The sequence below is a fragment of the Cariama cristata genome, unplaced genomic scaffold (assembly GCF_000690535.1).
Source record: "Cariama cristata isolate BGI_N322 unplaced genomic scaffold, ASM69053v1 scaffold19711, whole genome shotgun sequence".
Taxonomy (NCBI): domain Eukaryota; kingdom Metazoa; phylum Chordata; class Aves; order Cariamiformes; family Cariamidae; genus Cariama; species Cariama cristata.
In genome coordinates, this window is record NW_009597790.1 from 6,336 (window position 1) to 73,730 (window position 67,395).

General features: G+C 44.4%; 2 protein-coding genes across 2 annotated transcripts; both read right to left on the bottom strand.

Moving 5' to 3' along the window:
* Positions 1-23,499: 23,499 nt before the first annotated feature.
* KLHL38 (kelch-like family member 38) lies at positions 23,500-28,655 on the bottom strand. The gene is made up of 3 exons (XM_009709053.1): positions 27,306-28,655; positions 25,766-25,871; positions 23,500-23,786 (listed from the first exon to the last, which is right to left on the bottom strand). Exons 1-3 carry the CDS (start codon positions 28,653-28,655, stop codon positions 23,500-23,502), a joined length of 1,743 nt encoding a protein of 580 aa, XP_009707355.1.
* A 7,738-nt stretch (positions 28,656-36,393) lies between these two features.
* Positions 36,394-60,740, bottom strand: ANXA13 (annexin A13). The gene is made up of 11 exons (XM_009709054.1): positions 60,682-60,740; positions 46,897-46,975; positions 44,513-44,607; positions 42,654-42,824; positions 41,993-42,026; positions 41,831-41,910; positions 41,175-41,243; positions 40,854-40,955; positions 38,879-38,954; positions 37,927-38,039; positions 36,394-36,729 (listed from the first exon to the last, which is right to left on the bottom strand). Exons 1-11 carry the CDS (start codon positions 60,694-60,696, stop codon positions 36,610-36,612), a joined length of 954 nt encoding a protein of 317 aa, XP_009707356.1. The 5' UTR covers positions 60,697-60,740; the 3' UTR covers positions 36,394-36,609.
* Between the last annotated feature and the right edge of the window lie 6,655 nt (positions 60,741-67,395).

Below are 67,395 nucleotides of genomic sequence, written 5' to 3' on the forward strand. Positions count from 1 at the left end.
GTTTTATAGAACAGCTCGTTTTTCTATATGCGAGAAGGCTCTCCTGCACCAGCAGCTGCTTTCCACAAAAGCCAGAGCTTCGACTGCTCGGTCTCAATGAAGAGCCCACAGGAGTTTCTCAGGATGCTCGCCTCCGTGTCTGCAGCAAGCTCCAGCTTGGGTCGCTCTACATTTTGCTTACCTCATCACCACCCTGGCAGCGTCAGTGGGATGCAATGAGCATCCCTGCCTGACAAGGCGGGCTGTACAAAGCTGCTCTGGGGTGGCTGGGTCTCGTGGGTGGCCAGTGCCCAGCGCAGCCACAGGAGCTTGCTGCAAAGGGCAGCAGGGAGATTTGCCATCTAAAACCCCCCACAGAGGGAGGAGCGTGGTTATTAGAGAGTTCCGATCCTCCTCCCTGTTGGTAGGATACACGACTTTTCCTAAACACAGCCTGTCCAGCTGCATTCCTGAAGCACGCATTCCTTGCTGGAGTAGCTCACCCAGAGTGTGGCCAGGAATAGTGCTGCGGCTTCGTGTGGGACCTCTCCCAAATACATCTTTAATTGAACAGGGCCACTTGGCCCCTGTGCTTGAACTCGGACCAGGAGAGGAGTATTGTAATTACTGGTCTTTTTGCCATTTTCTACCCAACGCCATCTATTCTTCATCACTCAGGTCTATGACTTATGAGCAACACCACTCTTTCAGCTTTGTTTTCTGTTTCTTGAGCATCTGATGGGTGCTGTGCACGTCCCACAGCCCTCTATTGGGCTGCACATCAGGCCAGCACAGGTGCTGGTGAGCAGGGACACTGGTGGAGCCATCTTCTTAAGTTAATACAGTTAAAACTTGTTGTCTTGCAGTTGGAGCTACTAATTTCTGTCTCTAAAACCACATAGCCGAGAATCAGCTGGCTACTCGTAGCCACAAAGAATGCTTTGCTGGAAGGGCAGTCACCAGCTTTCTAATTTTTATCGTAAGTCTTGTGATAGCTGGCTTTCTTTTGACAGCACCAATATCTGGAACATAGTTTTGGGGTGAGAAGCTCAGCTTTCATTTTAAACCCAGAATGCACATTTGTAGCCCTGACTGTTGCAGACAGGAGCTGCAAAAAGTGTCTTCAAGCGTGCTTCTGTGGCTCAAAAAATGCAAAATACCCCGTGCTTTAGTTAAGAAGACAATCAAAAAGGAATATTATGTTTTTTAAGGCTAAGTTGTGGTCCTTTAGTACTTGACACATTTGTAGCCCTGACTGTTGCAGAGAGGAGCTGCAAAAAGTGACTTCCAAGCGTGCTTCTGTGGCTCAAAAAATGCAAAATACCCCGTGCTTTAGTTAAGAAGACAATCAAAAAGGAATATTATGTTTTTTAAGGCTAAGTTGTGGTCCTTTAGTACTTGACACTGGCAATCTTGGAAAGATGCCAGTGTACCAAGCCTTTTTGTTATGGAGAAGCTACCCATAATTTTGAGATCCAGGACTGCAGGGATTTAAGTGTCCTAGAATAGGTGACAAATTCTTCCCTTCACTCCTAAGACATGCTGAGAAGGGCACAGCTGCAGTGGTGACCTCAGTGGGCCACCTCTCATGCCCAGGACCTTTTAGAGGAGCATTTAGAGGAGGCATCAGACCAGGTTGGCTCCTTTCCCATGCCCTGCCTGTCACTGCCCACAGGCAGCCTTAATGTAAATACATACAAGTAAGATATTTTTATAACCCTTTTCTTTTTTTATGAACAGTTGCATGAAAGAGGAACATTTTCTGATCAGACCTCGTCCTGAAGGCCACTGCACATCTGAGCTTTTCCCTTCCAGTAGGTAACATGAAGAGGTATCTTAAGGGCTTTGGCTTCATCTCTCTCATGCTTGGTATTGCTCCGGTAGAGGCAAAGACTTTGTGGCTCAGCAACCATAGTTTTTAATCCACTTTTCTGTGCTTCCCTGTGTTGTGTGCAGACATAATCACAGTGGTCAGTCCTTGCTTTCAACTTCCTCCTTGCTGCCTTGTGATGTTTACATGGTGTGTAGTGTTCTGCAAGCTTCAGGTAAACAGAAATAAAAATCAGTGTTGGTTTGCTTTATAAGAGTAACGCCTGGAGTCAACAGCCATTCACTGGTTGTAACCTTTAACTCTCGCACCAAGAAGTGACTTTACAGAAGAAATAAATAGAATATCGACTTAGGGTTCCCATGTGTCACACTGTTTTCACATGAAAGCATTAACAAACTAAACGCAGTATGAGAATGAAGCAATAAAGCATCTGGAATTTCTTGGCCAGGTGTGGAGTAAAGCATGCCTGATTTTTCCAGGAAGCAAGTGGATTTGCAGAGAAAGTGCCAAGGAGTCACAGCAGCATCACTGTTATTACAAAGATGGGATTTTCAGCACACACTGTGCTGAAATGATGATGAGTGGCTACTACATCTTTAGGATCTTGTAGTCTTTCTGCAAGCAATGGGAGCCCAGCTTCTAGAAGATGCTGGAAAAGGGGAGGCAGCCCAGAGATAGCCCAAGAGTGATATTCTCCAAGGTGCTTTTCATCAGTCCAGAGCTGGTAGCTGCAAGGAAAGGGCACAACACTGGTACCCGCAACAGGAGGAATGAATTCGGAGTCTAAGTCCATATTTCTTTGGCTGCAGTTATCTCTTTTCCAAGTTTTAGCTGGGAAAGAGGCAATCTTCTTGTAAAATAGAAGGAAGATCTTTATAAATATATATATCTAGTCACTTGATTTTTAAATTTTAAAATATAATTAAAACTGCAGGAAATAAAGCAACTTGCTGCTTTGAGGGTCTTCCCATTGAAAAGACAAGTCCTGTCTCTTAATTGGGGCTAATACTGCAATTACACAGCCTTGTGTTGAGTTGCTCCTCTCAGCACTGGGCTGATTGCCAGAAGCATTTTTTTGGAGAGTATCACAGGTTCCTTTCCCAAAGGTTGAGGTACAAGCCGTGACAATCCCTCAAAGTCACAAAAAGGTCCCTTTGTATGTTGGCAGGGGTTCAGTTGTTTGGGGTTGATGGAAAAAATAATGAATCTCTGCCATAGTAAAATTGGGATACAGGGCTGCAGGACTCTGCATAACTCAGCAAGCTCAGCAGGCTCGTAATTCAGAAGAAGCCCAAGCAGGCCACCTGCATAGCTGGAACATCGATTTTGGGTTTTTTATTGGCAAGAGCTGGTGTGCATTAAGAGCCTCTGAGCTCTGCAGAAGCAGTTAGGTGCTCTACCCAGCCACTGCAAATCAATCCTAAAGGGAAAAAAAAGTTACCTGTCATCCTTCCTTGGCTCACGGTAAGACATGTGAGCTGCCACATTACAATTATAGGCCAGTTCAGGAGAAAATTTTGTCCCTCTGATCCAAAATGCATCACCTGGCCCAGGAGCGGACCTTTCTTCTGTTTTTTGGCAGCCGAGATGCACAATTGCCTGGGTTTAACAAGTCCCCGGTCAGGAGGAGAGCTGCAGAATGCCGTGGCTCTGCGCTCTCCACGTGCACCAGCTGCGGGGTGATGCAACCTGCCGCCCCACTCGTTAATTGAGGTCAGATTACCTTGCATTTCACTGGAGTCAGAAGTGTGCTCCGGGACAGTGACCGTGGCTCAGCTCACAGGCACGAAATTGTTAAATTTCAGTAATTAACTGCAAGAACGAGTTTGTCAGTTGAGTCTGTCCCAGCCTGTTCTTTAGGTTGCAGGTCCCTGGGAGGAGGAGTTGCTTTTTTTCAGAGCTATGTTCTCTAATGTCATTTCCCACCCATATTGCATCAAAAAAAGATGAATCCTCCTAAGTTTGCATGTAATTTTAAGGTTCTTCTACTCTAACTCATCAGGGGTTTGCCCAGGCTAAGTGGGACACAGTAGCTGTATCAAGCTGAAAGTGCAAAATAGTCTCCTTTGCTGCTGCCAGAACAGCTAATTTGGCGTTTGCAAGTGCTGTTGGCGACTTTCCCACTGATGTTAGTGGAGCAGGTTTTGTTCTTAAATTTGCAGTCTGTGTCCCTAAGGAATACTCTAGCTTGAAACTCGGTGGTGGTTCAAGTGAGGCTTTTTGCTGACGGCCGCAGCGGAGCAGTGGTCCTCTTCCTCTAGACCTGTTGTCTGGAGGCAGAGCTGGTGGCGAAGAAAAAACATTTCCCAGCAGATACTGTGCTATTTATTGGAGGGTGTTGAGCACTGTGCAGAGTATGCTGATTTCTGAAGTGTAACCGCTGTAAGTACACCAGCTGGAGTACAAGGAAGGAAAATGCTTCTAGATCCAAGTTTAGTGATCAGCTATTCCATTGAGCATGAAACTTGTGTAAGAGCTTATAGCATTCATCTTTCTGTTGAACAGCCAACAAGTACTGAAGCAAAATTAATTCCATATAACACAATTGAGGTTAACTTAATGGAGAAAAAGCTTGGAAAGCTTTTTTGGAAGGGGATGTGTTGTGTATATCTATATATCTATATCCATTATGGGAAGGACGTTGGCTCTGGTGTGGGAGGGTAATGACACGTGGGGCCTAACGGAGGTCTCATCATGTATCTGTGGAAAATACGTGTCGTCTAAGGCAGTGCGTGTAGCGTAGGAGAATTAGGAAACCTTGAACAAGTGACAGCTGATTGAACAGCTGAATTTTTAGATCTCTGAGCTATTTGAAATGCAGAGATACATAAGACAGCTACTTACCTTAAATTGGCTGAACCTAGTCTTTTCCCCCCGTTCCCAGGCACTGCAGCTTACCTTGTACAAAGCTGTCACTGTTTAGCCTGTGCAGAAACAGCCTTTGTCATCACATTGGAGTCTAACTCCTCCAGCTAAATTAGATCATTGTAGCAGTGTAGACAATATACAACCCTGCAAGCCAGAATGTAAATTTACTACTTTTCCCATAAAACTAATTTCACAATTTTTTGGAACTAGCCTTCCTGCAGTCTTTTGAATAGAGCATTTAAGTTGAAGGAAGAAAGAGAATGTAAATTCAACTTAAAATCTTCAGACCCAAGATCAGCCCCACCGCATTCGTGTCATCGCAGTCAGAAGACACCTCATCTTCTGGTGTGGTTTCACTGTAGCTGAGAGCTTACAAGAATGGCTGATAACCATGAGAACAGCTGATCCCTTTTTTACCATTCTCTGGTGCTGGGATTTGTGCAAGATTACATTCAAATGTGTTTCTCAAGAAAAGTCAACTGAGGATACCACTCAACTCCCTTATCTTGATGAATCTTCAAAGCCATTCCCCATCCCAATACCCAGCCTTATCTGGATATAAACAGAGATGCTCAGGGCATCTCTGGGCCATCTTCCCCGTATCGTCAGACTAAACGATCATCAGCTGTTTCAGCTGCAGAAGGTGGTGTAAAATCAAAATGGCTGAAAGGTTTGTAGGCTGTAAAGAGGGACAAAATGCAAAGCACAGGTGGATGGTATTCCCAGAGAGGTGGAGTGTCAGTCGTGCTCCCTGTTGATCCTCCTTCACTGGGGTGCATGGGGTGTGGATGGATCTTCCTGAGGGGGCCTTGGCTAAAGACTTGAGGAAATAGATGAGGTCAGCTATGCCATTATTTCATGCACCATCACGCACTGTCAGAGAGACCACAGTTTCCTCTAGAAAGAGGAACCCATTTTCTCTCCCACCGGGGGCTGAAGTACGGAGAGTGGAGCATTACTGCACTGATCTGACTAAGCTGACATAATAGGCTTCAAATAAATAAGTCCGAGGCAGACAGTAATTGCAGTAACATGGGCGTAGTGGTGAAAACGCAGATCGCCACAGGTATGCCCCAGCTGCGAAGGAGGGCATTATCCCTTTCCTTGCTCCTCTCCACATAAGACTCCATTTTATAATTTACAATTATAGCTTGATTGGCACCACAGACCAGAACTAACATATGAAATGAAACCTGATAGCCCCTCCCTGCTATTTAAAATGATATTCCAAAAATACCCCATTTCCCTGGCATGGATAGCACAAAGGGCAGAAGAGGACATCACCTCCCAAATTCTGACTCCGTCTCTTTCCCCCAGCTGTAGCCCAGTCATGTCCTGACTGTCCTAAATATTTCTATCATTAATAAAAGAAAGGAAAAGGGAAAAGGGGCATCCTCTATCAGCAGGCAAAATGTCTGGCTGCAATGTTTCCAGCAGGAAAAGGTTAAATTCAACTTTACGACATTTTTCATGAAGTGTCTGCTTTCCAGGGAAACTTGGTTTAGAAGCGTCGAGTTCGCTGCTGTGGGGACTCTTACCTCAGTGTGCCCCAGGAGGCAGGATTTCTGTTTCTCTGCTTTTCTATCCTTTTCTATGGGCTGTCCTTCTCAGCCACAGAAGATTTTCTGTGATGCAAGAGCATCAATGACTCTCATAACATACCGTTTTCCTTCTCCAGGAGGAGAGACTTCAGTGCTCCTGGGGGTTTTGGTCTTTACCAGTGAAATGGCCCATACAGCTGGTAGCATGAAGTGCATTATCTACAGGTTCCATAATATTTGACAGGGATACAAAATAGTCAGCACTGGAGTTACATCTTTTCACACATAAACCGAATTTTCTGACCAACCACAGGCATGGTTTTAATTTACTTTATCCTGTACAGGCTATCAGCAGCAGTCAGTCTGGAAGCAAGCTGTTGGTTTTTGCCCCTAGAAAGAGCAACACAGAGATGATGTACAGGGTCAGGGCAGTGACGAACTAACCTGATGTAAAGGACGTTCAAAACAACATAAAAATGAGTCTGCACATAAAAGCTTTAAGTGGTGCAACACGATTCCTGCAATTAAACTGGCACAGTATCAGTCAGACCATTGATCTGGTTTGCTGAACTAACAGAGGAGGATAAAAACTCAAGTTGGCAGACACCAGAGTTTCAGCCCAGAATTTATTTTTTGGACTAAATTCCAAGACTAAAATACAGCTCTGACGGCAGGAGCTCATCCAGTAACTGGTTGATTCCCTCTGCTGGGAAGCAATAAAAGATGTCGCTTTTACCAGTGAACCACATGGACATCTCTTCTCAGAAAACACTGTTGTGAACTTCAGAGGCATCATGTTATGTACAATGTTCATCTCCCTGGCATGTTGGATGAAAATACTCTATCCATAATAATAAGATAATTGGCTGTAATTTAGCATATTAAGCAATCTGGCCTCAAAAGTCATCAGACAGTACATGAGAGGATTTAGCCCTAGTATAGACAGTCATGGTGTGTGTTTTAGTGGTGCAGGCAGTACTAGAATGGCCTCCTCTCGAAAAAAATACCACATTATCCCAAGCACACAATCAGCATGGATCCACCGAGATCAGTATTTGGAGCGTGGAAGAATCCTGCTGGTCCTCCATTACATGTTCCAGCCAACTTTCTTCCTCCCCTCCCAGATAAAATGCCCTTCAGATCTAATGGTAGAATTTGGCTCTCAAAGCTAGAAAGCTCTAACTGTAGCCAAAGTAATATCCAAAAATAGAAAGAAAAATGAGAAACCAGAAATGTTGTTTTCCTCTTTCGGAAGTTTCAGCAGAAAAAAAACCACTAAAATGGCTCTCTCCCAATTACCTCTCCCAATCTGGCCATCGCCTGAAACGCTCAAAAGATCCCTCATCCTAAGGTCCAAATGGACCTTGATTTCATGCCTGTGGCTTTGGTATCACTGGAAACCACCTTAAGGTAATTGAGCTCAGGATTTGGTCTTTCTCTATGAATCAGTTTTAGGGAAGCTGACAGCTACAAATCCCTGTGTTTTTGTTCTGATGAAAACAGCCTGAAGATCTAAATTTAACAGTTGATTTCACAATGCTCATATTTGACTGTAAGTAAAATCACCCTTGAAAAATAGCTTATAATAGGAAGGGATATATTCTCCGGATGCTGGAAAAGCAAACCAAAAAAGCAAACGGGACAAATTTATCCTCATTCACAATTTAGATCACTTCTGATGGATGGAAGCTTTCTACTCTCTGCTTGGGATCTTTGGATGAATATTGTGAATAAAAATGTTAGTTACAGAAGAGATTCATAATTCCTGACCCCAGTTCAGAGGAAGATACAGCACATATCTGCAGTGTTCGGGTCAAGTCAAACAATGCGTGCAGATCGAATCTGTGATGTGAATGTTGTTTCCACATGAGGAAACCAGACAGAATGTTTTTCCAAGATGAAAAAGATTCTTCTTCATACACACAGTTATTCTGATGTATTTCTCATTGTAGACAAGTTATCACTATCACTTACCCCACAGTCACATTACTACACTTTAACAATGTAAAGAGGCCACAGAGTGGATGTAAATATAATTTATAGTTGAAGAATGGCATAAATCACCTGCACATTATGAGGCTATTTATTGTAAATGAGAATGAGGCCTGTACAGTGAAAGTCTGCTCCCAAGAGTGACAAATGGCATCTTCTATTCAGTGCTTTGAATTTGAAACAAGGTCTGCTTTCAAATAAACCAGGATGGATACCAGAGAATGACCTGCGTCCTGCTCCTCCTCATGCCTTGTCAGCAGTTCACTGAGTTCTAGCCATGCACATCCATGGAAGAGAGGATGATGTGCATGTGTCCTTGGAAATATGATTTTTATTTGGGAACATCCTGAACCTCAGATGCCAGCACATTTATCAGTCCAGCACTTAGGAAAAAAGTCATTGCACTTATAAACTGAATGCAGCAGATACCAGCTGCTGCAAGAAATTACACAGAAACTTTTATAATATGGTGTACCATATCACAACCTCCCTCAAAATAGGAGATGTGCACCCACTGTGGTTCAGTGCCTGCCTTGGGCCACATCCTACTGTTCCAGTGGGTGACAGCGGTGTCCCCTCTGCCTGTGCAGGTGCACATCTGCATGGACACCTCTGAGGAACCAGCTGGGAAATGGGTGTCAAGGGCACAGGCATGGCCCAGACTGCCCTCCTGGGCCAAGTCCTTGGCCTCCCCTGTCCTGGTTCCTTGGGGTGTCTCCTAGGCTGGTAGGATGCTCAAGCATGCAGGGAGACCTGAGGCATCTTCATCTTGCACTTCCTTAGAGGTTGTTTTCCCCAAAGCCATCTGCCCACTCTGGTGGGGGGTGACACCTGCAGTCCACCACTGCTGTGAGCACCTTCTCTCCTGGAAAAACTCCTCCTGCATACCCCAAGAGAGCTGCTGGCAGGAGGGATGGCCCTGCAATACCCAGTGTCGATGTGGCAGGCAGCTGGGTGCGGCTGGATGTGCCACACTCATGGCAGAAGAATGTGACGTGCCTCTCTGGGTTGCAAGGTAGCTGCAAGGCGCTGCGTCGGCTGCAGGGCTGGTGCACTGCTCTGTCTGCCACATGATGGATGAGCAGGCAGTGCGGCATGTGGCTGCTCTTCAGCGATCGGTGGGATCCATCCGGAGAAGTGGTGGGCTGGTGTCAAGCATGACGGGTGCTCAGATGTCAAGTTGGATGAACCATGAGGCTCTACCTGGGCTACCAGCTCTGCTCCCTGACTGCAGCTAGCTCCTTGGGAGAGGCAGGGCTTGATAAGCTTCACTAGGAGGAGCTGAAGAGGGGCTGATGCTTGTTCCGTGGTCAAGTCTGCGTAGCAGTCCCACCAGCAGTCCCACGCCCTGTTGCTGTGCTCCATCCTGCCCCCTTCCACCCCACTTCTGCTTCAGGTCAGACTCTGGTCCTCCAGACAGAAACGGCGATAAAAATAACTCTCTTTATATTGCTCCTTGACCTCAACCATGCCAGTCCCTTGGACCTCTGGTTCAGAGCAGACTGCAGCTTCTCTAGCCTGCCTCACGGCTGCCTTGACTTGAGTGCCAACCTCCTAATCCTGCCTGGGCTCAAACCTGGCCCTACTCTTTGGGCTTGACTCTGCCTTGCCCTATTCATGCTTATTTAAGAGAAGAAGGTCTTTCTCTGTTGGATCCTCACTTTTTCCTTAGGGGACAAATGGTGTCTGCCTTGGAGAACGCATGGGCTCAGGTCTGAGTTCCAGCCACCAGCAGCCCCAGGCTACCATGGGCTGCCTCTTTAGGGCCTGGGAGTCTGGAGACCCTTGACAGCGGGGCTGTTGTTTTGGGTATTTCTCAACCTGTGTTGCCTACTCCTTGTGCTAAAGCTACAGTTTAATTCCCCTGAACAGTCTGAGGTGAGGCTGTTAATGAAAATTTAAAAACATAGTAACCCATGAGAGACCCCTCACGGTACAAGAACTGGTTTTGTTGACCAAGGCCAGCTCATCCGCTGGAGTTAATCAGTCCAGCATCAGTCTAGCATCAGTAAGGCTTTGTTGATTTGCACACACAGACTATTTGGCCTCAGTGCCCAGTCCATATTATTTTACAGCAGATAATGAATGCAGCATGTCATGCTTCCTTTTCTGAAGCTGCAGTGCTACTGACCTGAAAACATTTTCCCACTATTAAACTTCCAGTCAGGACATAAGTCCTTTTTAAGATTCTGAACGCCACATGATGCCTTATCCTTGTGTGGGAACAGCTCTGCTGTACCAAGAGGAGGTGTGATCTTGACTTATGGGACAGAGATTCCTTGTCGCACTGACTCATACGGTGTACGTTTGTGCTCATTTTCACATCTTCCTCCTGATCCTGTTTTAGGCTGCATTTCCATTACTCCTCCACCCTGGGGGAGGAATCCTCAGCCAACACAGCTCTAACCCGGAAACCACAGAGGATGAAAAGACCTTTCATAGCAGTAATGATGCCATGTTCCTCTCCTCTGCAGCTGCATTTTTGAAAACAAAAGATCAGGAGGCAAAGTCACCACCCACAAGCAGAACTTGCAGCTCCGCAGCCATCGGGGACTGGTGCAAATGGGCCTAATGCAGGTGCCAGAGAACATATTTCCTATTGACAGCAGGGAACAACAAGAACCAAAATTATAACCTAATCTAGGGTGAGAACAATGTCTATTTTTGCATGTTTAGCAAGGATAGACTCGGGCCATGAGCTGAGAATTAGCTTTGCCCACACCCTAAAATCTTCACATGTTTGTAATCAGCTGTTTGGGTTAATCTATTGTAAAAACTATGGAATGTCTGCAAAATAATGTGGTGACTGCACTTCCACTTCCTTGCACCTTGGTAGATACCTGTGCCTATGCACATATTCTAGCTCCAGTGTCCATGAAAGATTCCCAATAAAACAGATAGGAAGACACACGGAAGCACATCCAGTAGTTTTGTGAATTTGTTGTTTAACACAATGTGTAGAAGAACAGGTTGAAGACCATGCACCAATGACCTCTTTTTACTACAGTGTATTGCTAGGTCAAGTTTAGCCATGCGCTTCTGGGCTGAAGTGCTCCTTGGGTCTTGTTTTTCCAGCCTGGACAGCACTTTTGAACTGGCAAAGGGTAGGTGATTGACATCAGACAGAAGGCCTGATTTCATCAAGGCTTTGGCATGCCACTTGCTGGAAAATCTATTCCGATAAGTGCCATCCAGTGTTATTAAATGTGGCACTGAAAGGTAAACTAAGTCCCTGCCAAGGAACTGCCACTGTAGACTTGTTTGCTCTCTGCTCGTACGGGCAGGCCTGATGTTAGTCATCGATGGGAAAAGGTCAGTGGGACTAGGAAGGGTCTGGCTGCATCTGGCTTTAACTTCTGAAAGCCCCAGCCACAAAGCAGCAGTGTAATCCTGTAAGCTTAGTATGTAAAAATCCAGTTCTTCCTTCTCTTGGACAGGCTTAAGAGCATGCATTGGAGATAAACTATGACTTAAAGCTGGATGGTATTTCACATGCACTTTATGTGCCAGTGCCCACGTGAGGGGTAGGATGGTGGAGAACCAAACTCAGTGTCCACGTGAGACACTGAAATGCCTATGCGAAGTCATTCTGAGCTTCCCCAGAGACTGTGTTTCAAACCTTGTGCTAATTGTTTTCTTCTTGACCTGCTATGAGTTCACTGCCATAGCTGCCCAGGGCTTGATAATCTTCTCCGGATCGCAGTGCTCTGCTTGGATTTCTGTCACCGCCTCGTGTGACCTGTCCTCTGCCGGGCAGAAACCTGCAGGGTCACACAAGGTGCCCGTGCTGAGCTGGAAACACAGGAATGGGTTATTTCTTGTGAGTCGAGTGGGCCCCTAAAATAAGGACCTCGTTTCAAATAGCATTTGGCACAGAAGAACACATTTGTCTTCTCCAACGTGCGAGGTAGGGAAGAGCTATTTTCTCCCCAGCGTGGAAAGGAAACAGGAGAACTGAAACACCAACACCCACGTCTATGAAGGTATTTAAGCACTTGCTGGGATCTGCATACCGTGGCCAAGTGGTTTGTTGATAGTCACACACAGTCTGGGACAGCAGGTGCCTAAACCCCCTGTTTCCAAAGTCCTGAAGTACAGCCCTTATCGCAGGGTCGGGTTTCTCCAAAGCTCCTTGCAGGACCAATCCTAGGAAAGGGCTGATGCTGCGGGTGTCAGTTCCTCTGTTTATTTCCACGGTGCCCCATCCCTGCAGACACTTTTCCACCCCATGCCTTGCAGGCGCCTTGCAGAGGTTGTCCTCAGCGCCCAGCTCCGCTCGTCCCTCGCGGTGCCGCAGAGGAACCACCTGTTACTCTAAATCTGGCGGCATTTCCTCGTCTCCCCTGCATCCCCATTTCAACTTCTGTAACTACATCTGTGTGACCTGTTCTCTCCCGCTATGTAGAAACTTGGGCAGTCACATGGGGACATGTGGGGTCACTTGCACTCCCCTGACCCTGTAAATGTAGAAGGGTCAGTTTATTTCCAGAAAGTATGGTTTACATATGGTTTTCCTTTCATTATTTGAGATGTCAGCTAGAAGGGCTCTGCTTGCTCCCTTCAGCAACAGCAAGTAAATACCTGACCTGTTTAGAAAAACACTAGAGACCTGGAGAAATCTTTGGATGCAAGATGCATGCTGAACTGTGTGTGACCCTCTGAAGAGAAACATTAGCTTAAAATATTAGTAAATGTTTTTTAGTGAAGATAAAAGAATATTAGAGAAAATATACAAGGATTGAAGTCAAAGGTCCCCGTGCAATCCATTTCCCATTGAAATCAAATGGCCAAAACGAAGAGGTCAGCAGAAGTTTGCTTGAATTTGGATTGAGGAAAACAAGGAAAGCTCTTTGCTCACTCCAGGCAGTGCTGTTATCAAGAAGATCTCGTCATAACAGACTGAGGCCAGAATCTTCAAAAGCAATTAATTGGTTTGCTTCCCTCGCTTGAAGCACGCTGAGCAGAGCCACTTTTCGGAAGGTGTGAGAAATGGTGGAGTACCAAGGAGCCCCACACTAGTCCTGGCAGACTTAACCAATGCCCCGAGGCTGCTTTGAAGCATTTGACCCATCTACTGTTGGATCAAACTCCAAGGGATAAATTAGGGAATTTTGACTTGGACAAGCACGGATGAAGCGTACACTCTTGAGTCTCCTGGGTTGCCAGCTTGGCCATCTCCACGCTGTGTTCCCTTTTGTGCCAAGACAGGCACACAGAGGCCAAAAAATAGAGATGCTTCATGTTAGCTTTAAGATTTCAGGATGAGTTGAGCTTACCAAGACAGGTGGTGAGTGCAGGGACCTAAGGAGTCATGCTCGGAAGACAAGGTTGAAGGACTCCTGCAGTTCACAAATGCTACTTGGGAACCAGATAGTCAAGTACTGCCAGTTCCTAGGATCAGCTTAAAGTTAATAGAGTGATGGCAGGTGCCCAAACATCCTTGCAATCCTACATTTGCAGGCAGTTTTCATCACAGAACAGACAAAATAAAATGTTTTTTTAAAATAACACATCCTGCAGGTCTCTGTCCTTGCCACCGGGTATACGAACTTTAAACTAAAAAAACCCCAAACCAAAACCCCTAACAAAAAAAAAGGGAATGGATTCATATAAATAGCGTAATTGGAGAACCTTGAAAGTAGCAAGAATGTGTGTGACTTTGATGCGTTTTTATCCTTTTAAAATAAAGCAGATGCTGAGGGGAGGTTATAAGAAGACGTCCCGGAAAAGCTGGTGCAAAAACATTGAAAGAACTGAAAAACTTACTTTTTTCAAGAGAACAAGCAAGGACATGGTCCTACAGACCTTGGATGTAGAAATGTATGTTATGGAAATGCCATGTTTTGGCATGATCTGAAATTGCAGACTTGGGAATGAAATGAGTGCCTGGAGTGCTCCATACATCATTACTCTGAATTTGAAAAAAAGTTTCAGGTGACCTCAAAGGGATGATTTTCATATCTTCTAGCTTACTTGGGAGACTGCCTCCAAGCAGAAGAGCCCTTGCTTAAGTAAAAGCATTACTAGTCTGTGGGCACAATCCACCTGCAAACCCTCTCATAAGGCCTATTCTCCAGTATGCAATCCATCCTTGATTTCTATGGAAAGCAGTGCACAAAAACACTTTGTAAGAAAAGGAGGTGGGAGCTAACTTCAGCCCTATTATTTATAAAAGGCTTTTCTTAACACTGGTAGTCTTTAAAGGAGGATTTATTTTTCTTTTTTTTTTGGGGGGGAGGGGTAGCCTCAATCAAAATCAGACCCATATTAATTTTATAAATCTTTGTACTTATCCAGCTGATTACCAGTTCATTTAAGATCATCATGATATTAATTTAAAAGCACTGTTTCTACGGGTGTGGTTACTTCCTAAATAGCAAGTAGCTGCAGTGGGGTTGTACAACAGCAGTCTTTGGCAATTCACAAAAGACAGCATTTTTTCAGGCTGTAGTGGATTCATTCTCAAGGCTGTTGTGGGGTTGGTGTCATCCTTATTTAAATGATGTGGCAATGCAGACATAAAAGAAATAATGTTTTACCCACAATCATTCAGCAAATCCTATCCTTTCTCACTTGACTGATGACGCTACATAACTCCACTGCTGATGCACACTGGCAAACTAATTCTTATGTCCACCATTAGCGATAACCAAGAGTAAAATATGAAGTAAGGCAAGAAATGCTGAACAGAAAGCCCCCTGTAAAGAGGGACTTGTTTCCCCATGGGTGCACATCTGATGTGTCCCTCCCAGTTTCCCCCATCAAATGCGTGGGTGTGGGTGCCAGGGGAGTCCCACTTGTGCACTAGGCAGGGAGATCAAGGTCTGGCTCCTCAGGGTTGCTTTGTACTGCCCTGAAAGCATAACTCAATCCTGCAAGTGGATAAAAAGTAAAGCAGTGAGGATAATCCACTCTTGAGTTTCTGGCTCCTTTGACTCCATCCCTGTCTCGGACAAACTTTCTCTCATCTCCAAGGAGTTAACTGAGTACAGATCTCAGTATTCTCCTCCCTAGAGTTTATTATGAATTTATTTTAAAAAAAATCAAATCCTTTCAGCTATGAAAATTACCCTCATTTGTCTATAAATAGGCTTAACCTCTTAAACTGTGTCAGATGCTGCTGATTCACCAATCTGATCTAGATCTTCAGATGTTCTCTGCTCCTACAGCTCCAGGGCAAATGACTCATCCTGTTTGCAAGTGCCATATCCCACTGAGCCTGGCAGTACCACGGTTCTGCTAGCAGCGTGTCTGCACATTTCTACTAAAACCTGGGCAGGGATTTCCTCCTGATCAAGCTGAGCTTACCAACATCCTGAAGCCACAAAGCGATATATTGTATTTACATAAAAATCCATGTATTTGCATTAGTCCAGCCACAAATCAGCAGAGGAGAATGTTTTCTGGAATCAATCAAATATGATAAAGGCTGATCCATGTAATCATTTCCCCAGCTGCGTTTCCCTTCCCTGGTGACAGTCCTAGGAAGGTCAGTCTGCACTACCTGTCACCTTTACTTTGAAATTGCTTTGGAAATATGAAAGGGACATGACAAAGTATTTTCAGACACTCTAAATGGCTTTTATAGTTTGTTCCTGGAATTCGGAGAGCCCTGAGCTGTCTGAATGTTCTCTCCTCACTCTAGAAAGCATTTGTTTTTAAAAGCAGAAGGGATCCACTTTCCCAGTTGTGTGCCCATTCCTAGAGTTGTCCCAAACCTTCTGCTACCTTTCCTGGGGAAGGGGAAAATCTCGATGTTGAAAAGCAGGGAAAAAACTTTTCTCCTAGGTCTGTTTTAGGGCAGTGATGCCCTTCTGGCTATGGGGCACCTGAGGACAGAAGAGGTTGGTGTTAGACAGCTGATGACCATCTGTCACGTGTTGCTTGAGTTTCCAGGAAGCCCTGGGCCTTGGCACTTGTTTGATTGCATTTCTGTGCTGCTCTGTGGGATGGGCTGTGGATCAGGGAGCCACAGAGTAGAGCTGATTTTTTCTTTTTTTGGAGGTGTACTTCAGTTATCCAGGTTATGGCATAAGGTGTTGCTCTTGCCTAACGAATGAGCCGGATGCTTTTAAACTCCAGCTGATGATGCTTTGTGGGTCATCTGTGTCCTCTGCTCTGAATCTCTTGTAAGTTCTTTGGAGTACAGACCCGTCTGTTTTACGCTGCCATCACAAATAACAGACTCTCAGCTTGAAATCTGTGATTGACTGTGCATGTCACATTTCATGCCATTGAAAACATAAGCTCAAGCTTGGAAGGGCAAACATGCTTTTGGCTTCTCTGCCATTTGTATTTCAGTTTGCAGGCACCACTTCTTTCACTGCGTGTTGCTGTTTTTCTCTTGAGAAAATTTTCAGAGCTCCCTATGCCTGAAGAAGAAACAGACTCTATTTACTGACGTTTGTTCCGAGTTATAATGAGCAGAAAGACAACTCTTGTATGCTCTAAACAGGATCTCTCAACTAGAAGCCTTCAGGGCTTCAGCCAGCACCTCCTAAGACCAAAGACTGCCTTCTTTTAAAAAGGTCTGAATTATCCATTAAGTATCACAGCATCTTGAAGAACATCCATAGGGCCTTTCTGCTTCTATCCTTGGTGAAGACTTCAGCTGGCGTCCAGTCAAGCTGCGGTGTCTACTCCTTAGGATGCCATGGCTATGTCTGCATTGCTTGCACAAGCATGGGTTAGTTCATGCCATGGGTAGGGTGAATTTGGGATCCCATTAATGGCTAATCCAGGTGCAAGCTGCACTGCAAGGAAGTCCCAGGGCTGAAACCTGGTCTGAAGCATATGGAAGCACCATCGACACAGCCTGGGTGATAAGGAACCTTTCCATGCTTTTGCATAGGATGAATCCTGGGTCAACACCTTCAGGAGGAATCATCCTCTGCCATCGGCATCCTATCTGCGAACCTCAGTGCATGGCAGCTGCGTCTCCTCCGGCATCTCCTCCCTTTACATGTCTTAAAGGGATGCCGTCCTGCCAGGCGGCAGCGGGCCATAGCCTTGCACACCCTGAGCCCCTGGGCTGGCTTCCCATGTCACACTTGCTAATGGTCCTCATGTCAGAGGCAAAGTTTTCCTGACAGGGGCCATATTCTGCAATGCTCAGGCTGTCTCTAAGAGTAAGAGCCCTACCCGGGAAACAGATAAACATAACAATGTTTGAGCCTCTGGTACTCTTTAATGTCATTTTCAGGGAAATGTATGTGTCATAACAACATAAAGCAGGCATAGTTCTCTTGCTTTCGATCTGCCTGGTGCCAGGGTCCACGTCATTTCAGCATCAAAACAGATCCAGCAAATTCGTGGTAACTTTGCTCTCCCAAGAGCTGCCTCTTTTGCCCCCTTGGTTTGTACTTGTCTCTTGTCTTCCAGCAGCCTTCCTCAGCCCTGTCACAGAATGTCACGTACTGTTATGGTTAACATCTAATTTTCACTGGAAACCCTTGGGAACTGGGCCCTTATCTCCACATACCATGCACATCAAAACGGTTTAATCAATCCTATTAATTCCAGGGCTTGGTGCTGATCTGGACAAAACACTGCATTTTCCCAGCACTGAAGCTTTGTAGCCAAGTTTCACATTGCAGCACCCCCCATGCAGTTTGCTCTCTGTTCCTCAGGGCTGGACATGTTCCCTGGCTCTCACAGAGAAGTGCCACGGCTCTGCTCTAAGGCTCAGATTGGTTTTGGCTGATTCGCTAGACCAGGAGCATCCTATCAGCTTGAAAATTTGGACTTGAGGGTCCTTGGTGTCACTTCCTGGCCTGAGAAGGTGTTCAAGACCAGGCAGAAACCTTAGCAATGCACCAAGACCAGGGCACAACTCAGGGGATGTAATTACCGCTGTGGCACTGGGGGACTGGAGGAAGGGGACATGCCTTTGCCCTTGTCCCAGCATGCCTGCTTTAGGGAGAGGTGGTGGGACATGGCTTATTCGTCAGAAGACAGAGTCTGGTCGAGAAACAAACTTCAGAGAACTCGACATGGGAGGACCAGATATAGGAGGATGGTTTATAGGCATCTTCCTGACCAGATGAAGAAGTGGACCAGATTCTGCCACCTTTTCCCGTCTCCAGCGGTATTTTACCCCATGGCTCAACCCCAGCCTAAAGCCAAATGTCTCCAACAGCTGTGGGGATGCGTTGTGTTGAAAGCAGCCATGAGACATCCACCTAACGGCCTGGGGCTGCTCGAGACATGCTGCTCCTCGCTTTTCTCAGAAAAGGTTCTTGCAACATGAAAGAAGTGCAGGCAAACAAAGAGCCCCAGGGAGAGAAGTGACAAGCGGCAGCTGGAGCCAGCGGGTGACTTGCGGAGTGACAGAGCAGTTGGGCTCCTCGCTACTCTGCTACTATTTTGGAAACTTCAATAAACAGAAGAGGCCAGATCAATCTCTCAGTGCTCCAGCACAAACCCTGAGGAGCCCCGTTGACTTTGGTGGCAACGGCAGCCTGAAACACCAGTTTCTCCGTATGCATTGTGCTTTGTTTGGACCCCAGGCAAACTTATCAGAAATAGCTGCTGAAAACATTATTAGCAGTCCGCTAATTAGCAGGTCTCAGCTCCTTTGCTGGTGCAAGCTTGCACCAAGGAATTCATGCTCACTTGTGCCATGGAGAATATGACTGTTCAACTTCTGTGTGGGAGCTTTTGAGCAGCTGGAAAAAAAGTATGGATGTTTATATTTGTAAAAAGGGACTGGTTTTGCCGCTGTCAATTATTAATGGCTCTCAGGTCAGGCTAAGGAACAATGCCAGGGATAAATTACCCTGTATGCTATTCATATATGCTCTCCCCAATTGTTTCCTTCTCAACTAGAGGATTCACCTCGCAGTGAACTCCTTGGCGTTTGGAAAAAGAGGACTGACGAAGCGATGAACTCCGAGTGCCCGTTTATTTATGCATCAACGTCTTTCCTACTTTGTCAGGTGTGTTTAATCAAAAAGAAGCAGGAAATGCATTATAATTATAAACATATTACCGCGCAAGAAAAAGGCTGCTCTTGGAAAGGATTGTATCGTTTGATAAATGGTTACAGTGGAAAAAACACAGGCTTAACCTATGAAGCTCTTTGCTAAGATCAAAGCAAAGCTGCCTGCCACCACAGGCTGCCTGTGCAGCAGGATTCAGCTCTGAGTTTGCAGCAAGGGACGTGGAAGAAAGCTAAAAAGAAAATGTAATCTCCTCCCTTCCCTTTTTATTTTGCCTGAAACTTTTCCCCTAGTATAAAAAATGACTCAAACATTAAATATTTACTGTTAAAATTAATAGAATTAGTAATGAACCCAGCTGAGAACACAATAATTACAGCCCAGTCCAAAGCCCCTTGCTGAAGCCCCTGGAGAGACTTATTGTTTTCAAGGAGATCTGGCTTGGGATCCTGGTAAGCCAAAGCAAAGATGGAGTTACGGCACAACCCTGGGAGATCCTGGATCTCCTGCAGTCTTTCCATGTGACCTTGTCCAAACTCGCAAGCATTCCTTAATCCTGAGCACAGCCAAACCTGAGTCAGTAATCTGCTGCTGCTGCAAAAAGCAAAAGTTCTCCTGGGCTGTGAGACCAGGAGTGCTGTAGGTAAGATGCAGAAGGGGCTTATTGCCCTTCTCAGCACTGCGAGGCTGAGCCATGGCCTTGCACTTAAATTATAAAAAAAACCCAACAGACAAACTGGAAATTGTCCAGAGGAGAGCAACAAAAATGATCAGAGGTCTAGAAAACATGACTTACGAGGAAAGATTGAAAGGGGTGGGTTTGTTTAGTCTACAGAATTTGAAACATCTTAATAAACTTTAAAGATGTTAAAAAATACATGGTATCAAAAAGGGTAATCGATTGCCCTTTATCTCTGTGGGGATGGCAGAAGGTACAGCAAAGAAGACTTAGGATAGATAGTATTAAAAGCTGTGAGGTTAATAATGCACTCAAGTATGTTACTTAGGGAGGGAGCAGAGTGTCTCTCATGGGAGATTTTCAGTGTGTTGGACAAGTACCTGTCATGAGGGACTGGGTAACTCACCGTCCTATGGAGCAGGCTGCTTTCAGCCATGTGGTCCTATGTTTTCCATGATCTAGTGACCATCTTGGGACACCCAAGAATGAGACCTTGGAGGTGATGAGCCTTCACAGCACTCCCCGATTTGAAAACAAGCGGCAGGTGCTCAGCCCTTCTAAAAGTTGACCTCCAAATCAACAACCCTTTCATAAACCCCTCTTTTCCTTGGCTTCCATGGTTATTAAATAAAGAGCAACAAATTCCCACCTCGTCATGGGGCTGTCATCATATTTGTGAAGTACCTTGCTGCTCTCCCATGGGAGATTCCCATCTAAGCGAGAGCTCAAATGCTCGAATATTAGGATGATGAGACCTCTGGAAAAGCATGTAATGGCTCAGAAAGTGTTCCAGGTAGCTGTGGCCTTGCAGATCCTGCTCGGGAAGGTCCCCTCCTGACACTGGAGAAAGGGGTACCTTGGTCAACCTTTGCTAGAAGTGCTTTCACCCATAGCAGCCCTGGGTACGACAGTTACAAAGCACTTGGGATGGTACTAGGTATTGCTCTAGGTGGGCCAGGTGGTGGCCAGCACCTTATTAGACAGGCAGCGTCCCTTCTCCCCATAACATGTGCCCTGGAGCTGCGTGTGCTGCTGCCTCCCTGTGACCAAGCAACTCTGCTGGCCCTTGTCTGCCTTGGTAAGGCTCAACAACTTTCTCTGGTTTCAACCCTTTTTGCAAAGGGTCCCCAAAAACTTTGGTCTGAGTTTGCATCAAAATTGACCACAAGACAGCAGTCTATCAGAAACCAGGCTTTGTGTTTACTGCCCAGCAAACTCAAATTCCTTGAATTGTGGGCAGGAGGTGAGGAGTTTGTGAAGGGAAGGAGCACAGGGTTGCAGCCACAGCAGAGCTGGCCATGGACCTTGGCATCTCCAAGGACTTGGGGGGGATGTGAGGGCTCCCCGAGGGCCGGGGGAAGGATGCTGTGCTCAACGCTGCTGCGACCGTGCCTCTTCTTTGCACTCCCCATTTCCTGCCCAGCTACAGCTGTGCAAGGTACTATTTGGTCCTCGCATGAATGCTAAGAAAATCACTAGTTACATGATACGGGAATTAAAAAAATCTGTTTGCTTCCAAGTGTAAACCAATGACTGCGGCAGTGGTTTGCAAACATGGGGTTATGGCCCCAAGTCAGCTTTTTTTCCTCAGTTCTGGGTACAGTCACGAGCCTGGCAGGAATCTGTGTCAACTTAAATGCATGGCAGCAACTGGCGTCTCCTGGAGTTTTGGAGCTGAGTGGGGTCACAACAGGAAGGAGTTTGGGAAGGCGGCACTGCGAGGTTAGGAATAAACATCTCCCCAGGGCAGATTTTCCATAATTGGCCATGACAAGGCTTCTTTCTCCAGAGAGCTGGAGCTGGCCTGTGAGGAAGCAGAATGAATCACTGCTCTGGTCCAATTTGCCAAGTGCTGTGATTTAGCCTTGGTTTGCACAAGGAGGAGATGATGATATAGACAGAAAGACAGAGGAGAAACGTAGCCAAAGGCTTCCGAGCTGGGAGATGAGTTTGGGTTCCCACTCATTTTTTGCAGGTTTACTCAGATCCTTAGAAGGAAACCCTGGCAAAAACTGCTGGTGCAAAAACTGCTGGTACAAAAACAATTGCCTTTATCAACAATACAGAGGGAACAATGGGGACTCCTGAACACAAAGCTCATACAAACAATAATAACCATTTTGTTTCACATTGTTAAAAAAGCAGTTGATAGGCAATTCTTCCTTCCAGCCTGCCACTTTGTTAACTATTTCTGTAGCCCTCCTGCTCCCAGATACAGATTTATGGGAGGGGATCATAGTGTTTGGAGTTGGTGTCCTGCAATGTGGTGGTGACCACATGGCTATGCAACCTTCTGTGAAGAGAAAGGTTGAGTGTGGTTTCCTCATGTCACCCTGTACCCTTGGAAAAGTCCCACTTTCTTTCAAATATGAGGAAAAAGGGGTGTTGTTTCTACCATCCTTTCTCTGGATGGTGGTCATCAGTGCTATCTTTAAAGCTCCTTGCTATCTCAGCAATCTTACCAAGCCTGGTGACCTTATAGCAGTTCACAGACTGTTCAGTATCTGATGATTAATCCCCTCCGACAGCAGTTCACAGCCTGTTCAGTATCTGATGATTAATCCCCTCCCTTTAAAACTATGCACTTGGTGGCAGAACCCCACAAAAATATTGGTGGAGCCAGAGCTGCTTTGCCAAGTGGCAGACTTAGACTTGCTCTTCTTGGAAAGCTGGTTTCCTGTCACTGGCTTTCTCTCATCGTTGTTTTCCAGTGGTTTGGAGAGAGGAGAAAGGGGAAAAAAAAATTGTTCCTCCCAAATACTACTTCTCTTTTACATCCCCTTCCCTCTATGTGTCCTCTCTGCTATTCCGTATTTCAGGAATTCTATCAGCCAAAGGGCTTCCGAACTAACCCCACTGCTATCCCTGATGCAAAAGGAGAAGCAAGCTTCATGCAAAGCAAGATCCCTCGAAAAAGAAGACATAGACAATCTTCATTTCCATCCCACCTTCTCCTTTTCCTTCAGAGAGGAGGCAGACGGAACAAAATCTTCCCTGCACTGTGAAAGGGCAGTAGCTCAGAAAAGTCAAATGTACATCTTTTTGCAACATGAGAGTTCAGATCAAAGCATCAGCCTTTTGCTAATCTCTAATTTGATATTAGAAACATTAAAATTCTATTTCTTATGAGATGACTACCATAGCTAATGCAGGCAGCTGCCGCTGGGCTGGCTACAAGATTAGACCTTGGGGCTTCCTGTTCTAAATGCTCCCACCACCCGAAATAGAAAGCTTGGTCAGCACTGAGCAGCAAAGGGCTGTGGCATGCAGTTGAACTTGCATGCTAACAAATGCAGGTTACCCAGATCTTACTTTCCCTGGAGATAGCAGCATTCCTATTCACCTTTTATTTTAAAGTCTGTACAAGGCCAAATCCTGCACCAGGTTCTTACCCAGTATCTTTTTGCTGTTTTCTGCTAAGACTCTGGGTAAGGTCTCCAGGCTGGACTTAGAAGCACCACATGCAATACTGGTCAGGTGAATACGGCATGAGCACAAAGCTCATGATCTTTCTGGCAGAGTGTTTGGGCAATGATTAACACTGTCAGTGCCTTCAAGGTCAGGAGTTTGTGGGACCCCAGGAGGATTCCCCATGTGCTCTCTGCAGAGCAAGGTGGGTCCTTTCTGGGAAGGAAAGCACAAAACATCCTGGGAAGTACCAAAGGTCATTTAGAGAAGGTTAGAACAGGGGACACACTGGAGTGTAAGGCACCCATGGTCAAAGAGTTTGTGTGGCAGTTTCCCCTTTGGTGTCCATGTGTCAGTCTCTGGATCATAGCAGTCCAAGGAATCCAAGTCCTCGATCACATTGTCCGTGGTGAGACATCGTCCTCCTGTGACATACAGCTTGTTCTTGATGACAGTGGCCCCGTGATGCATTCGTCTGTCCTTCATGTCTGCACATTTAACAAACTTGTTGCCTTTTGTATCATAAGCAATTATTCTCCGGGTGTACCCTAAATGGAGGTAAGAGGTGCAAGAAAGGGATGGGAATTAGAGCTTATGGCCAGCAGAAGGAATGATAATATATTTCCTGCTAGTCTTCAACAAAACCTATTATACTGGTACATAATTTGGCAGAATGAAGGTATCTAAGCTGGGAAGTGATGATGTGTCAAAAGAACGCCTGTCTGTCTATCTTCCCTTCCTGTTTGTTCTCACCCTCATAGCACCTTAGCAGCTAAGGCTTGACAAGCACCATAAAACCCATCAGATCAGGCAAGCAACCTGTCAAACATAGTTGGAGCTTGCAGTTTCCTGTATGTGCCTCCAAATGTCCCAAAGCATTTCTTTTCACCCAACAGACTCCTAGAGCTTCACTTGGAAGTACAGAAACTGATGGCACATGGGAAGGGAGCAACAATGCCTTCTTGGGTTGGAGTTGTAGCTGTCTACTGAATGAAGCTGGGTACTCAGCATCATGGTGCCACCAGTTCTTGCTCCACTCCCAAAGCCCTCAGCACCACGTCTGTGCTGGCCCCAATGCCAGTGACCCAACGGATGGCTCTTCCACTGAGGGATGATGTACCCTTGCATCTGCTGAGAGACCAGGGCTGGTACCAGGGCCATTGCCCTGGAGCAATGGACGTGTAGAAACTTGGTACCCAGCAGCACCTTGCCCATGTATCCCTGTAGATAATCAAGACTGCCCATGGCAAACAAACTGCTTTGGGACATGTTTTGCAGGCCTTGAAACCGCCTTCCCTAACAAAAATCAAGGCCTGTCTTGCTTAGACCGACCCAATCCCCTTTGTTATGATGTGACCACTCATTCAAAGATGACTTGAAATGTGATGAAAGCTATTTTTAAGACAAAATGTTATTTTTGTGGGTTTTACTGTTGTTGATAAACAAAGAGTGTTTGCCCAATGTTTTGGCATGGAAGCTGGTAAATAAAACCTGACCATGGCGAATCTCTCTACTTTCGAGCAAAATGAAATAAGTTTAAAGTTAGCATGAATTTCTGTGGGTTTTGTTAGATAAAAAATAAATTGAGAACTTAAGCTCATCACCGTCAGACTTGGGTCAATACAAGCCCTCCAGATTAACGCATTTGAACATGAGAGAGTTGAAACACTGTATTTTGGGCACTATGGTCTGAGGTCAGGGTAATCTGCCACACAGGATACCGATAGTGTTGGACCTTTGGACTCCACTCTCCTCTATTCTCACTGCAAAAGGTAGCAGTGGCCTCCCATTGAGAGATGACCCCACGTTTCAGTCCTGTGTGATTTGGGTTAAGTCCTCTGCTCTGCTAAAGTTTCCCTGTGTCTCATTTTCCCTTAAATAATCTAACACATGCTTCCTTGTGCCAGCCTGTGGCCAGGGGAGCTGCATTAAGGACTGTAGAGTGCCAAACTACCAATGATGTGATCCATCAAAGTGCCACGGGCAGAGGCTGATCCTCAGGTTGAAAAAGACACTGAGAAGTTTCCTCTCTCTGAGTGTTTCACACTTGTCTCAGGACATTTCACAATTACCCCCAGGAGGCAGCTACAGGACAGATCAACCCCTCATAGCCCTGTAGCCTACCCATCCCAACAAGCTGTCCATGGCCTTGTGCTAACCAGGCTCTCCACGCTTCCAAGAAGAGCAGTCAGGGAAGGTCAGGCTGTGAGTCAGGAGGGGAGGAGCAGGACCTCCATGCCCTCGGCATCCTCCCTTCTTCTGCAGAGCAGTAACTTGCATTGGCTTTTCCCCAGTTTCCCCCCACCCAGATCCTGCTACTTGGAGTAAGAAGGCGCCTCGTGGAGAACTTGTCCCCAATTCTGTGGCCATGAGACCCTATAAGAGATGTGTATGGAGGGTGGACACACTCCTCCTTTCCTTCCCAAGCTCTACATGCTTTTTGAGGGAGCACTCCAAGCAAGAAGGCTGCAAAATCTCACAGGAGCTAAGCAGGGGGAGGGGAGGGAGGGTGAAACATAGCCCTTACCACCTACGATGATAATCTGGTCTCCAATCACGACAGCTGGTGCACAGACATTTTTCACCACTCTGGTCTCCATCCGAAACCAGGTATTCCTGGAGACATGGTAAACCTGACAAATAAATAAAGATACACACTCAGCTGTTTATGTTACATTTTAAATGGAAATTGTAATTACAGAGGAACGTATGGGTTTTATTTTGTCCTAATGAATACAATCCCCTGGCTTCAACTGCTGGAAATCTGAGAATTTACCCACTTTTTTTCCCTAATATGTCCCCTTGGAAAGTGTTCTCGTTCTCCAGGCTTGTTGCTCAGGAGATGCTAGCATATGCGCTAAGGCAGACTGTATCTGCCATATGCAAGCTTCTCGGTTGTAAATCTTTGCATGGCCATTAAATCATTCTAACTGCTGGATAATGCTCTCCCGAAGTGCAAGCCATTTTGTTTCATTTTCCAGTTATTCTGTGTCTTCCTGCCTTAGCCTTAGCAATTTCCTCGGCAAACAAACCTCAACTTCACCTAGCTCTGCTGGCAGCCACCGTGTTTGCCCAGCTGCTGTATTTGTGCTGGTGGCTGGTATGCACTCAGATTGGCAAAGGGACTTGTTGATGGGATTTAGAGTGGTATCTAAGTCATCAATTTATATGAGAAAAAGAGCTGTTGCCAGGTGATGATCATTCCGTCATCTGTATCTGGGCGATGCAAAATTTTATGTCACGTCATCCACTTCTTAATATACCAAATATCTCCAGGACATCTCCCCACTAACTGATAAATACATTTCCTTCCCCCTGATAATCAAGAAGTGTTATCACCATAAAGAAGTATTGCTTATGTGCTGGCTGCCATCTTAGCCTTTAATGATCCTTCTTAGTTAAAACACCTAAACCAGTGAAAAACATGCATGGGCAAAGTAACACTACAATGTTGCTAAAGCATCAAATCAGGTAAGGAAGGATTTCGTGTATTTTTTCCTCCTAATAGACCATAACTGCTGAAAGCAGGCAGAGATCCAGCAACATGTGGCAGGAGCCACATTTTTAACACAACTGTTTATACGACTTAACCGTCAGTTTAAGTCCTGGCCCTTTGATGAGTGAGAATCTAATCGCTCTAATGATTGTGAGCCTTAGCTTTTGCTGTGAGTGAGCAGGTGTGCAGCTGAGACCCCAGCTCGGCTGCCAAGTGGAAAGCACTGATTTTGGTGAGATTGGCTACGGGCATGGAGCCAGGCAGGGGGCTCAGCCACTGCCTGCCACAGCATCACCTCCAGCAGCCCTGGCCCCAGTGCCCACCAGCAGCAGAGCTGACTGACACCCAAAGAAGTACCTCGGAGATTGTGCCTGAAAAACACTCAAAGGGGAAAATGAAAGACTTGCAATGCTCCTTGCAGACAAGACTTCCCTGAAGCCACGTGTCAACTCATCCTGCCTCTTGCTGCAACTCACAATGAATGTTTTTTGGGGGTGATTTCTTTAAGGGGATGACAAACTGCTGAATACCTTAGATGAAACTGCCTATGACAAGCAGAACTGACCATTACCTGGATCAGACGGACAGGGTTCTGCATAATGTCTTCTCCCCCAAAGAGGTAGACCCTCTGATCTTTGGCAGCAACTGCAGGGTGAAGGACAGCAACAGGCATGTTTGCCATGCTCTCACAGGTGTTGTAGACGCTATCGTATCTTTCCACAGAATTCAGGATTTCCTGGTTTTCGCCAATTCCACCGAATGATAAAATATAATTTTTATATGCCAAGCTTCTGTGGGAGTAACGTGGAACTAACATGTGCTCAACCAACCTCCACTGATTGAGTTTGAGGGAGTAAATGTAAATATTATCACTGACCGGGCTTTTCTTATTGCTAACAGGCATCCCTCCGAGCACATAAATATTGCTGTGTACGCTCACTGCAGAGGCTTTGTACAGGCGCACAGGAAGTTTGGCGAGGCTTAGCCATTGTTTTGTCTTCTCATCATAGAGCAGGACATCCCTTGTCGTCTGCTGGCTGTCCTTCCTGCCACCAATGATGATGAGGAACTCCTGGTTGGAGTACCTGCGAGGAACATGCAGCATGGGCTTGATGTCAGGTGCGTTGGTGCTGTACAAGGAAAACATATGTCTCCGGACTGACTCAAGGATGCTCTTGCAAGTGGGTGAGGACTGAACGAGGGAGTCATTGGCAATGAAGTGGAAGAGGAAAGTTGGATGGACGTACTGAAGCCGGACCTTCTTGAACAATTCTTGGATGTAGCCTTGTCTTGCCTGGAGATCATGCCGGATCCAGACCATCAGTGTCTCAAAGACCTGCTCCTCCTCTCCGCAGAGCTCATCATCCCCAAGGTAATCGATGAGCTCCAAGGGACAAAGATCCTTCAGGTCATCAGAAGATGCCACCTCAGGAAAGCATTTCAAAGCCATAGCCTTGGCTTTCTTATTCAGGCTTTGGCAGTTCAAACCTTTTGCCAGTCTGATCATGCTCAGACAGTTGTCAGGAGTCAGCTTGTCTTGGAGGTAGGCAGAGCAGGCCTCAAACAGCTTAGCGTACTGCAGCATGGAGGCCGTCTCCAACAGGCACAGGACATTCTCAGTAGATATAAGAATCTCCCCTGTGTAAACGTAAAGGATAATCTGATCCAAAATCTCGGCGTTGATGCCCTTCAGGATGACTTTATCCTGGCGACTCTCTCTGAAGTTGCTACAGAACATCGCCTTGAAGTATGGACTGCTGGAAGCCAGTACGTTTCGGTGGCAGGGGATTTCGAAGCCCCCAGAGCAGAGGGTAACATCAGTCAGCATCCTGCTCTGCCGCAGAGCATTCAGCTGCCTCAGCAGTTCGGAGGAGAAGTCCTGGTCTTGGAAGAGAAACTCCTCTGTGGATCCCTCCTCCATAGCAAAATGAGCAAGAGATGAATTCTGGACTTGGCAAAAAAAACCCCAATTCTTAGCAGCGTTTATTGAAACATCCAGCTCCAAGGGAACAAACTGGGACTTTGATGTTGCTCTAAATATCCGTTCACTGTTATGCATAAAAATGGAACATGGGTTAAGCACAGTGGGAAAATAACAAAGAAGCTAAAAGGTCGCTAAGACCCTTTAAAGTTTTCATAAAGTTATCAGATAGGTTGCAGCTCTGAGAGCAGCACTGTCTGTGTGCCTGGCAAGAAGCAAAAGCACTGAAGTTATCTCACTGATTTGAGATGAAAGCTGGATGGCTCAAGCAATTGGTTTGTTCATTTTAATCACGTTGAATAAATGCGCTTAGACATTTATTCACTATTTTAAAGTATTAGCAGTTTAGTAGCTTGCGCCTCTTTCCCCTAGAGTTAGTCACTCCCAAAGAATGTAAATCTGGCAGAGCTGAACTCTGCAGCAGGGCAAACGAAACCCTAGAGATTGGGAATCTGCATTAAAATGATTATTTATTAACTCTGCTTAGCTGTGGTTTTTTTTAAGTTAATCAGACACACAATGACTAAATTAAGTGCCAGGCAGAACAATATGATGAGTTTCTATTGTCATGGCTAACTGCTCAACCTGCAGTGAAATGGTAAGGTAGAAACGTTTACCTTCTGTTGTCCTTCACTGCATGCACTTACTCTCTGTCGTTTATTCTCTGCTGAGATTTTCCATAGCTAGAGCCTGGATAAAAACCTATAAACCCACAGGACGTTTCTTTCAGTAGGTAAGTGATTCATAGAGGGTGATTTCTGGATGTGTTTATTCTGAAGTCACTTTTGCCGCTTTCGGGAGCTGTGCGCAGGAGCAGCGAGGCGGTGGGGCATTGTATACATTCCTGTGCTAAGAATAGGCACACACGGGCTTCTCGCTGTTATCACATGTGACGATGCCGTTGCCTTTTGCAATGACCTGGCCGGTACTGAGCATGCCTGAGTGGTGTTTTTCTGGCAAATGTTTACGTATAATAAATAGACACGGAGAGGAAAGTTCACTTATAAAAGTCCTGGCCGTCTGTTTGGAAACAGCGGCAGGACCCTGTCCTAAAGTGCCTGGGAACTCTAGAAGCCTGTAAACAGTCTGCAATGCCTTGTGCTAGGTAATGCACTGTCACTGTAGTTTCATGGAGAAAGAGGGAGAGAGAAGGGCTTCCAAGAACCTCAGTGGGACGGACCGTGTCTCCACCTTATGGAGAGATCTGGGGAGCATTGGCCTGTTGCAGTCTGGTGGGAGATGCTGAGGCACCAGGACCTCTGCGCCCAGGGCTGCCCCAAGGTGGGCAGGGAGAGCCCAGCTAACTCTGCCAAGTAGAGACTGAAGTTCATTCTTGGAGCAGTTTATCTTTATGATGCTGCTTGATATTTCATACAGAAAATACCAGGTTGTGGCCTTTTGTGTAAGGACCTCAGTTCTCCGAAACCCTTAGCAAAGAGCTTCTCGAGCAGGTGGATTGAGGAAGCTCAGCGTTACAGGTGGGAGGACTGGAGCGGGTTGCTGAAGGGAGTGCAGCAAGCTGGAAACCAGGGTCCCAGTGTGGCAGGTCCCAGGGTGGCACTTAGCTCCCCAGGGCAGACACCTCGATGGGGTCCCTAACTGCAGATGCCTGCACAGGAACAAGGTGTTCAAGCTCCTTTTGCAGCCAGTGAGGTCTAGTCAATACAACCGAATCTACTGAGTTAATCAGGTCACCAGTAAATACCACCTATATTTGGGCAGGTGAACAGTCCTCCAGGCACTGCTAGGTCTCTACAGGTGACCAGCTGCCTCCATCACATGTAGGTGTCCATATTTAACACTCCCGTGTAGGCATCTGCGATGATTAGCCTAAATCCATCCCCAGGGATGGGATCAGTCGAGTGCCTCGTGCCAGTGGAGGGTCCTCTATAACCCCAGCTGGCCCCTGGCTGGAGTCTCCAGGGGCCAGTGTGATGTGTCCCAGCTCTGTGCCAATTTCCTGAGGGTTTCAAGAAAAATGGCATTGGCTGCCCATGCCTGGGTAACTGGATTGGGCCCCTCATCTGTGCTGAAATTCCTCCCTTTATTCTGAGATGGGATTGAATCCAAAATGTCATTTCTAAGCACTGCTACCACAGGGAAACACAAGGCTAAAGCCAAACTCCTCATATTTTCAAAGCCGAAGCTCACAGGTGAGTCATGTCTGCATCTCGTCACAGCGAGGCAGATGAGTGAAAATCATTGGGAGCCACAGTGCTCCCATGCCACGCTGATGTTTGCAGTCCTCCGTATGTTCCTGCCCCCGCGTCCACGGCCCAGCAGACTGCAGGGATAGGGGTAGCCTGTTCCCTTAAAAACAGCAGCTTTGCATCACGGGCTGTGCAGTACGTGGCCTTTCCCAGAGACTTTTCAGCATAACAACATGGTGCAATGCCTGAAGGCTAGACAAAACCCTGAAGGCCCAGACCCATGTTAAAGACAGGGTGGAGTTGGGCTGGCATAGCTTTTTGGAGGCTGTGGCATCTTCCCTTCCCACACAATCTATGTGTGTGTGTGCACACACATGTGTGAACAGCCAGGCAAGGACTCCTGCAGATGAGTCCCTTTGAGGGTAAACATGGCAATGTGCAGCCTTTTCCCTCTCCTCGAGTAAAGAGACAACATGGACGATGATGTTGGGGCACGGAGGGAAATGCACCCTCCCCTCCCTACTCCATGCTGCCGCTGCCTCACCAGCTGGCCATGATCTTACTATAAATATTTAGAGTGGCATTAAAAACCCAAAGGAGAATTTCTCTGTCCTTGTCCAGAGAACATTAGCTACCCAAACAAAACGCCCTCTCGCTTGCTTTCTTGCTCTGTATGTATATGCTTTCGTTGAGGTCCGTTTTGATGATTGATTTAGCTTTATACCTCTGTTCTGGTTCTAACTCTTCGCTGCCTGTTTAGTTCTGCCTCTTTCTGGCAGTGGCTGTGCGTTTTTTTTTTAACCCTTAAATAAACAAATGATGCTATCTGACTTCACTAATGACACTGTTTTATGGAGTCGGGGAAGGGTAGGTGGGATGTTCTTCTGCTTTAGATACTGATAAATGTGGCATTTATTTAGAAGAGCCCAGGCTCTTGGGCTTTGCACGGTTATCCAAACTCCTGCTAACTCGGAGTACGGCATGTGCTGCTTAAATAGCTTATTGCTCTCAGGGGGGTTGTTGCTCCCTGCTGAGTCCCCACGCAGGTCCCTGCCAATTTGGGGCCAAGGCTCCCGAGCAATGAACCTCCCGCTGCCTGCTTTACAAGTCTCTCTTCTTTCTTTCGCGGAGATTATGGTTTCAGACACATCTCCAACAAGGTGGGCACATCAGCACCGCCTAGTTAGGATTTCCTTTATAAATAAACTAGAAATAATTTTTCATGGTATATCCTAGAACAGTGTGTCCTGGCCCCTACTGCTGCAGCAGGACCCTTGGTGAGAGGGTAGAGTTGTTTCTTCCATGGGACAGTGTAACCGGTCTGAGAAAGTCTGTTTCTGAACGAGTTCTTGAGGCAGGTTTCCTCGGTTAGCATGCTATTGACCGAACCAGGCCTAAGTGGTCTTTTTGGGGAGGACAGGGTACTGCATTAACCATGGGAGTGGGAGGTTGCATGGGTAACGGGCTGGTCTGAAGACCATGTGCGAGTGGGAAAGTGGGCTGGTTCGCAGATTGTGTGACCTGGCAGCACTGTGGGATGTGATGCTGCAGGTGCCCCATAGCCCTTGAGGGAGGCTGGAGCCATGAGGGGCTACTAAAAACAGCGACCCTGGACAATTGCTGCTGTATGTACTCCATCAAAGGCCAGTTTTTAGAAAATGGAAATGTCTACCAAAGAACGACCACTTTGTTGCAATGCTGTATACTCAACCGGCTCCTTCTGCTCTCTCTCCTTAAGTGTTTGGGATTGCTCAGTTTTGAAATTAGGATGGTTGAACCTTTGATCTGACCCAGAGCAGCTCTTCTTGTATTTTCATGTAATGAGATGATGAAATGTCTATTATCATGCGCTAAGCAACAGAGCGGAAAAAAGCTGTAATCTAATCGGCCTGCAGACAGGTGCACAGAGAAGACGGGTGATGTCAGACAACTTCTAAAACTTATACACTGATCCTATTACAATTCAGGTGAAAATGAACAAATATGGATAAGGAAAAAGGACTGTTGAAGGCAGAGACTTCACTGAACTTATTCAGTGTTATGTGCGCTGCCTTGATGACTACCAGCCCCCATAGTTATCAAGAGAGAGATCAACCCTTTCCCTAAATTTGCAGTCTGAATAGACAGAGGGACAAGAAAAAATACTCCTTATTGTGGTCTTTATAATACTGGGAGAGGGAACAAAACCCAGGATTAACATTCCTCGTTGTAAAATGAGACAATTACAGGGATCATAATTAATCAGATGCCGTGAGCTGGAGAGGATGGGAACATTCCCCAAGCACCAGTGGTGGCTGGCTGGGGTGACAGCCTTCAGCCCAGGCTGGGAGAGCCTGCGTGCCCTGGCAGTGTGGAACCTGGTCAGTGGGCCCTGACCAGCGTAAGATGGGCACCTGACACCATTTTGCACCACTGTAAGCTGGAGGGGAGAGAAATGTGGGAGCAGAAAGGAAGACTTGTGTTGGGGAATTATTAGATTTATGTATCACATATTTACACATGCATGTAAATGTATATAATGCATATGTGCATTGAAAGAGCAAAGATATGTCTATACTAGCAAATTACTATCAAGAGACAGCATGGATAGGGACCTTTCTACTCAGCATGTATGTCTGTATCTCATCCAGCTGATAACACTACCAGGAGACCTAACTCCATATGTGATATCTGGGCCAGATCTGTGAAGGAGATCTTTCACCACACCCCAGCACCCGGTTTTGGACTCATCCTGATACTCCCTTCTGAAGCAGCTTCCCCAAGTCCTGTCCATGCTCAGCTGGAGCCCAGTGTGAATTTACTATTTGCTTCACTGAATTGGGAAAAACAGCTCTTTGACCCTGTCCTCTAGCTCCCTGGTTGACATCTCGGGTTCAATGAAGGCAATGAAATTCCCCAAGCTTGCAAGTAGCAGAGAACACACTGAAAAGTGAAGAGAAGGCAGTGTGAATATGAGGAACTGATGGACAATTGTACATGACAATAAGGTGAAGTCCTTTGTGTTACTTTGGGCAACAGAATTACAATGACTATTCCACGCGGCACTGCCAGGTGTGGTCTCCTCCTCACAAACTATCTAATTCTCCTAAAGTCATGGAAAGATTGTGTTGGGGAGCCCCTGGGAGCTCACCTAGTGCAACCTCCTGCTCACAGCAGGGCTAACCTCAGAGTTAGGTCAGGTTGCTCAGGGAATTGTCCAGTTGAATTTTTCAGATCTTGAAAGATGGAGATATCATAGCCTTCCTGGACAACCTGTTCCAGTCCTGAACTACTCTCCTGGTGAAGATTCTTTGCTGTATATCCAATAGGAATTTTCTTTATTGCAAATTGTGAATGCTACCTCTTGCCTACACAGAAGTCTGCCAACTTCCTTCTGCTGCTACTAGTTGCCAGCTATCTGGTCTTCTTCCTATTCTTTAAGACCAGATACCTCTAATTTCTCTGTAACTATTGCATTACTCATTTTCTATCTGGCTGCTCAGCAAACATGATTTCCCTGAGTGCCCTATCACCACAGCTGTTATTCACATTGGTATGATACTTAATTCTGAACTAAGGCTTAGTTTAAGACTTGATCGAATCTGGGTTTGGTTCTGATTTTGTAGGTGAGGTAACAGGCTACATCTATAGACAGTAGTCTTGAAATCTGAACTTGAATTTTGAACTCCTAACCTACACTTTTGTTATAGAGGCATAGGGACAAGTTTTACTCTTACAGCAGTGGAGACACAGAGCAACTTCACAAGTGTCACTGCCATCACTGTATGTATTGTGTACAGATAGAGAGATAAAGCATGTAATTCAATAATGACTTTGGCCCAGTATGTGTGGGTGTGAAGATGTGTGGGCTCCTGGCTTGGTTTCAGGCTAATCTCTAATTAAAGAGTGAAAGATTAAGATGAAAGCAATTGTACTCTTCCTTCTTTAGTCAGAATGACCTACTAGCGTTAATTAAAACAGTCTTCAGGCAAAAATAAATTTGGCTGCCAAAGTTATGTGCTTCACATTAAATAAGGACATAGCTGAGTTTAAAGTGTGCTGAGCTTCTAGAGGTTTGAGAGAAACCACTCATATAGCTTTGGGCACTCTTGTTGGAATATTTTAAAACAAATCCTTTGCCTAAACCAGCTCCTTCATGTGCATTTCAGACACTCGCTGGCTTTTTCTTCAAACTACCGCATTTGAGAATGGGTACCTGCCAGCTTATCTTGGACTGAACATACAGTGTGACATCTAGAGGATAAAATATCACCAGGAACACTGGACACCTAAGTAGATTATTCATCTGTCCTTTCTATAGTCTCTGGTTACAAGAGCCCCATGGCAAGAGCAACAAGAAGATATGCAGATCCTGCACTGCTCTGCTCTTTCTGGGTCTGAACATTAAAATGCCTTTGATAAAGGCAAATCTGGAATCAGACGGTTCATTTCAGGTTCAGGATCTGCCCCTGACATTTTTAGGTTGCTAGAAACCTTGCCAAAGGAGGATCAGGCCTCTAAAATGTTGGAACATCCTGTTGCACCTGTGTGACACACCGATCACCGTTCTTAAAAGCCCTCCATCTTTCCTGTCTCCCATTTGTTTTGCCCCATCTTTACAGACTATAACTAGATGGCCAGGTACAACTGCTGTGACATTGATACAAGCAGGGAGATATAGGTCCAGTGCTTCAGGAATACTATTTTCAATGGGAATTAGATGCATCAGCCATCATACCTCAGAGGATCTAGGTGTCAAAGACCCTTCCTCTTGCAGAGTGGTATGCTTAAAATGGGAAGGGGCCAGACACAGAGAAACGCTCACAAGTCCATCTCCTTGACCCGAACTCTTCTCTCTCTCTTCTTATTTGTCAGGCCCTGTTGTGTTATTTTTCATCTACATCTTCTCTCATACAATTATAGGATTTCAGGGAGGAAGTGACCTCCAGTGGTGTCTAGTTCAACCTCCTGCTCAAAGCAGGGTGAGCCATGAGATCAGAACAGGTTGCTCAGGGTTTTATCCAGTCACATCTTGGAAACCTCCAAGGATGGTGACCATGCAGCTGTCCTGAGGCCCATGTCTGTCTCTGTGGGAACAGCATTTCACTGCCTGAAAGACCCACCTCACGAAGCCCCATCTCTTCCCCAGTTATGTTCCTGCACCATATCCCAGGAGGTGGTGCCAATAGGGACTGCAAGTGCTTATCTCCTTCATGGGATGACTTAGGAGGTGACTATGCTGAGAGGGCAACTGACAGACAGGGAAATCACTCTGACTTTCCCTGGTGACAGCAGGATTTTAGTCAGGGCCTGACTTAAATCATTAATTCACAGCCCTCAGGTTCTTTAAAGAGTTGTGATAATGGGCTGAGAAGAAAATACTATCCATTTTCTCTTGGCAGGACTGTAACAGCATGACATGGCACCCATCAAATTGGGGAAAGAACAGGGATAATCTTCTGAACGAGAGAAAGACAGAAAATCTGCCCAGAAGAAACAATGACAGAAGATTCCTCCACATATGCAAACACAAAGAGGTCAATTTAGATTTAGTTTTTTTAACATGTCTTTATTGCTTAAGGACATTTGGCGAGATAGCCATAACATAAACCTCACGTCCAGCATTACTTGGCAACACATTTCCCAGCTGGAAACAAAATAAATTGAATTTTTTTCTTTGTGCAAATGCCACATTTTTTGGATGCTACTTTGGAAACTAATCAAGAGGTGGCTGCTCAGCATGCCTCTTCATTCTTGATGGCTTTTTAGTGCAAAAGAGCCAGCAGCAACTTTCTGAAGTCCCCGGAGGTATCAGATCGGACAGCTTCAGCTAAGGACTTCTTGTACATTTGCTGGAACTTCTCCTTTATTGCTGGCAGGTCGCTCTGAGGAGACATCAAGAGCCTCTTTAGAAGAGTGGGATGTGCTTTGAGTAATATGTCCTGCTCCTACCAAGACCTCTGGGGTCTGATCCAAGGTCCACCACAGCTGGTGGGAGGAGGAGAGGAGAAAGCAGGAGGTCTAAAAATCTTCAAGGACTTTCAGCTTAACATTTGGATTTGAGGTAAGCCCATGTCAGATGGTGTGGTGAGGGGACACTAGCTGGGAAGAAGCCTATGGGCCCATGTGGAGAGCCGTGCCAGTGCGGCCGGGGACATCTTTGCCTGGCACTCAGCAGTGCCATGTGGGCGCAGCCTTGGTACCGGACAAACTTGCACAGGTCACTGTGAGCTCCTGGGGCCACTCCATTGTGGCAAGCCAGGAAAGAGGCACTTCCAGGAGTATGGCTAAAACAGAGTTTATTCCATACACAGAAGTAATTTTCTGGTTACTGCAGAGGGAGAATTAAACACCTTTTCTTGATCTTTCCTGTGAAAAGGCACCCACGGCATGGGTTTGATCTTTATCACTGTGGGTTTTAAATGTTATCATGATTGGACTGTGTCTTAACAGAGAGAGTGCCCTGGAGCCTAATTTCTCACACTGCCGATTACTGAGCAATATGCTCTCCTCATCCCTGTGAAGGACTCATCCTTTATGTCAAGACTGAAACAGCCCTGGAGTTACAACCTACACAGCTTACAAGGAAGGAAGACTTAAAGACTGTGTTTAAGATCTCAAATGTCTTGTGCATTTTTCTGATTTTTAAAATTACAATTATCTCCTTTGGCTCTTTATTTTCCTTCCCTCCTCCCCATCTGTTTTTCCCAGCTGGAATCAGAGACAATTAGCAACATATGTTTACAAGCAATTCTCAATTTGGGAACTGCTGCTTTATCATTACTTAACTAGGAATGTACTTTTACGCATCCTATTGGGGCCAGACCGCCCCATGGGTTAGTTTTAACCAGGTACAGTTGACTCCACTTGAAATTGCCAGTATGCTTTCTGGTTTAGTTCTTTTGAAAACAGAAATAGATGCAATATCAAAATTAGAGTTGCCTGGGTACAAAAGCAGAGTGTGACCACCGATGGAACTGGGCTGACTGAGCACATCATCTACCAGGACTCACTCCATACCCTCTACATTTGTATTTCTCCCAGAGCTGATGTGAGGTATTACAGGTTGCAGGGTATCCTACCTCAGCCCTGGTCACAAGGATGCGAATCAAGGTCTCTTCATCAGTTCCAGCTCCTTTCATCGACTTGTACAGAAGTGTAGCGAAGTAACCTGGGCAGTCTTTGGCACAGCTGACTAGAGAAAACAGTAAGAGGCTTCATTATACTCGTATATTTACACTTTGTGCTACATCTTCAAGGACAAGAGAATAAATAAGGAAGAAATAAAGGAAACTCCCTAGGGTTTATGCTCAGACATATGAGCTGCTAGGCTTTCATTTTGTGACTGGTCCCCTGTCAGAATGCAAGGGGGTCTTGGAGTCTGAGCAGGGACGTACATTTCTCCATGAGGAAAGCATGTTACACAGGGATTATCAGCACTGAGTACTCTGCCATTCCACAGTGAAAATGAAAGGAATGAGAATGAGCATTTGCCCCTCTGGAGTTCCTGTTGCCCATCTGTTCTTGGTGTAGTTGCTCACGCTGCAGCTCACAGGAGCAAGATTTGGGAGAGCGCAGATCCAGATGGATAACAGCAATACCGGTAAGCTAACCAGAACCAGGGCACAGGCTTAAATACCAGTCATGGTGATCCCCAGTGCCAAATTGCTGTTGAGGACCCTGTACATTTTTGTGGTAGCTGGCTAGCACACTTATGACGATGCTCAGGCATCCGCTGGAAGTTATCAACAGCCATGGCCTCAGGGGCAGCTTGGAGGTGGCCGCCCTGTGTTAGAGGGCAAGTAATTGAGATATGTAAAGGGGAGCTGTGTCTAGCAAGTTTTATTTCTAAAACCAAGGGGTCAAACTCAATACTGAAAACTGTCTCTTTTTTTCCTGGCAGATATGTCAGCCCAGTTTAGGGCTATCTTGATGGTTGTGGCCAGGCTGTACTCAGACTCCCAACAACCAATGTCAGAGGATGGAAGAACTAGAAAAGAACTGACTCTTTTTTTTTTTTTTTTTTTTTTTTACCAAGAGTGAGATAAGCCTTCTCCAGATCTCCAGATGTTTCACTTTTAATGGATTCTTCTATGTCCTTCCCACACACCTACAAGGACAACAAAAAGGAGCCATAAGAGCTGCTGTCTGTACACGTCATCCCACTGCCATAAAACCAGCATCAGATTTAGGATCCAATGGCAGAAAGCCAATTAAGATCCTTTAGAGACTTTCCAAGGGAGTAATTCAAGGGCAAATGAAGTCCTCCTCTGGTGTAAGTGTTCACAGATTCACTGGTACCAAGAGAAGAAGGTCTATGCAGCCAGGTAAGGCACAGTGGTTAAGAGATGGATAACCTACATCAGGCAGTCGCACGTATCTGAGGTCTTCTAGGACAAAAAAGCTGCAGCTTCTTCTTGAGTGACCCCTAGTCAGGAGAAACTGTTTGAGCTTCCTCTAACCCCTCTATCAAAGGCTCAGGATGGCTCCCACACAAATAAGATAATTTTTGGAGCTTTACCAGCTCTATGAAGTTCTGTTACTTATTGTCTTTGGCTTCCCAGGGAAAGTTTACAAGCACTGCAGTTGTTCCCGAGTTTTTGTATTATTCTGTAGGAAAGGGGAAAAACAGACTGCCACTTCAAAACCGATTTTATCCTGACTTTTGTGAACTTCTTGAATCTCAAAGGCTTTTACTTTGCTCTGTTTTGCCTCTCAGGATGGCCCTGCATGGTTCAAGACTCTAGTGGACTTTTATATCAGAGCTGGGAGACAACGCGTACAAGGCAGCAAGGGGTACCTTCTAGGTACTTAGGCTTAAGTTCTGCAGATCCCCAGCCTGGTTTAGATCTTGCCCTATTTATCTTTCCAACAGCAGAGGAGGACTGATGTTTGCATGGCTCTAACCCTGGCCCACTCCTACTTCAAGTACAGCCAGGCAGGATGTGGTGGATCAGTTTGGGCAACCTGATCTCCTTGGCTTTAGGAATCAAAAAGCCAAGGTAGCTTGGCTATCGGAGCATTTAACTGAACCCCCAGGATTTGGGCCACTCTGAGGGAGAGAGTATCAGTTAGTGACTGGGTTTGTTCTCCTGCCAGCAACAAACCAAAACTTGGATTAAGCTGCAAACATTTTTCCAACTATGGGTTCCTTATTATGCTGACACTGAAATATGGCCTTGACTGGAGTTTTTTTCATCTTCAGTGCCTAGGGTTACAGTTTTCTGATGAACTCAGAGTCATTCTAGGGAAGTTCAGGACTGTGAGCGAGAGGCTGGAGGGGGGACCCTCTCCTGAGAAGAAATGTCACTGCTGAGCTTCCACCTCACTGCCAGGAGAAGGACCTTGGGTCTCCCATTGCTCCTCCAGGTGAGAGGTCTCAGTGGGGCCCAGGCACAAGTAAAATGTCCCTGCTGGGTGACACAGGGAGAAGTACCAAACAGCTGGGATCCTGCTGCCTACTTTGCCTTATGTTTGGAGACAGAGGAGAGCACAGCAAAGTACCTGCAAAGGCTGTCTGCCCAGCGTGGGCAGAGAGAAAGAGGCTGGAAATGTGCCTCTGCCCAGCCAATATGAGTGTGTGAAGCAGAGGGATCAGGAGGAGAGACCTTGCCAGGCTCTGCTTTGGAGGAGAGGAAAAGACCTGAAAAGCAAATCCCTGCTTCGGGGCAGGAGTTTGTGAACCTGTCCCTTTGCTGGTCCTCCTGCAGGAGTGGGGACATCTGCCATCGTGCAGCTGTGGGAAGGGAACAACATCACGACATTTATTTGACTGGATGTTGTGTAGATTATGAAGGTGAATAGGTTCTTCACTGGCAGAAGATACAGCTTTTATCGCCTATTTCCATAAGATCAGGATCCAGTTGTATAAAAATGTTTTCCAAGCTCCTTAAAGCGTTCAAGAGATTTTAAAATGGCAAAGAAAGGATCGCCTGCTCTACATGTCATTGTAGGGTCTGCAAACTACATGTCAGGCCTTATGCAAGCCACATTGCAGAAAAGAACTCACCTTTTTGTAGGCTTCAAAAGTAGCTCTCAGCTGACTATAGCTTCTCTTTGCTAAGACCACATTGAAAGCCAGCTCTTCTGTTCCCCAGCGGCCTTCTCCTGCCTTAAAGATTACACGTTATTTTTTTTGAAGCGCTTGTTTATTCACAGTGGAGACAAAAAGTCAGTCAGAGCCCTTGATCCACCAAGCTCCAGCCTGTGCCCCCCTTGCTCATCTCCTCACACTGCCACCGCCCTGGTGCTTGGTGTGTTTAGTCACCCCCGAGGCAGCCCTTGCTGTGCAGCACGGGGCAAAACGGGATTTTTCTACGATTGCACTTACTTTATACAGATCGGTGGCATCTTGCTCAGCGAGCTCTGCGTTGACCTGTTGGGTCTCATCTCGGGTTGCCTACAGAAAAGGACATGACCGTAAAAAAGACCAGACGAAGTGCTGGTTACATTTCGTAGTGGAGAGGAAGATGGTCAGTTTGTGGCCCTCGGGAATATTTTCGTTATAGTTTTGCTGCCACCTGCTGACAAATGCCTCCTAAAGGGGCACGGTGGGCTCGGTGGCACAGCTTTGAACGGCCTGGTCACCTTCACCGCAGCCCTCGGTTTCGCAGACTTTAGAGGTGAAGCCTGCAGGGTAGGGTTTATCTCCCAGTTTTATTTGCTATGTCCTGGGACCCTAATGAGATTGCAGCTGTGATGCCTCTGGAGCAGGACGGGACTATGGGGGTGGGCAGGTGCACGGCATCAGACCATACCCTGCGGATGCTCCCCTGCCCGCTGGTCCCCGTATCCCCAGACTCCTTGCCATGCCACGGGTGTTCCCGCTCCCTCCCCTAGCCAGCATGTTTATTATTATATCATTATTATATTGCATATCATAATTACATTATTATAAATATCAGATAATACTTATGATTACTCAGGGTAGAGAAAAGAAAATATCTCCATCAGGTAGCTGCATAAGAGGAAAGCCCCCAGCCTTACCTCTAGCACAGTGACTAATATCTTCTGTAGAGAGCCACTTGTGTCACTTTTAACGTCAGACTCTAGATCCTTATCAAAGACTGTGGAGAAAAAAAAACCTGTGAGGGTTCACCCAGTGATAAAGGCTTCAAATGAAGGTGTTTGAAAGACAATACTACTTACACCGTTTGTATGCCTCCTTTATGTTTACAATTTCCTATGCAAACAAACAAAAATATTTAGAAATAAATAAATAAATTAATTAATTTAATGAATAAATAAGCAAAAAACCCCCAGCAAGTCAGGACCATGCCCATGTTCTGTGAAGCGTAGCAGGCGTGGGAGTGGGAGAAGCTGAATTCCCATTCCCCGCTCATGCTGGGACTCACTGCAGCACCGAGATGGGGCTCAAACCCAGCCCAGCATTTCAAGGGATGCCTGACTCGTGCAGCCATCCCTCCGGTTTCACTTGTGTTTAGGCATAAGCTAGAGGCCTTTTTGAAGAGGATCATGTTCCCATACCTGGCGGGAACCACCTCTGAACGGTCAGAACAGTGCCAAAGCTGCCTTTAGCAGGTACCCAGGGATTTCTCTATCATCAGCGTTGCCTCTGTGCCATCCATGGGAGACATGAGTAGGACCAAGGAAGGAATTTGAATTATATTGCTCTTAAGTCCTGCAAGAATTTCAGCGTCGGTATGGCAACCTTACTGACGCAGCCACTGACAACAGGCATTTCAGCCACGGAAGCTGCTCTGATCCCTACTCCTCCTCCTCCCCAGGGGATGCTCATCGTGAGCTCTTTGCCCTGCTGCCTAAGGAAGGCCACGCATGATGTCCCGACCTTATTGTTTCGTGTGCAGAGAATCTCAATCAGCAGTGACTCATCTGTCCCAGCGCCCTTCATTGCCTTCTGAAGCTCTCGGGCCTCGTACTCGCAGGGCAGGTCCAGCAGAGCCAGCACAGCCTTTTCAAAATTCCCACTCAGGTCTCCCTTCAAGTCCTCTTCCAAATCCTGCAGGGATAATCAGAAGGGTTAGCGCAAAAGCTGAGGTGGGATTAGAGGGTTTCTTAATTTGTTCTGGGGAATTTCATGATTTCAAAGCTTCTTCTGTATCAAAAAGGGACAAAAACATAAAAAAAGCCTTTAAATAAGTGGACTTTTTTTTTCCAGAATAAATTCCCTAAAAATTTTTGTTTTGGATTGAATGAAAGGATTATCCCATCTTCAAATACCAGCCATTATCAGTCCAGTTTTGACTCTTACTTATTTAAATAAATGCAAACTGGTGTATTTAAAAGTTTAACAGGAGACTTTACTCTGAAACACAACGCAGAAACTTCCTGCTTCGAAACAGCTGCAACAGAAGGGATCAAACTTACCAAACTTCTCTTCCAGTTTTGGTTAAAATTGACTTACTAGAAAAACCAACAAATTTCAACAAAGTGCTTTGTTGCCAAGCAATCAGCATTTTCTCCACCAGAAAAAAAATCAACTTTCTGTGATATGACCTCCTTAATTCAAAATTTAGTAAGGGCTCACAGAAGAACTAGCTGTCGTATGTACACTGAGAAGGATGCCTACCGATGATTTATTTGAAGCCCTACCTGCGGTTGACATTTCCTGTAGTACGGGAAGTACTTGACAAGTTTGGAACAACAAACAAGAAGTCCAGCTCTAAATCTATTGTTCTTAAGTACCCTCTTACACAATCGCAAGGGAACACTCAATCTGTTCAAGTCAGAGGCTGACATGGGTGTTGGAGCAGTTTCAAGGTGCGCACCATGAACCTTGCTTCCTCCAGCAGCAGGAGAACGACATGGTACAACTGGCGGCTCCTTCCCCAGAGATTCAGGCTGCCCAGGAAAGTGAGAAGGGTTGCTACATGCTGATGTAACCGGGATGCCTCATGGCATTTGCTCACTTCTAATGTCTATTTTTATTAATCCTCGTTATAGAACTAAATCTATAGTGTTTATGTAACCACCATCTATCATGCTTGCTGTAAGTTTTACATATAGAAGGCTTTCAGGTTCAGTGCTGCCTGTCTTATTAACGTTGATTAATGACTAATGAGCAAGCAGAACTTAAGAAAATACCAATTTAATAATAAGCTCTGCAGGATTCAGCTGTTTACCTAAATAATATATTGGAAGCTTTGCTTTTCTTGTACACAAAATCATTAAGGCAGTCTATGTTTCTTCCTCCAGAAGTCAAGTGCCCAGTGAGAATTCCTAGTTTTGCAATGTCTATTCTGCTTCATCACTGGAAGAAATCAATACTACCTCTATTAAAATCAACAAAAATATAACGATGTAAGACCAAATAGTTCCTCTGAATTTGCATCTGGTCTGAGAGGGATTCTGACTTAAAATTTCCCTTCTACATTAATTTCTTTTCTGAAAGTGGTGAAGATGAAGACAAGCTGAAATATTTTTTATTTCAGTTATGAGTAATTTTCTAGCTCTTCCAACTTTGATTAAAATGCTCTGATCTGGTTAAGGCTGGTTTCAAAAAGACTCTGAGGCCTAAGATTAGAAATACAATTGGTATTTTAGGAGATAAAATAAATTGCTGAATCAGAAACTAACTGGTGTCCTCCTTAAATCCACTGTGCCCTTGATATTTTCAGTAGAGGCCTGTAGGCTGTATTTCTAGCAGGCATGCGGTTTGAAACAGAGAGGCCATTTATTTTGAAATACCTTGCTATACAAAGCCTTGTACTTCTGTTTTATTTGTTGTCTCTGCGCCGATGTCCGACTTGACAAGACTTCAATAATTTTCTTTTCATCGGTTCCTGAAAAAGAAGTTGTGATTAGGTATTATTGAACCAGGAATCTAATGCAGAGGAAAGAAAACATGATCTCTAAAGAGAAAAAAATTGCTATCCATATATCCCCACTGGTGCCAACTTTAGGATTTGTAACATCTAAGATTCTGTTGAAGATATATTTAACTGTAGTCGGCTACAATGTTCAGACCATAAAATAAAACTTCACCATTTCGTGCCACTCATATTTTCTCAGGGAAATTGAGTCTTCTGTTTGAGAAGGTCAGACACTGCTCCTAAAATCAGGGTTATGCCAGCGCCCCTAGGCTGACATACACATTTTTGTGGCAATGCTTTTTTGAGTAGTCCCGAGGGATCAGCCACCAGATCCAGTTCATTAAGTACAGGAATGCTCGTGCCGGCACAACGGAACAAACAGCGTGGGGCAAGAGGCTGGGGTAAGTGAGGATGTGGTTAAATCAGCTTCATTAACCCACAGCCGGAATGTACTGCCTGTACAAAATGGGTCGTGCTTTGCGCTAAATGGAGTCAGGAAGAGGAACAAGAACCAGCCTTCGTGGTTTGAATCTCTGCTGATGCTGTTTTGCTTGGCAAAAGTAAGTGAGAGTGAAGTGGGAGCATGGGGTGCCCTGGTGATGGGCACCACAGCAGCTGCATCTCCTGGGAACACGCGGGGGAATTGAACAGGCAGCCCCCCTCCAGGAGAAAGCCCTCGGCCAGCTTTGAGCTGTAACTTACGCCATGGATGGAAGCAGCTTACTAAAGGCAATGACCTTGTTCTTGTACTTCTCTTGCCCTCAGCCATATAAACAGATGTTTGCGCTAAACAAAGCTGCTGGAAGGCATTCGTTATGTTTGTGGCTAAAGGAACAGGACCATGCTGATGTTATTTGGATGCCCAAAAGACACAATAGACTAGTTAGTGCATTTGCAGGTGTCTTGGTGCACTTGCGTCTAAGGGCCAGCAGCTTGCCTCAGGCATTATTTCTTCAAGACAAGTATTGAAATAGAGAATGTGTATCAGGAGATACCTATGACCCTGCATGTGACAGGCACAATGCCAAAATGCCCATAACATATAAAGGGTTTAGACAGCAGATCAAAAGCATCAAGCTGTATGCTAGGTCTGCTGTTGCATGTACATCATGCTGGTGGACACTGCCACGTGCTCTCTTTGTGCTCTTCCATCTGTAGCTTCTACCTACTGGACTTTGTGCTGTGCTTCATCTCAGGCTCTTGGGAGCAGGGACCTACAAGGGTTTCCAAGGAGCTACCAGTACAAAGGATAAAAATACAAATTATATTGGCATTCAACAGCAGCCGATGCATTTTCATCCCTGGGTATTGCCACCATGTACATGCAGGGTAAGTTTAGGGCATCTTGACCAGTTCTTCCTGCTTAGAAACAAGGCAGAAGGCATGTTCCAACTTTAGAAGGAAAAGCACACCTATCTGACAATGTGGGGTTAAACTCTCAGTAGGAGAGTCCTCTGGGGAACTGTCTTGAGGGGGCTGAGTTGATAGGACAGGAACAGTTCCTAAAATTCAGCACTTAACTAGCTGATTCTGAATGGAATGGAATTTCTTCTGAAAGGAAGAAATGCTTAAATACATGTTGACTGTGCAAATGCCTGGAGTGAATTAATAACTTATTGCTCTCATGTGCTGCCTAGCTGTTCTTCTTCTGCTGGACATTGTCACCTCCATGGACCTAAGGATCCCGTGAACACTGTGCATTCCTCATTCACATCAGTGCACAGTCAGCCAGCTTATTTCAAACTACCTTAGAACATGGTGGGAGCCAGTATTTTTGGTTAAAAATCACTGATGCAGATTGAGAGCACCGTATATCCCTTTCAGCTGATGAAGCTGCAGTGGGCTCTGATGAACATACAGAGGTAGTGATGTTTTTTACTGGTCCTTGAAGGCCTGGGAAAGGACATATAACCATGACCTTAATCAGACTTGACTAGCTGGACCTCATGACTATCATATCAGTGTTGACAGCTTGGTGTTCCTATTGCAGGGAGCAAATATCATATTTATCCCAATCCCCTGGAGCCAAGCATTTAACAAACTAGATCTTACCAGTCTTTGAGGTCCAAGTTGGCTTCCCTTCCCATTTATCTTAATCATATAAAACTTCATGGGTGTGCATGTTCTTTGAGTCAGTAAGCGACAGAAAGCATAAAGACTACCTGAAACTGGTTGGAACAGTTGTTTTGCCCTAAGTTTATGTATATGCTTTTTATTATATTGGATCACCCTTTGTAGAAAGAAAAAGAGCTTTCTTACCTGCTCCTTTGCAGGCACTATGTATTTTCTTGGCATCTCGTTCTGCATCAAAACCATGATGATGGCGTTTATTGGTTGACTAGGAAAACAGAGGGACAACAGATACATGGGAAAAAAATTTGCATTAGTGCCTCTGAATGACAGCAATTTGGGCCACATTCTTGCTTGATCTTTGTTCACACCATCTAAACCATGAAGTTCATGCTGGACTTTGCTGAAATATGGTATCTATCACTAGGGTTCCTAGAATGGATCCACAAATAGCTGTCACCACATGACACACAGTGCTGATCCTATATAACTTTGCTCTGCCAGTTCAGACTTATTCAAATAATTTAAATGTAATAACTTCATACTAGGCTTCTTCATGCCAGATCAAATATTATTTGTTTGTACCACTTGAACAATAAGCCAATATAAACACCTTATCAGATGCATACAGAACTGGGCCCTGTCTCTGCAGTACGTTTGTAAGTACTGGGAGCTTACAATCCCAATCAGCTGAATAAAAGCTGGTCCTGCAAACCTTTCTTGCATTGACACGTTCATGCAAACAAGATAACTGGAGATATATAATATGATAAAGCTGGTGTTTTTTTTATTTTGGCACAATAGTACATGTGGTTACCTTGAGCTAAATCTATCAGGGATAATAACTCAAAGTCCACAGCCGCAGCAGCAGTTTACAGCCTGACATATCGATGTAAACGGAAAACGATGCCTGTTCCTACTAATCTGACAAACTGAATCACAAGGGCTGAAGTGCTGGTACACCCTTTATTCTGCTGTTTCTCAGACAAGGTTTAGAAGTATTTGAGACCAGGAGGTCAGCAATGTTTTCAACTATGCCTAAACTCTAAAATAATACTGGAAATTAGGTTCTAGGCTCCTACATCAAGTAAAACTATATGCACACCACGGACTCAGGGGGTCTAAGTGGGCACTGCAAGCGCTTTGGCATTTCCATTCAGATAGCAACACGTGAATCAGACTACTTGCTTTGCAGAGCTGCCAGGCATTGGTACCACTACTGTTAATTAAGGGTTATGATACCCCAGGGCATGGCACTCTGCTCTCCACTAATTTAAGGGTTATGACACCCCAGGGCATGGCAGTCTGCTTTTAAGCCCTTCTGAAAATGCCACCAGCCTACTGAAGACTGGAAAAGGCTAAATGCCTGGTTAACCTCCTTGTCTTTGGGGATAGCATAGGGCAGAGACGATTCCTGAAAGACATTAGACAAAAGATCATTCTGCTTGTGGGATAAAGAGAATTTAGCCATATGGCTGTGGGCCATGCTGTGCCATGTACCCATCTGGCCAGAGAACAACCTGTTTTTTTTATAGGTACAGGTATAGCCTGGAAGTCTGTTTGTTGGTATCCTTCAAAAGTCTCACGCTGTGATCTACTAGCTCTGGTGGAAGAGCTACAGCTCTGGATAAAGGAGTCCTCTGTCAAAAGACAAAGGATTTTTTCTCAAGGAGAAAACCCAAATCCAGTCCCTACATTGCATTACCAAAGTACCTGTGTCACAGAATAAAGGCCATTTAGGTACCTGGCTTTTCTAATGCAGTTAGCCGGGATACAACTTACTGCTAATGGTAGCTGCTGTAGTGCAGCCGTCTCACTGAAATTGCAAGTTATTTTTACAACAATAGCAATTAATAAGGTACAATAACAAAGCAATAATTTCTTTTGGTCTCCACAGCACAAGGTAAACACTTTCATTGCCACATCATTATCCCAAACGTTGCTTGTAAACATGTGTCCTACTGTATGCTCTGACACACACACATGCTTCTCTAGACCCTTCAAACAAGGTAGAAATAGATATATATAAGTAACTAGTATTTTCTAGTGGGAGATTTTATTTAACAGTCTTTAAATTTCTCAGGAATTTTGCCAAAAAGGAAAAGGAAAAGCACAAAATTAGCCAACAGATGCACTGATCACTGTCTTTAACCAAAATGAATTGCATTCACATTTTTCTATTATGATAGGCTGTAGGTGTCTCTCCTTTGATGGAATCACGTACAAAAGATACATTTTTGCACAACATGCTTGAAAATTTAGCAGCCTTTTCTTCATTTCTGATTGCTACACCCTCATTTTCATTCTTGTGAGAACAAAATTCACCTTTGTTCTCTGTAATATCAAAACAAACAACGATAGCTAACCAGACTCTGTGGGTCATGAATTTAGGGGAACAGAATAATGGGATCCCACAGTACAACGGAAGTTTATTCTGGATATACAGCCCCAGGATGCAAATGCTGCATGCAGAATGGGCCTCTCTGCTGAAAAGTCGTACAGGCACGGTGTTGACACAAAGAGTGTGGTCCAGGTGCTTCTCAACATGTGGCGGATTCAATGAGCATCATGGTGTAACATTCAGGAGGATGCTCTGCTGCCTGTTCAATTGAGTGTGCCCCACAGACAGCAGTGTGTGCTTCCAGTATACTCTTCCCCTCTCCATAATACCAAGTTTAACATGCAAATTGTTTTTAAACACTTCAGTCCATACTTTAACATATGATTAGTAGTATTGTCAGAGTTACCACTATGTTGGGTAATGCACTCCTAATTACTTCTTGCATCTGTATCATGCACCTTGGAGCAATCCCAAAGGACACTGTAAGATGGAGAGACAGTATCTCTGCCTTTCCCCTGTGCCATGTGGAAAATTGTTTGTAGGAACAGGGTACAATATCTGAATGGAGTAAATGATGGTGACAGTAAGATATTGTTATTTTTGCTCTATAGTGTTAATATGCTCTTCAGATGATGTTCTAGCCACTCATACTTTTGATCCTGCTGTCTATGTTAGGCAGCCAGTACTGAAGTTATTCTAGAGTTGCTTGCAAAGTATTTCTTTGCGAGGGTAAGGACCACGGAAGCAGCTGAAAAGTCAGCAGAAAAAGGGACAATTCTGGACCACAAAATACAGAGAAAAGTGCTAACCTATCAAATGCATAGATTGGACTACTTTGTACTATCCAAGTGCCATTCTAATTTATAGCCCCCCAAATTCACTCTAACAATATGAGTTGAGAACTGTTGCTCCACATTCACTTTCTCCTGACCTGGCAAAAGATGCACTGGCGAGAAGTGGAGGAAAAAGGCTTCATCTGGCATTTGCTCCAACTTTTTAGTCATTCAGCCTGGACAGAAACACCTACACAAACACCCAAAGGCAAGGAGCCGGTTTGGACTTTGCTTTGCCTTACCCACCAGCAGTGCTGGGCTGTGGGTATTGCCCTTATCATGCTAACGCTGCTGTCTCTGCAGCTCCTACTGCCCCAACCCCATCACAGATGCATCTGGTCCTGGTAATGTCATTACTTTGGGAGAGTGGTTTGCATTCTTATGCCTTGATGGCTGGTTAGTTATGCTCAGGTTTTAGAGAGTCTCTAAATTCTAGGTGCAACTTGTCATTGTAGCTGTTGTGTTTGTGCGTAGCACAGTTGCAACAGGCAGGAAAATGGTAGCGCCAGCGACTGAAATAACATTGTGGATTTATGAGGATTCATAAAGACATAAACAAAGAAACGTATTTCTTTTCAAGGGGAAAATCATGCAGAAGGGAAGGAAGGCCTATTTCTTAATGTTGTTCAGGGCATGTTTGTTTTAAAGCACCAGAGGAATCTATTGAGTCAGCTCTGCTAAAGCCTCTGATAATGAGAAACTGTCAAAGAAAGGGTTAAGAAGGAACAAGAAAGCTGACATTGGGAGTATGAAACTATGTGTCTTGATAAACTTGTCCTTGCTGGAACAGACATAGCCAATAGGAATTAGTGCTGTAGCTAAGATAAAGAAGTATACTCGTTAGAACTGATTTTGTGGCCTAGATAATTGCTTTGAAGACACTGCACATACTTCAAGGAACAAGGTAAAAAGTTCAAGCTAGAGGAAGACTTTGAGCCTTCATCTTTAAGACCCTCAGTGAAGACCACCAAAAGGTAGTGTGCAGATGCAAGAAGGAGTGGTCGTGTTCTGAGAAATATCCCACCTCTTCTCAGAAATCTCATGAATATATATGTCCTTGCCATGAATACATATGTTTGTACTATATAAATTTCTAGTAAAGTGCTCAGTAGGTGTGCATGTTAGGAGGAGTGATCCCCCACACATGCAGTGCTGAATAAACAAATACCTGCTTAATAGTCACCTTGGCTATCGAGTTATTTATTCGAAACTTCCCGGCATCACCTCCATCCTCAAATAAATCACTGTAAAACATTAAATGATCTGCCTGGGGGCTATCACCCTTATAGTACTGTGTGTAATATTAGCATGAGTTTATAGATAGGAAATCTGATACTCTGGGTAAGTGGCTGTCAAGGCCAACTTCTGAGTCATCTGAAAAGCCCTGGTTAAAACTCACTACCACTGGGTCCCAGCCTTGAGCTTGCCCACGGACACACAGCCTTCCCATGCAGGAGAAGGGAAGTTGTTTCAGAACTGTACTGCTTCCTACCCTGCGGATTTTGACAGGTGGATTTTCCTGCAAGGGATAAATGGCAAGAGAAATAGATGTTTAATACCATTTGTAACTTGTAGGCATTTTTCTTTAAAAAATATGGGCAGAATTACTTTAATACAATTCTTGTTTTAGAGTTAGGATCTTAGATTAGATTTGAGTAGTTAATGATTCACAAGTGTTATAGCAATTTTGGTGATAGCATGATGTGGAGTCTGAAATATCAGGTGGACAGATTGCATACAAATTTTGCAGCTGGACATAAGATGTAAGGCAACTTGCTTTCATAAATTGGTCCAGCTCCATCTACTCAGTTACTTAATTTTCTTCTATATTTCTCTCCAATAGTTCTATATTAATTGGTGTAACCAGAGTTCTGGTAGTAAGAAATCTTCACTTCCAGCCTAGCTGATTCATGGCCTGTGTCCACTTGTTTTTTCTGCCAACAATGTTCCTTAGCTTGAACAGTTTTTGCCTCACTCAAGCATATTTTAGATGACAATCATTTTCCCTTGCAGCTTTGGCTATAATTGCCACAGATTTATTTCTATTAAACTGGATAGATTATAAGTGATCTAAAATTAACACTTCTACCTTGTTGTAAAGCACATTGAGTATTTTTTCCTACTGTAAATTACATTTGACTTTAAGGAGATGTAAGATGAGTTTATAGTTGAAGATGGCCTGCAATGCTTTCTGAAGACAAAATCCAGTATCTTCCTTGAGCTGAAGACAATTAAGCTTGCAGTACAAAGTGCTCATCTCTCAGTGGACGAGAACAGAAGAAACACTACCATGAGCATGCCAGGTAGCTTCGTGTATTGCAAAAGACAGACCATGTACCCTACCTGAAAACAGCTGATAATACAGCTGAGCAAGCACAGCTATTTTTCCATTTCGATCATCTCAAGCAGATGCCACAACCATGCTCAGGAACAGAGGTTTATGGAGGAGTGCTGTCAAGACAACAGAAAGGGTAGCTGCTCGGGATGCCACTGACAGTGCTCACCTGCCGCAGCCCTAACACAGATCAATGCTGATAATGTACATGAATAAATGCAGATGCAGACCCTTACAAGCAGTTCAATAGAAGAGCCAGCAGGGATGTGGCTGCTGACCAGAGCAGTCGAGATGCAGGCAGGTCTAATAGCCATGGGCAGAGCTCTGAAAAGGGCTGGATTGATCTAGGGATGTTGACTGCCTATCCCAGTCTTCATTTTTGCCAGGTCCATTTTATGTGCTTTATTTAGTAGATGTCTAATTTCAAGCTTCTCTTTGGTTTCTATTTTCATTTTTCTTTGGCTTAATAGAAATAAAAACTAAATCTCAAAATGGCAGCACATAGAAAGGGCAGACTGACCCAGCCATGCTCTTTACAGCACTGACTCTTGCATGTGAGTGGAGTCTGGAATAAAATTTATGGCAGTATTCAGTTGTCTAAATGTAGGTATCTGGTGCTGTTAGAGATGCCCCAGGGTAAGCAGCCCACTGCCTGTCAGAAATGAGCGGTCTCCTGCGGGACCTGCATCTGTCAACCCGGTGCAGATGCCTCACATACCTCAGGGCATTATCAATGGTTACTGGAGATGGGCAACAGAATCATGCCACAGCTATTTCACCAGTTTTCCTATTCTTCACATATGTTTGGTTATATTCACAAAAATGCACTGGAGAAAACCAAGGTTTTAAAAAGAATGACATAAACCAGTTCCATTTGCAACTTTCCTTTCTACCAAGGAGGTGAGCACCAGAAACCCCTCTGCCTCGTTTTGCACAGATTTACATCTCCTGTCTGGCTGATTTTGGTGTCTCTACTGTCCACTGCAGCTGAAGCAATTCCTGTGATGGGCACAGGCACAATGGCCTAGCACTGTGTGGATTCCCTGGTGTCTTATAAGGGTTGAGCTCATACCTCAGTCTTTTGTTCAGGAGATTTCTAATACAGTCTTCCTCTTCTCAAGATTTTCAAGAAACATAAGAGGCTGATTTTCTGTATTCCTCTTTTGTGTGGAGAGGAAAATTTATTGTCTCTTTCTATCAAGAAATGTCCCAAACCATCTAGTCTCCTTGTTAGCATAATAAACAACAGGACTTGGGTGTTCATCTCGTTAGTTAAATTGTATCCAATATACTATGATCATGGAAGACAGCTTTTGGCAAATCAGCACCTACATGATTAATTTTTTATCAGCTTATATATACTCAGGATTAATTATTTATCCTGGCAGAAACCTTTAATGAGCTATAATGCAACTGGAATCCAAGGTTGACTAGACTAACAGTACTGGGTAGGAAAAAAAAAAAAGGGCATGTTGTCTTAGATCTTGCGGTTTTAGTCTTCCAGTACAACACACGTTGTCAGGATAACATCCTGTCAGCAGAACAAACTCTGAACTCCCACCCAAAGGGACAATCTTAGTGACAAATAGCCCAAATCCTATCACTCATTTCCAAGCATTTCCGTGTGTTAAGAATAAAATCCAAGAACAAACATGGGAGTAGGCTGCTGTATTTTGATTCTGATCTACTTCCAAAGACAGACTGAAAACATGATGCTACATTTGTACATCAATAGTGTGATTTACTAGAACAGGCAATTCCAGTCATAAACATTTTTTTTCTATACTTCATGCTACCTTAGGCCCCTTTGAACTGGATCAATTTTTGGATCATAGCAGAAGGTATAACAGGAATAGTCACAGACTTCTACTCCTGTATAAAGTATATTATTCTTTTATAATATTGTCACCTTATTTTAAACCTGTGCATTCCTAGTAGAAAATATACCTGCTTGCTTGTGTTAGTTAAAAAAAACAGTGGAGACCGGAATGAACATCATAAGAGAGGAGGAAAATCCATTTCAGCAGTAGCATCCAACCCGCCAGACAAGCAACATACGTCCCCCATCCATGGCAAAGAGCCTGGGGGACAGGTATCACATGGCTCAGGGCTGTGGGTGGGAGAGCTCTCGGAGATGGTGGGCAGAGGATCACCCCTCCGACGGGAGCCTCTGGCTTTGCCACAGGATGGACAAGGGCCCTGGGGCAAGCTGGCAATGGGGCCCGGCGACCTGTGGCTGCTTTCTGTGGCAGCGAGGCCCTGGGACACTGGGACAGTCCTGTTCCTGGCTGGGTCAGCCAGCCTGGCATTGGGGCTGCAAATATTCCTGGGGGATAAAAGGGTGACTTCCTCAGAAAGCTCCAGACTGTCAATCAGAAAGGGCAGAAAACAGAGAAAGCCCATTTCATTTCAGTGTATAGGTACTTCCATGAGAAAAACTTCCAAATATTAGAGCTCTTTAATATAGTGGAAAAGCAAAAGAAACAAAGAGCAATTACTGTTAGGCAAGGTTGGGTCTTATCTAACTGGGAAAGGCTCTTCAGGGGTGAGGATATCTGGTCATTAGCAGATGGTGGGTTCACCATCTCCTATCACCCTTGCATCAAAGAAAGATGTTCTTCTGCAAGCTCTTCTTCACTGAAATTCAAATAATTGGGCTCAATAATTCAGGTAGGAATTTACGTATGATGTAAAGGCTTTTAGCACACAAGTCAGAGTAGATGGGCACTAACTTTTAAAACAGAAGTGTTTTAAAACAGAAGTGAACAGCTGTGGCATGTTGGCAGTGGGGCAGTATCAGCAAGCACCCAGGTTTGTGCTATGGTAATAAAAAGGTGGGGTTGATAAACACCTTCTTGACCTATGTCAACTGGCAAGCACTACCTGAAGGACTATGTGTGTCCTTTTGACCGCAAGATTTCTTCCTCTACTGTTTTGCAAAACATACCTGTCATTTTTGTTTGTTTGAGAAATTTTCTCAGTCAATCACAATATGCAACTGGAAAATTGCCATCTGCCTCCTTGACTGCTCAGAGAATGGTATCAACGTCTCTGAATGCCAGCCCCCATCTGCCAGGCAGGCTGTCACTCTCCCAAATGCTTACGGCTGTTTTAGGTCTAACAGCTGCACAACAGCAACATGCACTGTTGGGCTAGCTTGTTGCTGAGAGTTTGTCGCTATCAGGAACAAAACAATTTCTATATGAATCTATACTGGATAATACAATACATGTAAGTCATGTATATTAGACTTTGTTACTCAACAGACTTTGCACTGACTCTGTGCCTCTTTCCAAAATGAGAGGTGCAAATTTTCTACATCTGAGACTAAAACTACTGTGACCATAAGATCTTAACAGAATTAGTCACACTGACTTTTGGCTATTGCAAACAAGTGGCAAACAGCGAAGCTAATTGCTCTATCAGTTATTTAAACTGCAAAATTAAAACCATCTTCTTTCCTACAATGTCCCTCCTGTTTCTAAGTAGCTGTTAATATATCATCTCATAATACCTTATGGCTAATTTTTTTATCCACTCAATTTATTCACAGTCATCACCACGACAGTGGTTTTTTTAAGAGAAAAAAAAACAACTTTGGGGGGGATTCTCTCATGGCTGAATTTTACACTGTCCGGTTTCTTGTGGCTGGTGGAACTCCTTAACACAGATCACTTTTAAAATCAGAGTTAGCTACCAGGGTACCATGCAGTGGGAATGTCAAAATTGCAAAACTGCAGCTTTTATTTCCAGTGGGCTTAATCCAGATGCTTAAATACAGACACCTTTGAGATACCAGAACCTGCATAGGGCTGGCAGAGGTGACACAGGGTGGACAGGGACCTGACTCCCTCCGTGCAGCAGCTGAAGCCAAGGCAGGAAATGATGCTAGAAATCTCCAGAGACACCATGCCTGTGTTGAGTCACGAGTCACGCCTCACATCACTTCCTTTTAATATGTATCTTGCAAATGGAAGCCACAAAAAAAAAAGGCAAGCAAACAGCTTTATTCACCTAGGACCAATCTAGAATTTCAAGTCTGGAATAATCATCTGTTACACTGGGAGTGGACTTGGCTACTTTTATTTTATTGACCATAATGCTTGTTTTGAAAACATTTTGTATGCTGGGCCATTAGGGATAATGATACCTAAAGGGATTGGAAACTGGTATATTCCACCTCTTTTTCAGCTGAGATATCAAACCTCTGACTTGCATACTGATACAGAGATAAGTCAAGTGTTTTTATGTATGTTTTATTAAAAATTTTACACTCGTTAGCTCAACTAAGACTTGTGATGCGTTCTGGTAAGTTAACATTGATGGAACTGAAGTAAATTCTTGTGTATGCCAGCACCAAAGCTAATGTGACTTAAGTATACCTATGCAGGGCTGAAATACATGGACACAATCTTTGGGAACATCATACTGACTCTTTCATGTATTTTGAAGTTAAATTATTTAAAAGGAGAAGAACCTGAAGGAAGTTGCACCCCACCAGGGAGGCCCCAAGATTACATGCTTCTCCCCTTAGTCCCTTCATTGTTTTTAAAACATTCCTCTGCAAGATGCATTACCTAAACACCATCTATACATTCATAGACATGTAGAAGGGTTGCTACTATAGAGACATTGCGTGTTTAGTGTCCGACAAACCAACTGTGTCTACTGAACTTGGAGGTTTCTGTGTTTAACTCTTTTCTACCTCACAGGGTGGAGGAAGCCTCAAGATACTCCCCGGTCAGCTGAATCACCTAGAGCAGCGGTAATCAGTCCATTGCTTCAGTCAGTAGTCATAGTTAACAATAAAGGCAGAGTAATTTTTCTGGATAGTAACAACAGAACTTGGTAGAATATACTAAAACTGTTGTCTACAAAGAAGATATTTTGGAATTGTTTATGTTTTTGTAAAACATAATTGTTTGGCCTGTTTACATTATGTAAATCATAAATGTAATGACCCTTTGATACTTCAGATGGGTTCTTTTTTTTGCCACAAACACATCATAAATTTTTCATGGGTAGATGCTTGTTAACACCTACCACAGCTGCACTCACGGGATAGCCTCAGACCTAAAAGAAACAGTAAATATCCTGGATAAAAGGGAACCATGGAAATGAAAAGAATCTGCCACAGCTCTTGCCCAGTGTTGGGTGGTTGAACAAGAAGTTATTTCTGTCTTCTGCTGACTGTGGGCTTATGGCCAGGGACTGAACAAGAATCGACTGTCACTGAATATTGGTATGCCAGGGGAAGCAACAAATAGCAATTGTTGAGCTTTGTGATGAGATAATAAAATCATGCTCTGGTAAGAATAACTTGTACTAAGGAAATATTTCTACAAGGATAGAAACGTCCACAGGCAACACAGAGGTCCTTGTGATGTTTGTGAGCTTATGCCCAAGAGGACTCCTCAGGCAGGTATGTTCCCCAGGTTATACTTACTTTTTTACCTTCAAGTTCTCAAACCATCTGGCCCACAACAACCTGCCACTCCCTTCTTACATTATAGAGTCCTCCCTGGCAGAAGGTTTGGGCTGCTTTACAATGAGAAGATGAAACTCCAGGGCATCCTAGAGAGTCTCAGAAAGTGGTTTAAATTCAAAACAAAGAACTCACGCACCCTCTAGATTAATTCAAGTCACAAACATCACAGAGAACAACAGAATAACGCATAGAGAGTCTTCTTGGATTCTTGAGAGAGAGAAGGTTAAAAACCGATCACACAATTTCACAAAAGTCAAAATCAATCAAACTTTTCAAACCATCGTATCATCAAAATCATTGCTGCTATTCCCAAAATGTCCCCAAAGCACCTTGCTTACAGCACAGCAGCTACCCAGATTTTCAGGTGCATTGATTCTACTTGTAGTAATTTTGAAGACAGCAGAAGTACAGATAAGCTTGATGCAAGACTTCAAACAGAGAAAATAATTAGAGACTTTATATCTCCAAGGATATGCAGTCAAAAACTTTGTCTGATTGTAGAAAAAGGGACCGGATAGAGTTCAGAGAGCAAAAAGCATGTGGAAATACACAGATTTGGAGCTGAAATGTTGCATCAGGTGCAGCTCTTAATTAAGAGCTCAGTTTCTAAGAGAAAGGTACACTTTAGAGATGGCTGGAAATTTTTTGTTCAAAGTATTTTTTTTCAGTAAAATTTGATAATTTTGTTCAAATTAATATGTTCAGGGAGATACTAATTTTGATGAAAGTTCCATTTTCAAATGAGACATTCTGATATAGCTGAAAAGTTCCATTCTAATATCCATGAAATGGAACTTTTTCTTTGAACAATGCTTAGCTTTTAGTGAAAACTTCATTTAATAATGACATTTTTAAAAAAAGTTTTAAAACCTAAATCCATATAACCAAATCAAATACGTCGCTTGACACAGATGACTAATTTTATATTTCTCCCAGCAGAATTTGGGCTATTCAAAAAAATTCCACTTCTGAAATTTCAAAGCAGACAAAATCTTGGAAAGATGCAGTATTCAACAGAATGAAACAACGCAGTTTTACCCAGCTTTCTAGTGCCAATATTGATCATGAAAGAGGAGCTGCCTCTGTGCACTGCAGTACCTCCCAAAGCCACCATAAATCACAGCAACAGGTGCTGCAACGCCACAGTGCCCCTTTCATCCTTCATAAAAAAGGTGCTTACTGGCTCATTTGCTGACAAACTGGTAGTCCCTATGGTTGGTTTCCGTATATCCTCTGTGAGTATGTAAGACTTGCTCTGGAGGTTTAAAAAACACAATACATAAGACACTCACGAACCTACAGTTGCAAAACACGAGATTAGGAGAAAGAACAAACTGCAGCTGAAAGGTTCTGTTAAGAACTTAATATTTTCAGGCTGTTCCAGAAGTGGTTCTCTGATACAGATGCAGGCATTTCTCCAAGATTACCTGTAATTTCCTAGGAACAAACACAGAATGATGCAATTCCCAGATGAGTCACGGGCTGAATCATGGGATTCTCTTCCAACATGGGCTTGCACCTCTTCCCACTGAAGCCTACAGCACAACTCTGGTGTACTGCACCTACACCCACGCTACCTAGTTCAGCATGGAGCTCATACAACTGCTAAGCCTGCTTCGGGTGCAGTGCTGTGATCTCTCTTGCCATAGACAGACCTCAGCTGGCTAGTTTAAACCTAAATTGAGTATGCTTTCTCTACACTGCATTCAGTGTACCGTCCAGTGAAAGGCTCTCCAGGGTCAGGACCCTGAGGAGATGCCTGCCAACAACCCTACGATGTGTACTTATGTGGACACATGGGGCTGTGCAGCAGAAGCCTTCTTGGCCTTGTTTCTGTGCAAAGACAGGTTGCTGAACTGCTTGCTTCTCTCCCCTTACGCAAGCAGCCAGTCTACAAAAGGATGGTGTGGAGATGGGACCATCCAGCCTTTCATAGGGAGACAAAAATCTCCTTGGCTTAGTAGCTGGATCTTTGTGCAAATAGTACGGGCTCTCTTGCTCAGTCTGCCAAAGAAAATGTCCTGGAGAGCTGGTCCAAAAGGAGCAGATGCTTGGCATCTTTCAAGGCCTTGTTGAATTTGAATTAAAAAAATAGCCATGTAATAAAATAATATAACTCTTAGAGAAACAAATGTAACATTAGCCTCTACCAGCAAACAGGCTGTCTTCTGTTGACACATACTGTAAAACTGCAGGTTTTCAGCATTCAAGGAGCAAATACGCTGCTGAATAAATACGGCCCTTTATCCATTAGTTTTAAAAGTGGAGCTAAAAACCCCCAACTTCTTCAGAACAAGCTACTTAACTTTCAGAAGGATCAATCATTCACAACTAGCACACACAAACTTTTGACAATCAGGTTGTTCTGAGGTTAAATTATCTTTATGCAGATTTATGTGTTTATTATTAAACACCCAAATGTTAGCCAAAATTGTCTCAGTCAAAACTCATATGATAATTTGATGTAGTAAATCCTGACACCTGGATTTTAATCAGGCCCTTCTGTGAGCACCACACTTTGAGATTACTCCTGCCCTACTATTCAGTGATAAACAGCCAAATTTTGAAAGTGTTGGCCTTTGGGACAGGAAGTTTTTCTTTAAGGAATCTTTAAGGAATTATTTTACTGTTCAGCATGTTCCAACACAAATTTGCTAAACTAATGAAAATTAGTTTTCCCATGACATCCTACGCATCATTTCTTTTTCTCAAAATTAAAGTGCTGCCCTTTTTAACTAAGCCACAGTGAGCATTAAAACACTCAGAACCTGTGTGTTACAGTAATAGTTTTGTTATTCATGTACTGCAATTAAGCAATGCTACCAGCTACATACAATTTTCCCACCCACACTTAAAGTAGATTTTGAGGTTAAATCTTCATTTGCAGCTGTACTAATGCCATTTAAAGTGAAAATTGACAAAAATAAAAACAGGAAATTGTTGCATTCTTGACAATCCAAATTAAATAACTACTTACATGCGAACTGCCCATTTTTCCTTAGTCTGAGTGTGGAAGATGCAACTCTTCTGCTCTTCAATAAAACAAGCATACAGATGGAATAGTAAACTTTTACTACAGCAGCTAAATCCTACCCAACCCTGGGTTAATAAATAACTTCTGACATTATTTACATTCTAGTCATTTCAAGGTGGGGTGTATTCATCATTACCTGGTGGCTTTGTTATCCCTACTATCTAATATCATATCCTGTTGGGTCATGGAGCTGGCTGGTTTCTCCAAGGAAAATCAGGATTTCACAATATAAGCCTCAAGATTATACATACTCATTTATCTAATTGTTATTACAATGATTTAAAATATACAGCTATGGTAGTGGCCAACATGAGCTTTCCAAGCATTTCAGAAGGAAGGATGCCTTCTCTGAAGAATTTATATGGGATCTTATGGGATTTAGTGGTATTTAATATGTCATTGAGGACCCTCAGCTCCTACAAAATATTTTGAACAGAATCTCACTGCTTTTATTGGGTTTACATGGCAAGGTTTTGGTAGTGGGGGGTGTTACAGAGGTGGCCTCTGACAGAAGAGGCTAGGGGTTGCCCCCATGCTGGACAGAGCCAGTGCCAGCTGATTCCAAAACGGACCCACCACTGGACAAAGCTGAGCCCCATCAGCAATGGTGGTGGTGCCTCTGTGACAACATATTTAAGAAAGGGTAAAAAATACTGCACAGCAGCTGTGAGAGAGGAATGAGAAAAATGTGAAACAACCCTGCAGACACCAAGGTGAGTGAGAAACTGGGAGGAGATGCTCCAGGCACTACAGTAGAGATTCTCCTGCAAGCTGTGGACCATGGTGAGGCAGCTGTCCCCCGGCAGCCTGGGGAGGACCCCATGCTGGAGCAGGGGGATGTGCCCTGATGGAAGCTGATGCCTGTGGAGAGCTTGCACTGGAGCAGGCTCCTGGCAGCACTTGTGGCCCAGGGAGAGAAGCTCATGCAGGAGCAGGTTTTCTGGCACGACGTCTGACCCTGTGTGGGACCCACACTGGAGAAGGGAAAGAACATGAGGAAGAAGGAGCAGCAGAGACAGTGTGTTATGGACTGACTGCAAGCGCCATTCCCTGCCCCTCCTGCACCACTCAGGGGAAGGAGGTAGAAGAGTTGGGAATGAAGGAGTGAAGTTGAGCCTGGGAAGAACTGGTGGGGAAGAAGGCATTTTTAGTTTTGTCTTTGTTTCTCGCTATCCTACTCTATTTTTAGTTGGCAACAAAGTAAATTAATTTCCCTAAGTCAAGCCTGGTTTGCCCATGACAGTAACTGGTGAACAATTCCCTGCCTTTATCTCAACCCATGAGCTTTTTCATCTTATTTTCTCCCCCTGTCCTCGTGAGGAGGGGGAGTGAGAGAGCAGCTTGGTGGGCATCTGACAGCCAGTCAAGGTCCTGCTTTTGACCTCAGGTAGGACACCTTGAGAAAAATAAGAGAAGAAAACAAGTATACTTGAATTTATAGCAGTTCAGAGGAAAAAAAAAATCTATGTGATTATCTAAACTGTAAGCAAAAGAAAATCACTGTTACTGAAAGTGCAGTAATAATTCTAGGTTTAAAATGGTTTGATAGACAGTACTTTCCTGCAAAGACCTCACTACCATTCAAAGACACTTAAAAATAAATTATCAACTTTGAATATGGTGTTTGAACACATGCAGTGTAAAAATCAAATGAGTATGAAGAATTACATCCAGAATTCAACGCTTTGTGGTAACATACTGTCTCAATGGCATCTTCAAAGCCTTTACTGAGCTAGGAACTACCCACTTCTTTCATAATATTTTTGGGAATAAATCTGTCCCCACTTACATTAAAGGAAATACTAAAGTTGGAGAAAAAGCAACTGCAGGGTTCCTCTGGAATCTGTGAGGTTGGAGGGACACTCATAAGCTCAAATACAGACTGGTAATCCTGCTGCTTTTACTGGTTTTGAATCAAATATAGCAGCCCAGAAGGTGCAACTCATTACAGATTCAAAACAAACTGCCAATTGAGTCATACTATATCGTGCTGTGCATGCAAATGGTCTATCTAAACATGCAAATAGGATATCAGTAGGAAAACTGTGCTACTCCCACTGATCAATTTGGTTGACTTCACTTACATATTGGGAGTTTAAAAGTTTGTATAATTAACAAAAATTAAGGATTGTATGGTATTTTTCAGCTTTGTAAATAACAGGACTGACTCCTTGCAGAAGACCTGAGGACCGCACTCCTGTGGCATACATATCCCAAGCAATGATAAAGGGGCATCTCTTGTTGTCTAGTGAATGGAGTTTGTCTCCACTTATTTCTTCCTTCTTTTGCTAGCAGAATGGAATACTGAGGGACAGGTATTATGCCACAGCAAGATCAAGCAGGCTGGATGCAGAGGATGAGAAGGCACTATGGGCTTACCAAAAGGGTGCCTACAAATGTTCTCCCCTGAAAGGTGGAGCAGGGAGAATTCAAAAAGGTGAAAAGGCAATGAAATATTATCCCAGGTAAGAAACACCACACACTGCAGTGCATAACTGATAACACTGCTACTCTAGAGATTATTGCTGGTGACCACCAAGCAAGTCTCTGCTTTAAAGGTAACCACAAAATTGGTTACAGCTGATTGGCCTTAACTGAGGCTAAATGGAAGAGGCAATTAAAATCTTCAGTCTGGTGAAGCAAGTGAAATAATAAAGGACTAAGGTGGTAACAGGTAAGAACTAAGTGAAGCTGAACTTTGTGCTTTTTGCAGAGGATATTTGTTGTGGGAGTATGCCCACGTGGCTGGGCAGTGGGATGGTGCTTTGAGTATCTACAGGCAGAACTTTTCCTGGTGAGACAGGCACCTGGATTTCTGTGTGACAGAGAAACACAGCTTGTGGATTACATCAGAGTCAATAGAATTAACGCCTTCACCAACTTTGACTGCAGCATTGGTATGAGCCATGAAACAGCTCTTACAGTGGTAGCAGTGCCTAGCTTTCCCGTTCAGCTCTGCTGATCTCTGGTGAACCTGTGTGAGACTGAAAATTTGCAGAAATCGCAAGAATTCTGAACAGTATTTGGAGATGTATCCAGACCAGACAAAAAGGGCAGTGGGTTGACCAGAGACTGATCAGGTAATATCAGAGACGAAAAGATTTTCAAACAGATTTACCAAGACATTCACTAACAGGGATAAGCTGCAGGAAGGACTGAAGCTTTCAAATGTTCACTTTGGAGAGCAATTTAAGGGGCTGAAAACGGGAGTGGAAGGCCTAAATAAACAATTCAGCCAGTCAACAAACTTGGCTAAAACCAGGCATTCACAATCAATTTGTCTCCAGCTGGGAGTCAGTGTCCCTGAAGGAATTCACTGTCCCATTCCTGGATATGCAAAACACTATTATTTCTGAGGAGAGAATTCCCTGTGAACTATTTGGTCTTGAGATCTAATCAACAATTGTCAACTTGACCAAGCAGCTCGGAGGTGCTGCACAAATCACTGCCGAGAAAGAAACAAGAGTCATCTTGCAGAGCAGATATTCTTCACATGTTGGTGAAGGTGGCATGCAGCTGATCAGGCCAGCCAGGACTAAAAGGAATGCGAATAAGAGATCTCATTGCAACTTCTCAGTGCCCATGCTCAGTTCAGAGGAGAGTTGCACTGATTCAGCTCAGCTTGCTCTTTCAGAGCACTATATTTTACTCTGCAGATACACCTCAGCTACCTGTTGCTGGGAAAGCAAACTGGCAGGTCTCAACCAGCCCATCAAGCTTGTTGGGCACACTGGAAGCAACTTCTGTCTCAGGAAATGGAGGAAGTCACTAGAGGAAGCCAAGCTGCTAGTTCCGATTTTAAACAAGGAGGAGCTGACTGAAAATCCAGAAAGGGAAGGTAGTATGTTTGAAAGTGGTAATGACATATGGAGTTAACTCGTTGCAAGGAAAAAGCACAAAAGGCTTGGAATAAGGAAGAAAGCAGACTTTTGAAAAGTCAGTGAACCAAAGGGTAATGTCTTTTGAGAAGGTGATCTCAAGAATGAATTCTGCTGAGAATAACTGGAAGCAAATTTATTGAGATCCAAGAAAGAAATTTTCTATATAGGAAGGAAAGATAGGAAGCATAGTAATAAAAATGTGTAGCAATGTCTGCAACAAGTGCTCTTTAAGAATATGAAACTCCAAAAGTCAATTAACCATAACTGAGGCTGCAAGTAGATACAGAGAACAAGAACACAGGAATCAATTTAGAAAAGCAAATGGACAGAATGAGTTATGAACAGCAAGAGACATCAAAGGCAAAAAGAAGATGGTCTAAAAGTATCCCAGAAGTAAGCGATAAACAAAGGTAAGTGGAGATTTATTACAGAATGTGGAAGGAGAGCAGCTAATAACTGAGGCACACCAGGCTAAAGTGTTCAATCCTTGTTTTGCTTATCCTCACAAAGGAAGATTATTCCTGCCAGAAATGAATGCATTTAAGTAAGTAGTCATGTGTACCAACCAGAGTAGAAAAAAAAATATTAATGAATATTCATTATATATAGTCAGCGGCACAGGTCTACTGAGTATCAAAGTAGGGGTAGCAATCTCTGAACTTGGGTCAATTACCTGTGAGTGCTAACACAGGTCACGGAAAGTCGTAAAGGACTGGAGAAGGCTACACATAGTGCCTATGTTCCAGGATAAATCTGTTCATTGCTGCAACTGCCTGAAGGGTCAGCTGGAGAAACTGTAAACTGCGCAACATCCTACACATACATATCCATCCTGAGGAGCAGAGCTGGAAGGGACTGGATGTTGTTTTAATGATATCCTAAGGTTTGCAAAAAAGGTTTGGTAACCTGCCTCTCAGTGCTGACTGTATTTTACATACATGATTTAAGCCAGTGTGATTATAATTTCAGAGTTCAATGACCTCAATTGAAGGTGCAGGAGTTCAGAGCATTTTATCGATGACCTTCATTTAGAAAGTGAATATGAATAACTTGTCTGCAAATTCTCAAATTCATTAATAAACACAGAACAGTTTTGTTGTATGGTACCCTTTCTGGTAATAAAGTAAAAACCTGGTAAAAATCAAGTACTTCCACTATTTACTTCTAATCACGGCTCTGCTCAATTATTCTGCCTCTCTGAATATCTACCCCATCTGAATAGTTTCTTTCTAATTGTCTTGTTTTTTCTTCCCTTTTGGCAGTGCTATCACTGAAAAGTCTAAGGCAGCTGAGAGGACTACAATGGAATAGGAATACTGCATACATTACTGTTATTCTGAGCACCCGAATTTTTAGCTTGTGGATTCTTGTATCTGTGTCTTACTAAAAGTATTATTCAGGTGCTGGTGCCACTAACAAGATAATTTACCTCAGAACCATCCAAGAAAAAAATTGTCCTGCCCTATTGAGAGGTGTGTCTAATTACTGATACCAAAAGCAAACAGAGAGTACTAGCCAACGACCCGTACCACCTGGTTTATGTGGCAATGGGCAAGGCAAAAAGGGTTTATTATTAATGTCTTTTCACAGTTTATTTATAAACCATTGTAGGGTGTGACTGAGAAGGGCTCATAAGAAAACTGCCAACTGGGGTTAAAAGAATTGAGGGATGAGGTCAGATTTGCAGGCTGTGACTGTTCCTGGACTGAATCCTGCCAGTGATATGAGCAGGAAGGCCTTATCTGAGACTCTCGAGATCATGTGAGCTGCTCACCATCTCCTCAGCTGCAGGGACCTCTGCGTGTTGGCACCATGGGGTACGACCACCGGCTGAGGTTTTGTGTCTCTACACTTACACAGAAGTGGGATCCTGAAGATATTGGTGAAGGAGAGAGAATTGGGTCTGTGGTTCTCTGGGGACCCACTCGAAGATAACAGAGCACTGAGTTTCTTTCTGTTGCTGTTGGTCCCCTTTCAGCTCTGTCACTACTGCTCCAAGGTTATTACCAAGCATGCAGGATAACAGCCTTAAAAAATAAATGGCACAAGTGATCAGGGCCTCACTTGGTTTATTCTACTTAGACATCCAATTATTCACTCAAATGTTGTGTAGTGTTAAATATATAGACCACTTCCCCCATCTCTAATTCCCTGACACTTAAACAATAAGAAAATGCTTCTGCACGGTAAGTTGGCACTGATTTTGACACAGGTAAGACTTCAAATGACTCACAAGAATCACAGAATTAATTTGGTTGGAAGAGAGCTCTGGGATCATCGAGTCCAACCTAGATCCTAAGATAAGGAGCGGAACCTGCTGCTATTTTATTTGAAGCCGCTTCCTTGACGATATTAATCTACTTGCTCAAGACCCTGCGTGAATAGGATGTGCTGCTGTTGGCATTCAGGTCTGCAAGATTTCAGTCCCCACACTGTGCACACCACATACGAGGGACACATCCAGCTGGCGTAGCCCAGGGCCACTGGTAAACGAAACGATCTTGCTCTTTCCTTGTTGTGAAATGTTTGTGTTCCTGCACCTGCCCTTGCTCCCAGCAGTCACTAGCATCTGGGCACACGCATTGTGAAATGCAGTAGGAAACTGATGTTACAACTAGCCAAGCACGTAACAGAGGTATTTTAAGCTTGGATCTTTTCCCAGTCTGCATCAGCCCACAGATGGTTGCGTTGGTGCATGGGCGAAGCAGCCAAGGCGAGGGACAACCTTCTCAGGGCACAACTGCCGGGGTCTGAGAGCTGGTGTCGCAGTACAGCG

Bases quoted from the DNA above. Each gene is read 5' to 3' on its own strand.
- KLHL38 (XM_009709053.1), bottom strand. From the start codon at position 28,655: ATGGAGGAGGGATCCACAGAGGAGTTTCTCTTCCAAGACCAGGACTTC. The intron at 25,872-27,305 runs GTAATGGTCAGT...TTTATTTGTCAG, and splicing joins ACCCTGTCCGTCTGATCCAG to GTTTACCATGTCTCCAGGAA. The intron at 23,787-25,765 runs GTAAGGGCTATG...ACCTCCATTTAG, and splicing joins CCAGATTATCATCGTAGGTG to GGTACACCCGGAGAATAATT.
- ANXA13 (XM_009709054.1), bottom strand. The intron at 44,608-46,896 runs GTAAGAAAGCTC...CTTCTTTTTCAG, and splicing joins TAGTGCCTGCAAAGGAGCAG to GAACCGATGAAAAGAAAATT. The intron at 42,825-44,512 runs GTATTTCAAAAT...TTATCCCTGCAG, and splicing joins ACAAGGCTTTGTATAGCAAG to GATTTGGAAGAGGACTTGAA.